Source organism: Canis lupus, chromosome 14, assembly GCF_048164855.1.
Source record: "Canis lupus baileyi chromosome 14, mCanLup2.hap1, whole genome shotgun sequence".
In the NCBI taxonomy this organism is placed as follows: Eukaryota; Metazoa; Chordata; class Mammalia; order Carnivora; family Canidae; genus Canis; species Canis lupus.
Genome location: NC_132851.1, coordinates 35,104,819 through 35,176,907, shown reverse-complemented (window position 1 = coordinate 35,176,907; position 72,089 = coordinate 35,104,819). Strand labels below are relative to the sequence as shown.

The following is a 72,089-nucleotide window of genomic DNA, read 5'->3' as shown; positions in this document are numbered from 1 at the left end:
GTAGTTTAAAATGGCCACATCCATATCTCTGGCATTTGTTGCTGGGTGTTCACTAACCTTTCTTAGATCATTAAGTTGACCAACCCAACCTAAATGATGGAATTTAGGAAGCAAGAGTGTGTGAGTGGAATCTGGAAGGCTTAGGCTTAGGTTGTAATGCCACTTCTTCCACTTTGGCCAAAAGACCTTCATTGTGTTGTCTGGAGGATCCAATGGCAATGTCTCCCAAGAAATGATACTGGAATTGACCTGCATAGATGAAGAAGAAATTAAAAGCAGTTAACATGGATTGAGTCCTAAATATATATTAGACACAATTATTCTAAGATGTATGTGTATTGTCTCAGTTAATTATCAGAATAACTGGGGTGCTTGGGTGGCTCAGTGGTTAAGCATCTGCCTTTGGCTCAGGTCACAATCTCAGGGTCCTGGGATCAAGCCCCACATCCTGAGTGGGGAGTCTACCTCTACTCCTCCCCCTGCTCACACTCTCTCTTGCATTCTATCTATCTGTCTGTCCCTCTCAAATAGATGAATAAAATCTTTGTAAAAACTATCAGAATAACCCTAGGAAGTAGGTATCATAATTTATTCTAATTTAAGAGATGAAGAAATTGAGGCCTAAAGAAATTTAAAAGTCTCTCCCAAAGTCACATGACCTGTAAATGAAAAAGCTAAGGTTTAATCCCTAGTAATCTGACTTGAGTCATTACTTAATCATTTTATAAGGATTTAGTAGTGGTTGAGAAGTCAGCAAATGGTCACCTGTTCCAGTAAGTGGACAGCCTGTTGAGTGTTAAGAGGCAGGGCATGGATAAGAGGCATTGGAGGAAGCTGGAGATAACAGGGAGTGGATGGAGAGAGGTCTGGAAATACAGATTCTGCTTAGAACTGGAAGGACTATAGATACCACATGGAGGACTTTGGCTTTCATCAAGAGATTTTTTTTAAGCAGGGAAAGGGAAAGGATTCATGCTTGGCCACAGTGGTGATTTTCCAGGCTTTGGGTGTTTTCCATTTGGTCTTGTGCTTTGGACACTGTTGTCATAACGTCTTCAGCATTAGAGATTGACTGTGCTGGATGAGAAGTAAGACCCGTGGCTCTTACTTCTATGCCTTTGAGTGCTCACTGTTCCATACTGATCAAGTCAGATTACCTACCTTGCATTCTTGTAGCAGTAAAAATCTGATTGAAAGACTATTCATGCCTTGTTTGCTTTATCTCATTCAGAAATAACTTCTTTTGAGTAAATTTTTCAAATCAGAAAGTTAGAATTTAGGAACCTTAACATTTAGAAAATGTCATGGATTGTGAGTTGGAAATGTCCAGCCATTAGGAACCTGAACCTGTTTCTTTCTCGGGTTAAAAAAAGAGAAGTCAAGAAACAACCCTAAAACTGGTGATGACTGAGTAACCAGGAGCCCAGCTAAGATCTCATCTATGTTAAGCTTTTGTAAGTCAATAGAAGAATAACCTCCTTAAGCAAAAGTGTTCAATTTCCCAGAGAGAGGAAAAAAAATATGTAAGGGTAAAAAATACCAAGTATTTATTAGTGCAAGGCTGTCCTATTTTGAGAATATCTAATGCTGATGTAACGTTAAATACATTTATAGTCAGGCTTTCCTTGGACCAGTAGACTGATTATTAGAATGCCCCTTCTTCTGGAATTTCCAAGCTATGGAAACCTTGCTTTATTTCTGCCTGTTTCCTAACATATGGCTAAATTCGAAGATGAATATGTAAAGAATTAGAGGAAGTCTCATACGCAGTAGTGCGAAAAGTTGGCACTGCATGGTAATGCTGGTCCAGGTCAGAACAACTGTTTTGGACAAACTTTAGATGTTCTATAAAATCCTCCTTTGAGTAAGAAAATTAAGAAGCAACAGTCGTCCCCAGCAAAGGACAAACAGAGAGCAGAGGAAGAAAGGGGCAGCATCCACTGAGCCAATGGATCATTTGTCTACCCAGCAGACAGGGTATGCCATCAGGGAAGCCTCAGAGTTTGGAGCCAGCTAAGGTCTAGAAAATAAAGCTCTGTCTAGCTTACCACTTGATTGATTGATTGGGACATGCTGTCAAGGTTATACTCAGCAGTTGGAGAAGATTCAGTTGTATCTGCTCAGCTTCAGGTGGGAGGCGTAGCCAAGCATTGAATCATGACGTGAGGGAGGGTGAAGTTGGGTGGTTGAGCAATGAGAATGAATGGCATCTGCAAGTCAGAGTCGGTGCTGGAGGAAGGGATGAAGGGGACATGGGCCAGCTGGAGGAAACTATTTTGTGGGTTCTGACCACCATGAAATCTTCAGCTCCAAACATTTTCCAACCATTGGCTTTTTGAATAATATTTCCCACATCTTCACTGTCCCTCCCTGTATTGTGTCACATGCATTAGACAGATATTGAAGGTCCAATTGCTCTCTTGGTGTTTTTACTTGGCTTTCATAGTTAGCATCTGTGTACCTCCATGCATCTCTGTTACGTGTGTAGATATATCTATATATAGTCTATAATGTACTTACAGGTATATCTATATAAATCTTTCTCATATTCTATACATATGCAATATTATCTAAACTAATGCTATAATAATACATGCTAATACTATGTATACTAATATATATGCAATACTTTAACACTATATATGGCATATATAGTATTTTGTATATATTATATATGGTCTATTATGTATAACAAATATATATAAAATATATGTAATAAATACATGTATATGTATATGGTATTTAATATGTATTTTATATGCTCTATTACATAATAAACATATAATATATACACTATTTTGTATATATTTTATATAATGAATATATATGAATATTTTATATATATGTATATGTGTGTATATACATGTATGTATATATATATAGTGTTTGGGGGATTTTTTTCCAATTTTAAATTCTAATTCACTAATTCTCTCTTGAACTAAGTCTAATATATTTATGCTTACTATGAATATTATTTTACTGACCTATTTCAGTGGATTTACTTTTCAATTCCAACATTTTCTTATTTATTTATTTATTTATTTATTTATTTATTTATTTATTTTTATGCTACTTTAAGAATTTACATCGTTTTCTTTGCAAAATTGCTCTTTCCTCCCATTTCAGCATTCTAAGCACATTTACCTTAAAGTCCTTTTATATTTGCCTCACGAGTTCTATTGCAAGCATCTGAGTTGTTTCTGCATGTATTTTTTTATGGCAGCTCAGGTGCACTGATCTTTTTCTGTGGCAACCTGAGTGGGACAGACTTTCTCCACATGCTTTCCCTCCTTGGGAAAAGTGGTTCTGTGGTTGTCCGGCTGGATCTGGTGTGTTTCCTCATCCTGCATTTCACAGTAGAGGGTTTGTGTATTTGGTGTGCCTTGCAGATTGTGGTTCTGTTCAGGCACGAAACAAAGTTCTTCTATATGGGGCTGCTTCTTTTTAGTCTCTATAGCATAGAAAGTGGCATTAAAGCTATTGGGTAGTTATTTCTGGTCCAGTTCAGTAATGTGAGCATGGTCCGAGGTCCTCCCTGCAGGCAGAGTTGACCCAGGTTATTTCCTTTTTTTTTTTTTTTTTTAATTTCTTTTTATTGGAGTTCAATTTGCCAACATATAGCATAACACCCAGTGCTCCCACTTGGGTCAGATCTGGCTTTTCTTTTTCTTTTTTTAAAAAATATTTTATTTATTCATAAGAAACACACAGAGAGGCAGAGACATAGGCAGAGGGAGAAGCAGGCTCCCTGTGGAGAACCTGATGCAGGACTCAATCCCAGGACTCTGGGATCACAACCTGAGCCAAAGGCAGATGCTCAACTACTGAGCCACCCAGGTGCCCCATATTTGGCTTCTTTTCCTTCTCATATTTGGCTTCTTTTCCTTCATGGGCTCTTAAGGTTTGGTCCCACACTTGGCTCCAGTCTCTTGTCTCTGGAGCTGTTCAGCTCTACTGTCCACCTCCACCAGCACTTGCCCCTCGGAACTGCTCCCTCCTCCTCTTCTACACCAATTTCTTTCTGGTTCTGAGAAGTGATCCATGTCTTTAATTGATTAGGGGGGTAAATGGCACAATTTTGCACTGAGACACAGAGAAGTGGGTTATGAATTCCTTCTTGTTGACCAGAAGTCCTTGTTCCATTTTTATGGCTCCACATTGAGATCTTTCGCCTCCAACAGGCTTCTCCAGCTTGGCCTTCCCTGTGGTTATCAAGGTTCAATGCACAAGTTTTCTATTCTATAGTTCTGTGGCCATGTGCAAGTGACTTTATCTCTGGTATTCTGTTTGCACTTTTGGAAACCAGAGATTAATAATATTTTGCATTGGTGTCAGGGTTTGGAAAGTAAGTATATAAAGTGCTGATTAATCTCAAGTGTTGAATAGATGCTGTCTATAATCATGACATAAATCCTTGCTGTGTACATGAAAGAGTTAAGTGAAATCCATCATTCATGGCTATGTATATACTATAATGAAATTCTATAATATATAATTGTATAAGAAAGAGCTTTGTAAGATGGAAAATCCCATTCTCATACCAAGGAAGTTTTATGGGTTGAATCGTGACTCCAAGAAAGATTTATTGAAGTCTTAATAATCTCCAGTAGCTCAGAATACAACCTTATTTGGGAACAGGGTATACACAGAGATAATCAGGTAAAATGAAGTCATGAGGGTAGACATTAATCCCATATGAAAAGGGGATCATATCCTTATGAAAATGGGAACTTTGGACACAAAAACAGACATGCATAGAGGGAAGATGATGTGAGAACACATGGGGAGAAGACAGCCATGTGACAGTGGAGTCAGTGTCGGGCGATGCATCCACAAGCCAAGGAACATGTGAAGCTACCAGAAGCAAGGACAGAGGCAGGGTCAGATCCTCCCCTCATGCCTTAGGGGGAGCCCAGCCCTGCCAACACTTCAATTCTAGACTTCTAGAACTGTGAAATAATAAATAATGAATGTCTGTTGTTCCAAGTTGCCCAGTATCTGGCACTTTGTTACAGCAGCTCTAGGAGACTAATAAGGTTATGATTACAATTGTCATCTTCACAACCAGATAGCTCCTGCCATGTTTTCCATATTCCCATATGCCACATGCTCTAGTCATAACACATTCCCAGGATGCTTGCTCAGGTTCCTTTCCCAGGTCCTGGAACACCCTCCTTCTTTCTCTATCCACTAACTTACCTTTTAGGCCAGGAAGGATGTTCCTCATGGATTCCAGAATGTCCTTCCTGGACTAAGTCTCTTCTCACAGGTGAGGTTAGTTAGGTGCTCCCCCCGACACTCTTGTTTCATAGCTCTGAACACACCATACTCTGGATCCCTCTGCACCATGTACCGAGAGCTTGTTGAAGGTAGGGCCGTGTTATAGATCTGTTTTGCCTCATGGGTAAGTAAGGAGAAGGCACAAGGAAGGATTTCTTGGATTTAAATTAATGTTACAACCTCTATCCCCAGCGTATGCCAAATGAAAGCTTGAGATTCTCAGAATGGAAGCATGGAATAATCACCCATTTGTTAAATGCCATAGCTCACCTGCAGCCATGAAAAAAGAGAAACTGGATTTTTTTTTGTTTTTTTTTTTTAGGAAATAAATATTTGGACTGTAGGCAGGTAGAGCAGGTGTTCAGACAGTATTCACTGACACCACACTTATTGTTAAAGTATGGAAATACTTGTGTACTGTCTGGGAAATAGTCACTGTCTCCAGACCCTCTGAGTGAACCCTCTTCCATGGCTCTGTGCTGGGCCTCCCTGACTCCTTTTGGGATCCATCTGCCTAGGATTAACTCAGCCCAGGTGAGGGCCTTCTGCTGGCCTAAGGCCAGAGTCTCTGGGGTTTGATTTGGGCTCATGCTTAACCAATAATGAATTCTGTTGAATATAAGTCCTACTTTATGTCTCTTATTTTGGTTTCCCTTTTATCCTCAGGGAGTATCACTCTCCATCTTTTGGATGGAGAAGAGAGGGCTCGCTGTCACCTTCTGTGATTGTACTAGCCCAATGCGATGATGGATATGTCCAACATTGGCTACTGATTCATCACAAGCCAGGCACCCTTTGCTCAGGTCAGGTTCTCATTGCCTCCCCAGACCCAAAAGGTCTCCTTTACCTTTGAGCAGGGTGTCTCCCCTGACAGACAGACCAACAGAAATAGCTGTTTGTGTTGGAGAGCGTTACCAGCCTTGCTCTCAGACCAGAAATTCCATCAATATGACCTCTACTCTGTTCTCTCTCTCCCTTTGCCCATTCCCCAAAGCCTTGCCTTTTGACTTGGGGCTCCCAGAGCCCAGAGCACCAGTTTCAGCTGAGGCAAACACCTTGAAAAAGGAAGTGCCAGCGTCCAGCAGCTGTGATCACGACAGTGAACCTAATTAGGCTCATGCTTTTTTCTAATTTCTCTTAACAGAAAAATCAATAAAGGCTCGGTTGGCACCTTTAATAGAGATTAAATGACTGGAAACAACTTTTATCTTATTTGGAGGCAGAGATCGTTGTTGGTGTCAGCTGCACGAGTCATGCCACACCTGTGCACACTCACTTTTCAGGTGTCAAGGCTCCATCTCAAGGGGCTAGTACAGGGCAGGATCCCCCCGTGGTTACTGAGTAAGGTAAGGATACGAAGCCCTTCTTCCCAGAATTCCTGTCCTTCTGATGAGCTCATCCATGCACTGGACACTGCTCCTCTACCTACTGCTCACACCCGTGTTCACATGCATTCCTGTCTCATGCCATGTCTGTCCTCACCTCGCAGCCCTGAACATGCAAACCCCTCTGGCCAGACTGCTCTTCAGTTTGCTCATTATGCTCACTTTCTGCTCACAGGTTACCATGTTGATGGAAAAGCATTTCCTCATTGTTCAAGCAAAAGCAGCTCTTCCTCCCCAGAGCTTACTACTGTGCATAGGTTCAGTTTGCTTACTCTCTGCCTCCCCTGGGGGCTTCCCACTTAATGATGTTCCCCCAGCACTGGGAAGATGCTGGAATGTAGTGGGTTCTCAGATGTGTTTACTAAATGAATGGCGTTGGCTTCTTAGAAAGAATGACTGTTGAAAACCTAGAAAGAGAGTTTACATTATTAGCATTAAGAAGAGGGTCACGAGAGGAGAAGATGGAGTCCGATGCCAGGAATTCTAGGGCTTGGAGATATGTGAGTGATCATCATCACCAAAATGCGGTGTGTTTTCCCAGCCAGGGGTCTCCAGCTGAGAGACTATAAATGTTAGGGAGGGGCCTACCCCGAGTCACCCACAGTGAAAGAGAGCCAGGTTAAGCCCTGCCAGACCCAGGCCATGGGAAGCCAGATGATGGGAGTGCCATTTGGGTAAGCAGGGCTCCACTCTCCTTGCTTCTCCTCCTCGTCTCTACTCCAGCCCATGGAGGGCTTTGAAAACAGCAGAAGGAGGTGGAAGGGGTGATGAGTGCAAGAGGAAGAGGATTCTAGCTGCATCCTCAATCCCTAGAGGGCAGACAGTCTCCCTGGCACAGATTCTCACTGGAGGAGGGAAACCCAGTCCTGCTTCCTTAATTATCCAGCTATACTGGTAATGGTCTCTCCACTTTTGCTTTTTTTTTTTTTTTTCAATCCCCCATAGCAGCTTCTTTTCCCAGTAACCTTCGGGTTTGACTAATGTTTCCCACGTGCCCTCCTAAAGAATTTGTAGCTCTGTTAAAAGTGCTTGACATAATCTTTTCCATATTACAATTCCAGATGCCAGGAACCATGATTTAGTCCTAGACATTAGAGCTCATGAAATCTGCTCACAAGATCAGTCTCAGGGCCAGTGCGGGTTACAGGGGGGAAGAAATACTGCTTACCATCCATTTTCTCGGATCAATCACAGCTCTAGTGATGTCTGAGTCTTCCTGAGTGCTTGCTACACACCCAACTGTATGATGAGCACCGCGCAAGTGGTGAGCAGCATAAAAGGTATACCTACATAGTGGCAGCATAGAAGATACATACCAACATTATTATTTGCTATTCAAGTGAGGATGGATAAGTAACTGATTAATATAGTGCCTGGGACAGAGTAGATTCGACATAATTTGTTTTAGTTTCAGTTATTATTTTTAACCGATCTAAATTAGCAAGCTAGCAAGTGGCAGAGATCTAATTCAAATTGAGCTAGTCTGATTCTAAAGCCCATTAAAAAAAATCCCAATTCCTTTCTGCCTATTTATATCAACAAGTGTTCAAAACAACTCTGAGAAATTTGGAAGTATAATCCCCAGAAAACAGGTGGCGCAGTGCTGCCCCAGTACCATTGTTAGAAAGTGATTGGTGATCCCATGGTTGCTCCCCAGACGTTCCTGCCTCCAAAGCCTGCACTTTTCCCATTGTTTGGAGGAGAGCCCGAGCCAACCTCCCACCGAGCGATGCAGGCTATAACAAGGAGGAGAAGAGATGGAAATACATTTGGCCACTTCCTGTTTGTCCTTTAGGTGATGCTTACGGGGTGCCAAACTAAAGCCATAGAACTTCTGATCTTCCTTTTCACACAGCCAACCATCTGTCTCTGGATCAATTCTGTTTTCTTGCACGAATATCATTTATCTTTGTCATTTTTTTCTCTAGAGAAATTATTATGATTTGTCTTTTCAAAAAAATAGCTATTAATGTCAGTCTGTAGCAAAAAAAAAAAAACAATTAAATAGAAACATTTCAAGAAATGTCACAACTGATTATAGTTCTAATTGTACTTGTTCCCAAGTTTAGCACGACACTGCACAGTACTGGGTAGAAACAAACCGTAAATTATTGTATTTACGACATGCATTACAGCACAGAATTGCATGCCAAATTCTTATGACAGGCATAAAAGAATTATTCAGAAATATCGCTCTGTTTGGTGCCAAATTTAGTGATAATTTATAGCTGTCTGAATATCCACACCTGCTGGCAATTCGCTCAGGTCCTTGAGTTTTACTGATTCCCCAGTGGTGGAGTTGGAAGAGCAACATTTACCTGCGGGGAAATTGTGACTCTTTCACTGCATCCTTCATTACAGGAATCCAGAAATGTAGAAACAGCCCTTGCCAGGGCTTGACAGTGTCGTACGAGAGCACACCCCATTATCCCACATCCCGGAAGGTGGCTGACACATCTGGTATGATGCCCAGTTCCTTCCATCTATTACGGTAAGGAATAGTTCAAGGAACACCATTGTGCAGGAGAAAATTGGGGTCCCATCCGTGCCTGGGTTGGCTTATAACCAACAGTCTTATAATTATAGATTTGGTCAAACAATAACAAAACCCAAAATGATAGTAGTAAAGCCATTCTTCTGTGAGTTCAATGATTTGCATCTTTGCTTCCTCATTTAAAATATGGCAATAATGAAATTGATAATAATTCATTCTTACTATAATTCAGTAGACATTGACTCTATTACAACTTGTTGTTCCTCTACTACATCTAATCTGCTGATTGTGGTGCTGCAGAGCTGATAGCATACGGATTGCATTTTCAGGAGAGGAAACTGAGGCTCAGGAAGAGCATGAACCTTTTTCAAGGACCCATGGCTGATGAGAAAAGCTTACAATTGATTGATTGTGTCTGATGTCTCAGGCCTGCTCTGAGCATCCATGCTTTTAGAGCTCCTCTTTTTTTGGGGGGGTTATAAATTTATTTTTTAGGGCTCCTCTTAAAGACCTTTATGGCATTCCTATTGTACCCTCCCATTTTACAAACAAGAATCCTAGGGCGTAGGAGAGTGAAGTGATTTCTCATGAATCTCACAGCCATGAGTTTCCATCCTTGGGAGTTGGCTCCTAACACTGAATATTAATCCTTAATATTTTTGCATGAATTGGATGATACAAATTTTGGAGAGCACCATTTTGGACTGCCCAGCCTTCAGGTGCACTGCAGTTGATGCCAGAACCGGCGGTGCGCTGAGAAGCCACCTCTGTCACTTTGTTATGCGCTATCAGTAGGACAGCCAGTCAAGGTGCCCCTTCTGGTCTTGCCAGGGGATGGCATCACAGTCCATGCTGGGACACTCAGACTGCCCTTGGAATTTGGTCAGCACAAAGGCACTGATGGTGACATGAATAAAAATTTCATAGCTACTGTTGTGCCAAGTGGCAGAGCTGCCTTGGTCCCAGTCTTTATTTCGTTCTCTTATTTCCCCATATATCACAGTCCTTACCACATGATGGGCACTATCTGAAGTGCCTCACGAATGCCAACTCACTTAGTCCTGACTTCATGTATTTCTTTTTAAGGCCTGCCTTCATTTTTCAACTAATTCTTGTCTTCCCAGTCATCCCCACCTCACTTTTCCTTTCCAATGGCCAGAGTGGATTTCTGTTGCTGGCACCTAATAAGTCCTGCTTCAAAGATAAATAAACCAACTAATAAATGTTTGTGCCATTTTTCTTATCCTTGCCATTTAAGCAATCATGAAACAGAGACATAGAATGGGAAGGAAACGAGATCCCCCAACAAGAGAGCCATAGATTCATAGAGCTGGCTTCGAATATAAAGACCACCTGAGCACACTCCACTTTTTTACTGGGAGTGAGCTCTCCATGGCCACTGCTTTTTTTTCCAGTGGACATGGTACAATGCATGGGGTGTGAAATGTGAAATCTGTTACAATTGCTGCTTCATCAACTCGTTTAGGCTTGAATTAGGTTGGTTGATTCTGCTTAAGTGAGGTTGGGAGAAGGAGCCCAGCTTAATGAAAGACATTAATGAAATGAAATTTCCATTTGAAGTCTCACTTTATAATGGGGAGAGAGTTGGGCTGGGCCAGGGTCTTTGTTCAGCCCCTGGGACTAACTTATGAGTTGATTTTAGGGAACTCACTTATTCTCCCTGCACTTGAGTCCCTTTCATCTGCAAAACGAAAGCATTTGGCATGACCATCTTAAAGGTCTCACCTTCTAGTCTCTAATATCATGATTTTCTGATTTTAATTTCAAGAAATAGCCGGTACATTAGAGAAGCAGGGATCAATGTGATTTACTGCAGATATGGCAATCTTCAGCATCTTGCATTTTACAAATCCCTCCTACATAAACCTCATTATTAGTTTCATATTACCCCAGTGAGAATTATCCTTTCCTTTGTAAAGGGCCTTGGAGTGAATTTCATAAGAGCCCACCATGTACTGAGCGCTACGCTATTCAATCAATGCAGGGTGTGAGTCAGATGCACTTAGGTTCCCATCATAGCTCGACCAGTTAACAGCCCTGCTATCACTTTCCCTTTGAGAGCTGCAATAAGCAGGGTAATCATACACATGTCAGAGAGCTGTTGAGAGGACACATAGGATACACGAATCCATCTAGCACACAATATGGCTCATCTGTGCGCTCTGTCAATAATATGTATTATCCCTGTCCCTCAACAATTGAACAACGTGATTGCAGCCAGTGAAATAATAGAAATTTGTAAATCTTTAGGGTTTGTATGCATTCTTTAAAATGTACAACATCTGAGAGAAAAGAGATCAGGATGTCTGGGGAAGAGGAGTGCAGAGGGGTGTGTGAGTGTATGGCTCTTTCTGTTTCACATTGATGCCCACCAGGGAGCATCTGCCACAGAAGAGGTGCTGGAACATCTAGTGGGTAGGACATGTTGGCCATGTTTGCCCTTAGCCACGCCGGTATTTATGGAGGGAGCCATAAACAGAGTAGCCATGGTGTCAGGAGTGAATGTGACCATCAGCAGGAGTGTCTCCTAGCTATGGCTGATCAGGCTACAGCTGCTGCTAAATTCTTAATCTGTCAGGACAAGAAACCAATACTGAGTCCAAGATATGGTACAATTATTGGAGGAGTCCAATGAGCTGCTCCGTAGGAAGCTGATTATATTTTTATGGGTCGTTGTAAAGTTTTACTTTACCTTGGATGAGCCAGAGAGCCTTTGCAGGGTTTGAGAAGAGAAGTCTAATAATCTGACATACATCTCACAAGGATGATTTGTTGATTTGTTGCATATATATTACAGGAAATAAGTTTGAATAAAGGAAGACAGCAAAGAGGCTATTGAAACAATTCTGGTAGAGATTCAGACTGGGATAGTCATGGAGGAAAGACAGGAAGTGCTCATATTCTGAATATATTATTAAGGTAAGGGAAAGAGTTTTGTTGAAGGGCTGGTTCTGTGGTTTGACAGTAAGAGATAAATTCAGGATAATCTGCTACTCTTTGGTTTGACATCATAGAAGAGCAGAATTTCCATTAACTCAGGTAGGGATCTACAGAGACAACTTTGCGGATAAATACAGGAATTCAATTTTGCATCAATTAAGTGTGTGATGCCTACTGGACATTATTGGAAATGGTGAATGATCAGTTGGGTATGTGGTCTGGTGATCAGGTCAAGGTCCGAGCTGAATATATTATCTTGGGGGGACATTAGTTTATAGAAGATATTCAAGTCCATGATATTGGGCAATGTTATTGGGAGCGATAATATAATTTTTAAAATAAAAGGGACAAGATCAAACACTGAGATCCGTGGTACTCCAATATTTTAAGGTTATGAAATGAGAGATATCTAAGATAGGAAAAATAGTCTGGCCAGTGAGGTGGACGGTAAACTATGTGAGTCTGTTACTGGGGAAGCTAAGTAAAAAAGCATTTAGTAGAGGAAAAGTCAACTCAGTCAGAGGTTACTATATGTGCAGTAACATGAAGACTGAACCATCAACTACTGTGTCTAGCAAAGTGATAGTTTGGTGATATCAATGAGAGGTTGGTAGAAAGAGGGCAACAGCTGATCAGAGAGGGTTTAAGAAAGAATGGGCAGAGATGAAGCTTGCTATAAACAGGAGCAGAAATAGGGAATTCACTGAAGGTTGATATGGACTTGAGAGTCTTTACCTTAAAATAGGGGAGTTTAGAGCATGCTTTTTTGGGAGGTGACAGAAGCGAATTGTTTAAAATGGAAAAATAAGGATGACAGAAGACCATTGCTTGAGCGAAGCCCTTGACTAAGGGAGATAATGCCAAACTCTATTTCCTTTTTAAGTATAAAACCTGAGAGCATTGCCTCTATAGCACGTTAAATTTTCCTAAGTTGGCCACAAAAATATCTCCCATCACACAAGCTATTCTACAATGTGATCTTAGAGTAACCCAACACATGATAAAGCCCACTGTGATGGGCCCAGAAGAAGGGACACTGTGCAAGTTTCAGGCATAGGCTAGGCATGGCCCTTAACTGGACAGGCAACATCCATGTCCTGCCTCCTAGGGACCTTGTCTTTGGGATATTCCAGCTCAGAGCCCAGATTCTGTACTGTGAGAGCTCAAGCATGCCCAAATGCACCATTCAGCAGCCCTACCTCAGCGGCAGCATCAGCATCAGCCAGTGTCACCTGCCAGTGTGTAAGCAAATCACCTTAGAGGTCTAGCCACCTGAGCTTTCAGGAGACTCCCACCACAATCTGAGTTCGTGAAGCATCATGGAGGACCCCAGTGAACAAAATTCACCAGGCCCAGACAGCTTACAGACACACGAGGAAAACAAAAAATAAATTATGCTTTTAAGACACAAGGTTTTCTTGTGTTCTGTCATACAACAATAGAAAGCCAGGAGAGAAACAGGCACCAGACTGAAGATGTATGTTGCTGCAACAAAATCCCAGGATGGGGCTGAAGAACGTGGAGAGGCTGTAGTGGAATCCACAAGGACGATGAGCAAACCATGCTGGGATTGGAGGGGAACATTATACAGACTCACAGAAATCTGAGAAAAAACTGGTGCAAACACGAACACGAAAAATCCAGTGTACAGATGTGTTAGCCTAAAACTCTTATCAGGCATCATGGTGGAAGTACCAGGTCCTTTTAGCCATGTATGTTCTACAGAAGGAGATGAGCTTTTTTAAAAACAAGCAAATAAAAAAAGAGTAACTGTTCACTTTTCCAGCAGAATTTAGAAGAACTATCAAGAATCCAGGCCATTCTGGGTTCAAAAATACAATTGTTTCTCATAACCAGTCATTTCAAGCAGAGAAAAGCTACCAAAAAGAAAAAAAAAGAAGAAGAAGGAGAAAAAGAAAGAAATCCACAGGGTAGAGATCATCTCAAGTATGTGGTTGTGATGTGCTTTGTTAAGATTTGAGGAAGAGAAATAAGAAAAGGTTCACAGTCCCCTCTCAGCTATACGAATAAGGGCTTCTTAAGGAAGTTAAAGATTTTCCTCCATAGCACTGTGATTCTGAGCCCATGCCAGAGAGATATCTCAAAAAGAGTTATTTGTGGCTTTATCTAATAAAGGAAACCTCAATAAAACTAAAGATAAGCCCATAACATTTTTAAGATATAGTGATTTAGGGGAACCCTGGGTGGCTCAGCGGTTTAGTGCCTGCCTTCAGCCCACTTCAGCCCAGGGTGTGATCCTGGAGACCTGGGATCGAGTCCCACGTGGGGCTCCCTGCATGGAGCTTGCTTCTCTCTCTCTCTCTCTCTCTCTCTCTCTCACGAATAAATAAAAAATCTTAAAAAAATAGTGACTTAGTTGCTATTGTTATTATTTTTATTATATCATCAGAAATACTGCTTAGACAAACCTGGATAGAAATAGTCCAAAATATAAGAGGGTCTTCTTAAAAATGGACTTGAGGCATCCTATGGGCAGGAAGCAAGCTGAGGACCACGGTCAGCTGCAAACATAGTCTACTTCTTGTAGCAAATGGGTGGATGACACCAACAGGGGATCCAAGAATACCGAGCCCAACCAGGGAGGGAACAGGACAGGTCTCAAACCAAAACGCTGGCAATAAGTGCACAACTGGAATCACTATGGACCTCTAGTTACTATGCACCTCCTGATTTTTGTCCCTTGGGTAGGAATATCTATTGAAGGAATTCTTTGCTCGGTTGTGTATTTGACGAGAGCACAGTGGATTGTTTTGTATCTTTAGTTCGAGGTTCCTCAGATTGAAGTCAATCATACTCAAGATGATTCAAGGAATTGCCTGTAGGAAGATTACCTATCTGGGTCTGCTTTGGCTGATGAGACCCCGGGCTTTGAGCTGATGCTGTAATGGGATGAGCTGAGGTCCTGGAGTCCTCGGGGGAGTGGAAAGCAGAATTTGCATATGGAGGATATGTATGATCCAGCAATCTGTCTCATCCCCATACTTCTCTGCCAGCCCCCTTTCAAGAGGTGCAGTTTATTTCTCCACTCTGTTGAATCTGGACTGGACATATGGCTTCTTTGGCTAATAGGATTCAGTGGAAAGGATGCTTTCCCAATTTTAGATGTTGCCCTTAATCTACCCAGGAGCTCCCACTTTCTTTCTCATGGAATGCTCACTCTTGGGACATCTCTCCAAACTCAGACATCATACTGTAAGAAGAGGCCGCAAAGAGGCATTCTGCTGGATGGCTCCGTGATACCCAGCATCAATCACCAGTCAGGTGAGTGACCCATCTTCGACATCAGCCTATTTTGCACCTTCAGTGGACTCCATCTGTAGCTACTGCCTAGCTGCAATCCATGACTGAGCCCAAGTGAGAATCGCCAGATGAGCCCAGTCAATTCATGAAAATTGTGACGAAAAAAGAATATTTAAACCATTAAGATTTGAGAGGGTTGTCACACAGCAATAGATAAATGAGCAGCCTCTGCCAATCCATCACAGTAACAGTTAATGAGCTCACAGTTGCAAAACGCCTATCTTCATACTTGATACAAAGCTGGCAATTTATATATGTTCTTTCTTTCTTTTTCAGTTCAAAGTTGAAACAAAACTAAGCAATTTTGGGAGAGCCCTAAATGATTCATATTACTCTCTTGAGTATCTGGCTGCTGCTTGTGGTCAAGTGAAGGAAATTCTATTCCAGAGACAAAGCCAAAAATGAGAATATAGTTCTCCAAACTCTCCTTCCACATGGAATGCCCCCATGAGTCTGTGATTCAGCTGTGGGAGCACCATCGCCTGGGATAGTTTCCTTAATGAGGTTCTCAGAAAGCATGCTCTCAGGCACTTTCATAATCCATGGCAAATGTCATATTCAAGGGCAAAAGATACACTGAGACAAAAAAGAAATGTACTTTATAACACAAAGGAAGCATTCAGTCCTCTGATCCACTGAAATCAATTTAGAAGTTCAGATTGAGTTTTCATTTTCTTGTTATAAGTAGGGTTTATTTATAGAATGTAAAGGACTACTTAACCCTGTGTGACAATTCAACATGAATTTCAAATGGGACCTTCTGTCTCCATGTGGACAGTACCATCTGCTCATCAACAGAGCAGGAGCACATTTTTGAGATCACAACACTCAATGCCTAATCAGTTTGCCATCCATAAAACGATCAGAAAGGCAAAATTCGGGTTCTGAAAAACATTATTCCAACGGCCAGGATCCTCTTCAGTGTGCAGTTCTTGCTCGGGCAAGCTCAGAAAAAGGGACCCTTGTTGTTGGTTTATTCTACATGCAACACAGAGCATAAGCTTATTTGGGTCGGGATCTCTGTATGAGAGACTCCCCAAAGCTCCCCCAACCAAAACCAATGTCCCCCCCCGCCCCCCCACCTTTCCCTGCAATGGCTCTACTGTGGCTCTGCTACTAAAACCTTAGTGAAAAGACAGCAGGATCCTGTCCAGGGTGGATGAGCGCTCCTGGAGGTTGTGCACTGATGAGGAGCATTCGCGCGCTCTCCGACAGGTGAGCCACGAGAGAGCCACGAGAGGGCAGCAGAGGGCCATGCTTGGGACCCAGGGCAACCTGTCCAGGCAGGTGCGAGTCTCCATCCTCACCTTTCTGGAGCTCCTCTTGAGATGCAGTCGGAGGGATTTCTGACTGGCCAGATCCAGCCTGGAAAGCCTGGAATTCCTTGACCTCGAGCTCTGTCCACCTTCTACGAGACGTATTCGCTTGTACTTGATCTTTATTAATTGCCTAATATGTTCCAGGCATGGTTCTGGGCACCGAAGTCTACCAAACACACTTGATGGAGTCCTTTCATCGATTCCCTGCCAGCCTAGTGTTGGAGACAGAGTGAGCTAGGGGGAGAGGACACATGCAGAGGACCGAGCCACCTGGGTCCAGCCTTCCCTTATGACTATTTACTTAGCTGCACCATCTGGAGAGAACCGCCCTGTATTCTTGACACACCTGGACACACCTTGCATTCTGTACATACACATTCTGCACACCTCCTGGCCCTCTCACCTGCATTTCATCTGCTCCGAGGCCATCAGGATGGCCACTACCAAGTTTCTGATGAATTCATGGAGACAGGGTGTTGGAGTGCTTCCCATGCCCCTTCACTCAGGGCAGGTGCTCAACTCATGCCTCTAACCAGCTGGCATTTATTAAACACCTACTCTGTGGTGACTTAGGGCCCAGCAATGCCACGGTGACCAGAGAGACGGAGGACCTGCCGTGATGGAAGTTATGTTCTAGTAGGAAGAGAGAACAATAAGCAGGTGCAAGTAAGTGTCGTTTGTCAGGTGGTGATAAAGGCTTACTCCCCTCTTGGGAAGTAGAGCGTTCCCAGGAAAACTTGAAATGATGAAAACTTGAAACTGAAATGATGTAAACCGAGGAAGCATTTACCGTTATTAATTCATTAATTTGGAGCAGATGAAATTAATTCATGTGGAACCATTTCTGAGCGTCCCCAGACCCAAAGACAGCCTCTCTAGGGCTTTTCAGATACCTTAGGCCACATGCTGCTGATGGGTGCAAAAGATAAACGGAGATGAAGCGCCGGTGCCACGGCTCAGGTGCTTTGAAGCGGAGATGCTGAGTATAGTTCCCGGGAAAGGTGCTTGGGTGGAGCCACTGTCCCCGCTCTGGAGCTGCCTCTTAACCAGCTTGCTGCAAAAACCAGCGCTGCACACTTGTCCCTCTTTTCCCTTTTCTGTAAAAGCAAAATTCATCTTTGGATTCCTTCTAGTGCGTGGAAACAGGGACTGATGCAGGTGTTCCATAAAGGTGACCGTTTGAAAAGCGAGGGATACCTGTCGGTGGATACCTAGCTGAGCCAGATAGAAGGGAGGGAAACTGTCACTGTCGTGGTCATCACCGGCATCATGACGTTAGAAAGTTACCTATGTCATCAACCATAATCGCTAGATTGATCACCCCACTAGAATGGGTACGGCGATGGATGTAGGGTTTCGCCCTACATCCTAAGGTCACAGAGAAGATGTGACATTCTCCGCCAGCAGGAGGGCAGCGTGCAGGGGGGTGAGTGACACAGACAAGTTAGGGCTCCCCCTGGAAACAACGAGGGGGATCTAGCGATGCTGGCAATGAGGTAGTTGGGGGTGCTGCATGACAGGGGGTGTGGAGAAGCTTGTGCTCTGGGGCTGTGAGCTGGGGCTGGGGCCAGGTGAGGAGGAGCAGCAGCAGGTCCCCAGTCATTGAGCTCCCAGCACCTGCAGGCACCATCTTGAAGAACACACAAGCTCGCAAGACCCCACTGAAGGCTCATGCTGGTTTGAGGAGGTAGGTCCTCGATTTCAGAAGGTTGACCTTCAGCTTATACACAATAAATGTAAAACAGTAGCATCTATATACAATGCCTCTCTTTTTTTAAAAAAAAAAAAAGAATTGTTAATTCATGAGACACAGAGAGAGAGAGAGAGACAGAGACAGAGCCACAGGCAAGGGAGCCCCGTGTAGGCCTTGATCCCAGGACCCCAGGATCACAACCTGAGCCAAAGGCAGAAACTCAACCACTGAGCCACCTGGGTGCCCTTTAACAGGAAGGTATATTTGTGTGCCCAGGTATGTCTGCAGGTGTCCCCGGCCTGTCCCAGCAGCTCACAGTGTCCAGCTCACGCCCCTCCACCCCCGAGTGACCTCATTGATACGACAAGCCGCTTGCAATCCAGCATTGATGGCCTCAGATCAGGCCGCAGAACACTTTCCCCAACTCCTCTCCAGGCCTGCCTGGTGCCCCAGCGGACTCGTGTGCGATATCCCTGGGCTCGCTCCCACCTTGTTGCGCCTGACTTCAAAGCAGCCTCTGAAGCCCCGACTGCAAAGAGAATTTTAAGCGAGGAGCACAGTCTTAGGCAGGGGCTGAGGAGGATACTGCTGTGGGAGCAACAAGGAGCCGGTGGGAGGAGAGCGGGCGCCTGATTGGAAACAGGAAATCGTTGGGGGAGAAGTCGCAATTGTCTATTGATTCTTGATCCTTTGTTTACTTGTTCATTTGTGTGCCCATCTATTAGTGTCACTTCTGATAGGCCCCAGGGACACTGAGACAAAGGGACACATTTTCTGTGCCCTGGAGCTCAAGAGTCTACCCGCCGAAACAGATGGGTGAGCAAATTGTGATGTCTGCTTGATAACCGTCTTGCAAAAGTTAACCTTTCTGCAGAATCTAATTATGTGATCTTGGTGGATTTATTTAACATCTCTGTGTCTCTGTTTGCTTATGCATAAAATGGGGAGAAATCACAGTGGGTGTCTCAGGTCTGTTACGAATATAAGCAAGACAATACAAGGGAAGCCCTGGGCTGGCTTTGTGACATGGAAGTGCTAGCATCGGGAATATTAGCTACGAGAATGGGTACTAAGGTTATTTGTTGACACAAACGTATATGTGGCGAGGTGGAGAATCATAGCAGAAATAACATACTATAGCTTCATCATATAACCTCCAGTGGTAGGGGAAGGGAAGTGGATTTGGGGAATATTATAAAGAAAAACATCTTTTTTTTGAATTTATCAATTTCTATTTATAAAAATTTCTGATGCAAAGGAGACAAAATGTCAACATCCGCTGATTTGACTCGATGGGCCTAAGGGTATATGTTACTATATAGCTTTACTGTTTTGCAGGTTTACTTTTTTTTTTTTTTTTTTGATGTTAAAAATTTCACAAAACAATGAGGATGGGAGATGATGAGATGGGTGATAGGTAGCTAAGTCGGGCTGGGTAAAATGTAGCTAAAACGCAGGGCTTGGGTTTCTGGAAATAGGATGCAGGGATATGCCATAGGATGCCTCCCGGATGTGCACAGAGATACGGGGCATCGGGTCTGGAAGAAGCGTGGAAAGGAGACCACATGTGGAGCACCTACTCCATCCCAAGCACTGTGTGGATTCTCTTTTTCGTTTGAACTGATCTTAATGGGAAATGTAGCAGCCGTGCAGAAATGTGCAGAGCATGACCGTATATACCTAACCGGTTTTTGGAAAGTGAACATCATAGGAAAGTAGCAGTTCTCAACCATGGAAATTTTGCACCTTTGGGGACATTCGGCAAAATCTATAGACATTTTTTCGTTGTCACAACTGAGGGAGAACATGCTCCTGGTATCTAGTGGGTAGAGGCCAGTGATGCTAGTCAACACCCTCCAATGCACAGGATGGCCACCACGACAAAGAATTACCCATCCCAAAAGGAAAATGGTGCAGAGATTGAGAACCCTCATGGAAGCACGAGTCAATCAAGAAGCAAGGGTGTCCTGAGCTCTGCGCAGACGCTCATTGCTCTTCTCCACTATATCCTTCCCTTCCCGTCCTACCCCAACCCCGACCTCTAGGATGACCACACTCCCAGTTTTCCTCAATGCCTGCCCCCCCTCCCCGAGTATGCATCTATGCGTGTCTGAACTTAGTCCAGGTTTTTCCACTAACACACTGTGTGACCTTGGACAAGTTCCTTCAGCCCAGTGACCCCGGCGCTGCATCTGTAAAGCGGGATCCTAACGCTACCGTGGCTACAGGCTGTGGCACAGCAGCTGGTGCATGGACAGCCGTTGGAACCATGGCAGGCACACTGGGGGTGTCCTGCGTGCTCCTTGGTTTATTATCTCTACGGCAGAGGATTGCAGGCTCCCGGGTTGGGGGTGGAGGTTGTGGGGACGACCGGTCAAGGTTATAAAGTCAGTGCTGGGGTTTCACAACCCCAGTGGGCGCCCTCAGGGAGGAGGAGGGCCGTGCACGATGCCCAGCATCCTTCCTAGGCCTGCCTGTCCTCCGGGGACCGCTCGGTCCCCCTGCCCAGCATCGTCCTGCCATCAAGTGCTGTGACAGACGGGCCCATTTTGACTCATCGGGATTTTTGGCAGGAAAAGAGCAGATAACAAATTGGGTTCTATCTGGAAACGGCTCCCCATCGGGCGAAGGCTGCTGGCTCGGCGGTGCTGCTTCCGTGGCCCTCCCAGCGCCTCTGCCCACGGCAGCGTGGCGTTTTATTATTCATCTGTCTCTCGGAGGCCACAAAGACACCTGGAGCATAGCAGATCCTCACTACTCCGACTCCGCATCCCTCTCCTCGTGTTGCTGCCCCATCCCTGCTGACTGGAGCACATGGGCTTTTTCTCCAGCCTTCCAAGCCACCAGCTCCACCTGCGTAAAAAATACGCTTGGCTGAAAGGGCATGGGGGAGACAGGGGTCCCACTGCAAAGGACAACTCCCCGTCATGAAGCTCAAGGTGGACAAATGGGGTGACCGGCCTTCTCACCTGTGTCGGTGACCTTTTGAGGCCGTGAAGGATGCTAGGCCACTTGCAGCTCTGCAGCTGATTATCTGCAAGGCACCTAATTTCCAAATGTCGCCTTCCCTGCACATGCCACCGGGAGATGCTAACGCCTCGCCTGCCAGGTGATGTGACTGTTAGATGAGATAGAAGTGAGAAGGAGGGGGCACGTCTGCTACATCAGCGCCAGGGAAGGGCACCCTATTCCGTGTGGCCGCGGAGATGGTGCGAGCGAGCCGGTGAGGCTCGGGCACCGTGGGCCCACTGGCTGCGGCCACAGGCTCTGCTGCAGGGGAGCCTGGTGCTCTTGACCTCGTCTTTCCTCCACGCCGAGCCACCTCCACTGTGCAGTGGAGGTAAAGATAGTGCTCCGAGGATAGAGTTGTCAGGATGACAGTTCACGGAGCTGTTTCTGGCAGGAAAAAAAAATTATTTAGCTAATTGCCTAACCAATACTAAGTCCTCTGCGATACTGGCTACAATTAGGAAAATAATTTAAAAAACCACCACACCAGGCAATTCTCAAGTGTCTGACAGATATGTTGTCCCAAAGTTTTTCAGTTGCACTGATGAGATCAAAACCCAGACGGGCTCCCACCAGTCACGATGTTGGTGCTGGGGTGCCCGCTTCTGGCAGTGTTCTCCAGCCACACCTGCTCCCGCAACTGCTCCCCTGGCACCAGCCTGGGGGGCTTTCTGTGACCCCTGTGCTGCCCACATCACGAGCCTTGCCATCCTCACGTTCTCTGGGCTTCTCCCCACTTGGGCCGGGCTCTGTCTTGGTTACTGTTGGATCCTCCATTTGGGGTCCAGTGCCTGGCACAGAGTAAACATTCCACCAAATTGGTTGACTATCTATAAATGTGATGGCTTTACATCCTGTCACCCAAATACAAACCTGATTCATGTCTTGTGTGGACTTTGGGGTTCTCTTCAGAGCGCCCTGTCGTGAGAGTGTTGATCATGGCACTGCCCGCCCTCCTCCCCGGGGTTATTAGTTATTAAGATTTCTCACACAGCTGTCAAGAGGCTGGGCCCTTCCCCCAGCCCCTCCCCCAACTGACACCTGTCACGGAAGTTTGTCCTTTGAACTCAGGAGACAGGCTTTCCCCAGTACTCCATCCAGAAGTGTTTCCATAGCAACCACCGCCACTTCAAAGGTGCCCGAATGTCTCCCTCCTACATCCGACTTCCTCCCTCCCTGTGTGCCATTCAGGTGGCACCAGGCAGTTGGAATGAGCCTCAGGTCACCTTACCAAATGTTTCACAGCTGGCAGGAGCAGGTGCACCTATTAAATAAATTACTCAAGCTACATAGAGCCTGGTGCATCATCTTTGTGCGACTCTAGAGAGAGACCTGCCTTCAAAAGCTCTACTGTCCATGAGGAATCCCTGAGCTTTATCAAAGTCTCATCGTCCTGGGATGTTGTACATAAGTGGTGCTTCATAAAAATGGCCCGATGGAGTGAAAATATATACATACGTACCCACACATATAATTGTCATTTTTTTTTTTACTGGCTGCTTAGCTCTTTATATTCCATACCTGATTCAATGGGTGTATTTTAAATGCAAATTATAACATGAGATGTCACTTTCCTGTATTCAAAAGATTGAGATCTTAAGGTAAAGGTTCTTCTCATCACCATTGGAATTGGAGGGATGATTTGCTAATACCTATTTTAAATATATTTATCCTGAAATTCCACATCTAGGAATATAGTATCCTCTACACTCTACTATAAAGCACCGAAGACCCTCCCCCGCCCAAACCTAAGTGACTTAACTACATAACAGTTTATTACTGCTTGCTTATGTTCCTATGAATTGCCAGGACAGGTCATCCGGTATTGGCTGGTCTCACTCATGCATCTGTGCCTTCTGTGTGTTACATATGCACCTTTGCTAGTCTTCATGGGGCAGCATCATATAATATGGACACGGGCTGGGTAGTGGCCAGGGCCCAAAGGAGAGGAAGTTGATGTGTGCAAATACTTTCTCAAGGTTCTGCTCATTTCAGTAATGCCTCAGGTCTCATGCCAAGTTCAGAGTCATGGGAGAGGCTGTATCTAAGGGCATCAGTGCAGAGGTCAGAGAGTTTGGGGCTACAGGTGTGATCTTTCTGCCATCAGCGTAACTTCACCAAAGTTGGAGAACTTTGTATGATACCAGCTACTTGAAACTTGTTGAATCTTGCTTTGTGGTTGAGAATGTGGTGAGATTTTATTTTTTTAAGATTTTATTTATTTATTCATGAGAGACACAGGGAGAGAGAGAGGCAGAGACACAGGCAGAGGGAGTGAATAATTGAAAGGATATGTGGAAGAAATCCCTGTATGATGGGGATTAATCTTGCCTATTTCTGTTCTCTATATTACACACACACACACACACATACACACATATATATTTTAGGAAAGAAAGAGAAAGAGAATCTTGAGCAGACTCTGTGCTGAGTACAGAGCCTGGTGTAAGCCTCAATCCCACAACCCTGAGATCATGACCTGAGCTGACATCAACAGTCTGACACTTCATTGACTGAGCTATCCAGATACCCCTACACATATTTTTTTGGTAAGAGAACTTCAATGTACTTTCCCCAGATTTATTGAGGTATAATTGATATTAAAAATTATAAGATATTTAAGGTGCACATTGTGGTGATTTGATGATGCACATTGAGATGAAAGGATCCCCACAACTAATTGATTAACACAGTTGTCTGTATTTTGAGGCTTCTTTATCAGAAGCTTAGAGCTATACAATCATATTCAACCATCTATATTCATGACAATTCTTTTGGTCTTAAAGTCTATTTTGTAAGACATTTTAAAGCTAAGCCAGGCTTATTTTGGCTATTCTTTGTGTGGTGTATTTTTTTTCCATATTTTTACATTTGGTGTTTCTGATTTGTATCTCTTGCAAATGGGACGCTGTTGTGATAATTTCATAATCCTATATTAAAATATTTTTGAAAGACTTATTTATTTATGGGAGAGTGAGCAGAGGGAGGCTTAGAAGGGAGGGAGGGAGAACCCCAAGCCGACTCTCAGCTGAGCGTGAAACCTGACTCAAGGCTCAATCCCAGGATCCTGAGTTCATAACCTGAGCCCAAACCAAGAGTCCAATGCCTGACCGAATGAGCCACCCAGGTGCCCCTATCTTATGTTAAAATATTCTAAATAAAGAATTTGGTCTATTGTAGTATTTAGAGCATTTAGACTTACTTTTTCATTTTCAATTTATTTATACTTTTTTGTTATCATTTATACTTACTTTTTCATTTTCAACTCATTTATAATTATTGTTTAACCTTCATCTGCCTCCTCACCCTAAGTGGACTTCTTTTCGACTGATTACTTTCAGCTTATTTGTTTTATCATTTATTTTATTTTATTCCAATATTTTTATTCTACTGGGTTTTTTAAAAAAGTCAAACCCTTATGTTCTTTCAAATGCCATAATTTCATATATAATATATATAAAATATATATAAATAAAATAAGGATTTTCATATAATTAAGATCACTTTTCCCAACAAGAGATTTTGCTATTCACAACATGATTGACAACGACTGTTCAAAATTTTGGTTTGGCCCATTTTATAAACCACAGATGCAGCCACATTACCATTATCACTATTCAGACAGTGTCTACATTTGCTCATGTTTGTCAACCTTTTGTTACTAGGTATCTATTCTTCTTGATTCTAAGAAATACTTTAGAAACCCAGTATTAAGGACAGACTGATTTTTGTTTGCTTTCTTGAAATGCCTCTGTTCTTGAAGTAGAGCTTTATTCAATAACCAATTCTGAGTTGATAATTAATTTCTCTTTGTTCTTAGATGGTATAATTGTCATGTTTTCTAGCTTCTTTTTTTATTGAGAAGTTTTGCTGTTAGTGTAATTATCATTCTCTAATAACTGATCTGTCTTTCTTTCTGGCTGATTATAAGATCATCATTTTGTTTGCTGTATTCTATTTCATGACCGTGTGCCCAGGGTGGGATTTCTTTTCATTTATCCTATTTGGCATTCCTTGTGTTTCTTATACTTGTGGACTCATGTTTTTCAAAGGTCTAAAAAAGTACTAGGAATCAAAATTTGACTTATTTATCCCATTTTAGGAATTCCAACTTTAAATATGACACATTTTCTGTTCTATTGTCTGCTTCTAGGATGCTCACTAGATAAGAACTTCTATTAGACATTCACAGTCTCCCCTCAGTGTCTTTTGATTCTATTGTTTCCACTTCCTCAGATTGTTATTACACATTGTTGAGAACATCAGTAAGTCCATGTTCTCATAGGAATTCTGGCTTCTACCGTGTTCAGTCTGCTCTGAGCCTCCCTCTGCTGGGGCCTCATCATTGGCTTGTTCACCCTATATGCGAATCACCTTCTGTCTGGAAACCCCAAAATAGTAGGAGACTGTATTTTAAAGATTCAATTGAAGGTAGAGTTCTGTGTGTTTCTATGTGAGCTATGAAATGAAGAGGTGAAGCGACGTACTGGTTGTTGCTACTGGCTAGAATCCAGGGCATCTGGTTTTTTTTTCCCCCAAATAATCTGTTTCTGGATTGATTCCCCAAACCATCAGAAGTGATCCACCAACATGGCCCTAATAGCTATTCCAGGAGCAAGATCTCATTCCACTGTCACCCCCCATGCATGTGGGTCATCTTCGGGAAACCAGAGGACAGACAAGCAAACTCCTACCCAAGGCTGATTAAGAAGTAGCTTACACTCTCACCACCATTTCCACTGGTTGTGAGCACTCAGGATGCTGGGAAAGGACAGGACTGTTACCAGTTACACTGCATTCAATCCTTTCTGTACCTACCTACAATGATTTGGTTTCTCTTTCACATACATAGTGCAGATGCATACACTATTAGCTGTGTTTTTAATTTAGACAAATTTATTCCTGTTTCTCAAAGCTCTATTCATTTATTTTATTTTTATTTTTTTAAAGACTTTATTTATTCATGAGACACACAGAGAAAGGCAGAGACATAGAGGGAGAAGCAGCCTCCCTACAGAAAGCCCGATGTGGAACTCGATCCCAAGACCCCGAGATCATACCTTGAGCCAAAGGCAGATGCTCAACCACTGAACCACCCAGGTGTCCCTATTCATTTATTTTAAAATAAATCTTCCTGATTGCTTTGGATTTTGCATAGTTTGCTAGGGCTGCTTATAACAGAATACCATAGACAGGGTGGCTTAAGCAATAGAAATTTATTGCCTCAGAGTCCTGGAGGCTAGGAGTCTGAGATCAGGTATAAGCAGACCTGTGCCCTCCAGGAGCTGTGAGGAAGAATCTATTCATCCTTTATGAATGAATAAAGCCTCTTTCTGTGGCTTTTAGCAGCTTGTAGGCAATCTTTGGTATTCTTGGCCTTGGAAATTCACCACCCTAGTCTCTGCCTTCATGTTCACATGGCATTATCTTGTCTGTGTGTGTCTGTGTGTCAAATTCTCCCTTTAATAAGGACACAAGTCCTGGTGAATTAGACCACCACTTCAGTATGACCCCATCTTTACTTACTGTATCTGAAACAATCCTGTTTTCAAATAAGGTCACATGCTGAGTTATAGGGGGGTTAGAAGCTCAACATAAGAATTTTGGGAGTGACACATTTCAACCCATTACAGATAGTAACTTATCACTTACTGGTTTTTTATACCATATTTTATACCATATCATTTGCTGGTTTATTTATACCATACCATTTTTTATACCATATTTTATTTTATACCAGATTTTTATACCATTTTTTTATACCATATGGTTGGTATATATACCATACCATATATATACTAACATCTCATGACAAATTATTTTAGAATATGTATCTGTTATTTACAAATCATTTGGTGGGTGGGGGTTCTTAAATTGTTTTTATTTCTATTGACACTTTGCTTGTATACTTGGCGATTTTTGTTTCTAAAATTCATGCTTTGTTAAACTATGGGAATTTGAGGTCTTATATGTGGAATACTTTCCTCCAGAGAGGATTTGCATTTGCTTCTGCCTGGAACTGCTTCCTGGAACCTTTGTAGGACCTCATTAATGTCATTCTGGGGTCCGTCTGCAATAATGCCACAGTCGAGTGACACCAACTCTTCTCTCTTGTTGCAGACTCCAGGCAGAATTTTTCCTTAGTGTGTGTTGGTCCCAGACTCCCAGAGATTGGGCTAGAGTCCCCGATGAATCACTGTTTGCTTTCTCTCCAGGGTTTGATCTTTCTTTAAAACTACAAAAATGACTCTTCACATTAGTGTTTTCATTGCTTTCTTTCCCAGGATCCACATTTACCTTCCAATGTTTTACATCCTTGTTTTAGAAGCTAAATTAGGGGCAAGGCACCAATAAAAAGTTTTGAGGGAACTAATCTTCAAATGGTGTATCTCTCTCTTTTTTTTCCTCCAGGAAATCTCTTGGAACTCCAATCCTTGCTATTCAGAGAAGAGGATGTGAGCTGTGCTCTGAGTCCCCTCACACTCAGCTGAGTGAAGCACGCTTCGGTAAGACAGTCTCCTGTTTACTCACTCATCGCTTGATTCAGCAAATATTGATTGAGTCACATGTTGACGCAAATCCTCTTTCAAAGTGAAGCAAATTATATTTATTTGGAAATCATGCTTGACCTTTAAAGCTTATGATTGACCCTTAAATTATGGCACATGATGCTTTCTTATCTAGTTTTTTTTTGTCCTTTTTATTTTACTGAGTTGGAGAGGGTGTGGTTGGAAACAGGATTGTGCTGTGCTTGTGATATGCTGATGGAAAGCTGTCAGCTGCTGAAATCACCCTAGAGAGAAGCTTGTATTGTAACGGGAAAAATATCAGGGAGAGAGAAATAAAGAAGACAACAGCAACCAGTGGGTAATGAGAAAGGTTTGCCGATCCTTTGGAGAAGTATAAACAGAAAATTCAACTGTTTCACAAAATGTATTTGGATGAATTTTGGGGAAAAGACCTGTTTATGTATAAAGTCCACCTATCTTATCCCTTGCTAGATGCAGCACATCCTCTATAATGCCAACGTGTCGAGCTAGTGAAATAATATACAATGTTTACATCACCTTACTTCCTTATTCCCAGGTAAGAACCGACTGGCCCCTAATATAATTCTACAAGTCAAGTCATTGATGTCAGTAGTGTTAAGACCACGGTGCCTGGTTCTGAGGAACGAGGACTCCTATAGTGGTGGTCATGTGGGTTAAAGAAGGCATTAAGTGTCATATTCTCATAGGTGGCTTCCATTAAAATAGAAAAACTTATTAATATAACAACATATCTTATTTGTTACAAAGCCTGCTTTCAATTCAGATAGTATATATAATGTAGAGAAAGAGTAAACAACATAAATATCTAGAGTTTTCTTTCATTAAAAATTCTAAGTCACCACATAATGAAATACCAGTTTCCCCCCCAAACCCCAGTTAATTCTACCCTGAATCCCTTAACTTGGAGGTAGAGTGTTCCAGCCCATGCAACCTTATAAATTAGGGTATAGAGAAATTAGAGCTACTTTACCAGACTGCTTCTTAAGTATCAAGGACAAGTCTCGATCTAGAAAATAAAGCTGTGCATCCCCGGATCAACTGGATAGGAGGGTGCTTCCTCTTCCTGGCAGTAAACTCATTTCTTCCTGTGGAAATGTGTTAGAAGGATTTGTGAGTTGGATACTGAAAGCTCGGATACAAAACAGCTCTGTTTTATTTGACAACCTTCCAAGCCTCTGCCATAAATCTAGTTCCCCCCACTTCTCTTTCCAGCCCGGATAGACCATTATAGTTTCTCTATTCATATAATTTTCATTTGTTAGAACAAGGTACAGCTGTTTCGGGGGAAAATGTTTTGAGAAAGTAGCTTGCCTATAAATCCATTTGCTTCACAATAATTAATTTGAACAAACTCCAAAAATATGCTTTAATAACTTCTCAGATCCCAATTAGGGCCAAATAAATGGCTTTCATTTATGGCAGAACCGATCTGATTAGGTTTCTTGTTTGGTGCACTACAAGCATGCAAAATATCCACCCTGAGGGACGTCAAGAGAAATCCACATCTTCAGATTTATTTAACCACAAATGCATATTTATAAATTGCAACAGACTTTTCTAATTAATTTTGCATCATGCTAATGATTTTTCTTTGTGACAACTGATTATATCAGGAGGGATCACAGCCAGATCTAGAGCCATTTGCAGTCACTGTTAGTTTGGAGAGAAATGAAAGGAAACAACACAGAAAACAATTTTCAGGGACATGGCTCCTGAGAAGTGATTACTGATTTCACCAAATGTCTACCAAAGCAATCCAATCAATAACCTTCATTTAGTAAGACTCATTATATGGCCCATTTTACAGCTAGGTTTACCTGTAACGGGAATGTTTTCTGATGAAGAAACTTCTTATGGTGAAGTCTGTGGAGGTGTGACATTGTAAAGGCTGACATGGCCTCTGATTTTGAGAAGGAAAAGTTATGAGAAGAGAAAATCAGGCAAATTAAAGGGGCCATACACAGAATGCTGGAGACCTGAGTCTTTGTACCTCTGCTTCTTAATAAGAGGAATTCCAAACTGGCCTACTGGAGGCATTGAAATAAGTCCCAGAAAAAATGGGTTGGGGCTGGCTGGAGAGAATAAAATACACTGAGTGGGAGAAGTGATGTTCTACTCTAGCAAAACAAGAGCAGTGTAGTGAAAGAAAGTTGAGTCAAAATATAATGCTATTAAACTGAGGTCCTACTGGAGATAAGCAGTAGGAATATGACTAGGGAAGGTAGAAACAGCTCACAGTATCTATTAGAGTTGGGTGAAATAGTCATACTTTTGTGTTAGAAAAGGGGCTTTAAGAAACTCATGGAAGGCCTGCAATTTATCCTTTTAATTGAATTTTGAAGGCAAGTAAGTGGTCCTCAAAGCATTTCTGACTGAAAAACTTCCATGCATCTTCAGGTGTCCATAGCTAAGATGATGTAAGAGTCAGGAGCTCATGGAAAGGAAGTTAAATTTCTAGCTCATGAGTCCTCATGGTTGATGGAGGATGTTCTATTAATAACACTTTTGTTGTTCTGTTGTTCTACAAAAAGTTATAGATCTCCAAATAGAAAAACACCCTGGCTGGTCAGTGAAAATTAAACATTTTAGGCTCAAATTATATTTTCAAAAGCTCTTCTAACCAAATGGGAAGCAGCTGGGAAATGAGAAAGTTCATGACTGTTTCTGGAGAGGGTGTTGCAGAGCAGAATTTGACTGAGATTTTAGATTCAATAAATCAAACTGGAAAATGGATAGAAGTGGGATATATTCCCCAAACCATCTGTTTATCTGGACACAGTCTGATCAAGAGGGCTTTAAGCTGATTCTGAGGGGGAAGCAGAGAGCTGGGAAAGACATACAGATTTTAAGTTGGTTGACTACTCGGGTGCATGCTTTAGTAACCTCCTTAGGTTTGTTGAATAAAACAAGGGGATTCCTTCCATGGCTAAGGGGAATGCTTCATAGTCCCCAAGGGCAGGGCTGCAGGCTGGTCTTGGACAGGGCCTGAAGAAGAGAACCTGAGCATTTTAGGTCTTGAGGAGTCTTTCTTTCAGATCAGCACATCCATGGCTACTGTTTTCCATTAAACATGGTAGGAAGTAGCTGCCAGTCAGTCATCAATTGTCAGATCCACTCCACAGAGCAGCCCGGTTGGGCCCCTTTTGGTCCCCATTTCTGGTTGGCTGGTTTAGGAGTCCATTACTAGGTCATCAGCTGTGGGGTGTGCAGAGGAGGCTGGGCCATTATATGTTTTTCCTGTGGCCTTTTCCACTGCAACTGGGTGGACTAGGGACCTGTGGGAGAGTGAGTGCTTACCGAGGAGGTCAGGACTATTCAACAGGTACAAGGGGTCTTGGCTATATATTGAGCCAACAACACTGGAATGGGTGCTTAGTAAACAGAAAAATGGACAGCCAGACACAGTCATAACTAATACTATTGGAGAGATGAGCAATCTAACACATAAACCTGAGTCTCCTGCAGGGCCCCTGGGTAGCTCATTTGGTTATGTGGCCAACCCTTGATTTTGGCTCAGGTCATGGTCTCAGGTTTGGGAGACTGAGCCCCACATCAGACTCCAAGCTCAATGTGGGATCTTCTTGAGATTCTCATTCCCTCTCTCTGTCCATCCCACTGGTTCTCTCTCTCTCTCTCTCTCTCTCTCTAAAATAAGTAAATAAATCTTAAAAACAAAACAACAAGAAACCTTGAGACCGCTGCAGTGGTGAACAGTGGGCTCTGAGCCTTAGCATCTGGGCATTGCTGCCTCTTCAACATTTAACAAAGTCCCCGTTGGGACTCTGAGCTGAAAATATATGGAATGAATACATGAATTATTAGAAAGTGGCGATACCCAGAGATGGCTTTTAAAAGGAAGAACTTTACAAAGGAGGGTAGTTAGCTGATTTGTGGAGAAGTGTTTCAGTGGGGCTGAACATGGGGCCACCATTGGTAACACTCTACCTTGACCGGACATGAAGCAGGCCAGTTGCTCTATTGAAGCACTAGAGGATCACTAAAGCTCAAATCAGCACATAAGTGCACTCCAGGTGAAGAAGTTGGATCTTTAATAGTCAAATTAACAGACCCATCTGGTAACAGGGTTCATGTCCTTCTCTGAGATGCATCCTTATTATTAAATTCCTTCTTCAGCTAAACATATTTCTCCTGAATCCAGTTTTGCTTGGTCAGATCAGTGTATATCACGTCACATCAATTTTGTGCAGTTAGCATTTGATGGTTCCTAGAAGTGCAGTGGGTAAACTGCTTGCTTTATTCATTTAAGTTTCTGTTTACCGCTTTGGATGCTGTTACCTTGGTGAGCATTCATGAGTATTGTGTCTTTAGGAGAATTATAGATTGTAACTAGGGACCATTTGGATTGCAAAGCATACCACCAGATATCAAGGGGGCAGGACTAGGGGAAGGAAAACAGGGACAAGGTAGTTTATGTGAGATTCCCTGAGATTCCATTTTTTCCTCTCACAGTCATTTCTTGATACATGGTAGAGATGACATTTCTTTCTTGCAAATGCTTTTAAATTCTAGTTTGCATTTTCAAGTATTCAATAAATGTCCTTTTTGCACACCTAGTAGATACCAGCCGCCATCTATTATCATGTGATATTCACCATGGAGGGTTGGGAAGGCTTATAAATACTATCATCTTCTTTTGGCAGATTAGCAAGTGAAGACTCAGAGAGTTAAATCTATGTAAGACCACCAACCTATTATAAGAAAGTGGTGTTTTCTTAGTGACTATCTAGTGTTCTGGACTAATGCTTTAACTGAGTATGAGCCTTCTACCAGGCAAATCCCAGAACCAGTCTCATCTTAGAACTTTCTCTTTGCTGAATGGTTCCATCCCTTTCTTCTTCAGCTCTACCCTGGTTTTCCCCAGAGTTTACTTCTCTGGGGGGCCATGTCCACATGACTTTTCTTCATCCATAAAACAAAACAGAACCAATCAATCAATCAGACAAACAAAAGCCATCGATAATATGGCTATCCATCTCATGAGTTAAAATCCTCTATTTATTGGTGTGAGTTACATGTTTACCAGGGATTATGCAGCATTAGCTGTTATTAGTCCTATTAGAATTATTATCAACTATATATCTTAAAAGTAATGAAACCTGTAAGTCTCATCGTATCAAAAGAGCCATGATCCTTTTTGGAAAATAAACAAAGCAGTTGCTTAAATGTGCATTGTACATTTGGAGTAATTCCTATTCAGGCAAGCTGGTTTTATATTCATGACAAGCATTTTCAATTTTAATATGTTTGCTTACATGAGATGCAGATTGTAATTTAATGGCAGACTGTTTAATTATGCCTTCATTTGTATAAATTGTAATGTTGCTGCTGAATAAATGAAATAAAAATCTCTTTAATTTCCTTCTCAATATTTAATTTAAATCAATGATAAACAGTGCCCGTCTCTTTGAAACAATGTTAATTAATATTCAGAAGACTAAATTTATTTTTGGACGTATGGTATGTGTGGCATGTTGGTTTCATAATTGAACTGGAAATAAGATTGATAGAGTTAAATAACCTCTAAAGAGAGAAAAAAATACTGTACAATTCTATTCAATGCATCTTTGCCAGCAGGAAAATGTACAATATGGCTTTACATTTCAGACTGTTCATATAATTGTCATCCAATATGTAACTTAGAGTTTAGATTTTAAAATATTTTGTAAATATACGACACAATTATACAGATTGTAGAAGCATTATTTTTTTTCTTTCAAGTTAACCTGGCTATTTGCACATCCTATTAAAGAATTAATAAAGTGAGGAGGAGAGTGATGACAATAATTTTGTTTAGACTTCATATTGCAGATGCTACATCCTCTTACTAGATGACTGAAACAAGATGATGGCCTTCAAGGAATTTGTCATTTAATGCAAATGTCCAGAAAAATGGACAGTATTAATACTTATAAAATGATGAGTGCCTTCATGGAGAATAACGTAATACTCATGTTGGGGTGGGGGAGAAATACAGGCACGATCAACATTACCGAAATTAGTATCATCACTCATTACTGATAATCACTGAGTGTTGAGTCTCCACTGTGTGACAATGTACTTTGTGATTTTAGGTTAGCTCTTTTAATCCTTATAATGCTCTTTCATGAAATCTAAGACCGGGATCCCTGGGTGGTGCCTCGGTTTGGCACCTGCCTTTGGCCCAGGGCGTGATCTTGGAGACCCGGGATCGAATCCCATGTCGGGCTCCCAGTGCATGGAGCCTGCTTCTCCCTCTGCCTATGTCTCTGCCCCCTCTCTCTCTCTCTCTCTGTGACTATCATAAATAAAAAATAAAAAAAAAATTAAAAAAAGAAATCTAAGACCAAGAGATGTTTAATAATTCGTCCATGACGCCAGAACTCATAAGCATAGGAATTGGACCTAGGGTAGTCTTGCCTTAAGGTTCATATGATTACCTTCCCCATTATATGGTACATTTCAAAATATATATGCATGGGGATATTCAGATAGCCAGGACAGGTTAAGCCAATGGGTTTGGAATGGGAAAAGATTTAGGACCCCATCACTGAGGTTCATGCTGGTGTAGGCAACAGGTTAAAATATAATCCAAGGTTATATTTTATATTTTTTTTATTTTTTATATATTTTTTATTTATATATTTATTTATTTTATATATTTTTATTTTTATATTCAGATAGCCAGGAAAGGTTAAGCCAATGGGTTTGGAATGGGCAAAGATTTAGGACCACATCACTGAAGTTCATGTTCGTGTAACCAACAGGTTAAAATATAATCCAAGGGCAGTAACTATCAGCATAGTTTAGAAATTATCTGTGTGTGAAATTTCATTCCATGGGAAACCAAAGAATTAAGATAATTGAGGAAAGAGTCCACTATGAAGTCATAAAATATGAAGACACGAAGGGTCACTAAGACATTGGAAGAATTTTCTTGTTTTTAAGAGTAATCCTCACTGATGCATCAAGAGCAGAGGTATCAGAGACCCACCTAAGGAGGAGGTGGCACATTCCAGTCACTGAGGGAAGTTGAGTCAGCAGGAATGTACTTAGGGAATTGGGTCATGCCCCAGTGGAGGATCCTGGCAAATCCAGTAGGAGACACAGACTGTGCCAGGGTGGGAGGTCGTAGAGGTGTTGGAAGTGAATTCATGCATCATTCTCATGCATGAATCAGGACTGTATCAGCTGAAGAAACCTAAACCTACTGCTTCCTTACTGCTTTTTTTCTCCATCTTGTCTTCTCAGCATCAGAGAATGTGACTGAGCTCAGGTCTGAGAATTTTCCATCCAGACAATCTCAGAGGAAAGGGCGGGCTCTTGTCTGTTACTGAGTGCCCAGCCATGCATCTCTGGTGAATGACTGCAGTGCCAGAGAATGGTATCTCCAGAGTGATGGTCCTGCCATGGCACCCTGGGCAGCCCTGCACACAGCCACATAGGCCCATGCAGAGAAGGGCTTGACCTGCAGCTAATCTGAGTCTTGGATGGACACTTTGTGGTCCTTAGGGGATAGGTGGGGATGGACAACTTAGAAGGGCCTCCTACAAAGCCATCTTCTAAATTCCCAGTCCCCTTGGGAGGCTGTCATGAGACAATTTCTCCTCACCTCCTGGGGTCTCATGGAATATGGAGCTTTTTGCCCCATCGTCTCAAAATAGAGGTTCAAAATATAAAACTTCTCAGCTGCAGCCTGATATTGGCTCTTTAGAAAAATAGTGTATTATTTAATTAGAGCAGCCATAACAAATTGTTAAAACATGGAAATTTGAGACTGTTGTTATTCATTGGTCTGAAAGGCAGAAGTCTGAAATTAAGGTGTTGGTGTGGTGCCACCCCCTCCAAAGACCCTTAAGGAGCATCCTTCCATGCCTCTTCCAGATTCTGGTGACTTGTGGTGTCCCTTGGCTTGTGGCTACATCACTCCACTGTCTGCCTCTGCTTCTCTGTTCCTCTGTCCTCTCCTCTTCTGATAGGAACCCTGACTGTTGGAATTAGGGCCCAGTTTAAATCCACGATGATTTCATCTCTAGATGACTAACTAATTACATCTGCAAAGACTAGTTTCCAGTAAGCTCGTATTCTCAGATTCCGGTTAGACATGCTTTCGGGGACACTATCCAGTACCATCCTGGATGCCCCCAGCTCATGTTGTGCTCATCTACTCTCTTTTATTGCAATGTTGTCTTTTTGGTGTATGAAGCAAGGATCACAGGGAGCTGGTGCCTTTCATTGACCTTCCTTACCACATTCAGGTGGTAAACTGTCTGAATTGAAAAGTGGCTGGCGTGTTTCACTGGTGAATCTTGTCTTGTGTGTGTGCTTGACAGTCACCCATCTGGGAACTGAAGCTCAAACTCAAAGCCAACCAACCTTCTTATATCTTCCTCCGGCACCCTGCTGGACACAGTTGCCCCTTCCTGCCAGTTCTGTAGCTTCTCCACCTGCTGGATTCCTGACCCCTGCTCTTCCCTTGTCCCCCATCATTTCTTGTCTAGATTACTACTACTGCTTCCTCACTGCTTTTTCTCCCTCTTGTCTTACCCCATCTCACTACACCTGGCACACCACTCCTAGGTTGATCACTCCGAATTTTAAAAATCACCATACTCCTGGGTTTAAACCCTGTAATGAATTTCCATCACCTATAGATTAAGACCAGATCTCTTATGGCCCAATTCACAGAACCCACATGAACCAGCACCTGATGCTACATAAGCTGCCGTGTGGCATGTGGAACACAACCATATGGTAGCATCTCCCCTGCTCATATCATAGATCCTCTTTCTGAGGGTCACTTGATCTACAGAAGCAGTCATTTGCTCAATGCAGGCAGCCACCATAGCCCTTTATTTTCTGGCAGTCATATCCTCTTTCACATTTTTGTATTTCCACAGAGTGCAGACAATTATATCCCTTACAGGATTTTCTGAGGATTAAAAGTGATAAAGTGCTTGGCACACAGAAGGTACTCAATAAATTCCATTTTCTTTCTTGTCATTGTATCTGACCCAGCTATGTATCTTGCCCATAGTTGATATTCATTATGTTTGTGGATCAGTTGTTGAAACAATCAAGACCTCTATATCCTTTTGGAAGCAATCACCATAAATTAGCTTTATAATTCTCAAAATAGCTAAATGTCAACAGCAAGTTTATTCTATTTTTTCCTCCTCTAATTACCCTTTAACTTCCTCCTATTTTGAGAGCACCCTTCCTCCATTTTTTCTTCTTGGAATACTAGATAGCTTGCTGAATTTCCCAAAGCTGCCCCCTTGTTCTCCTGTTCTATCCCCATCCTTGAAATCTTATAGGTTGTCAGATACCACTTTGTACCTAGAGCAGGAGTCCCCTCCCTTAAGCACAATGTTGCATCCCTCTGAACACACCATGGTTTCATTTTATAAGTATTGGTGCAGAGGCCAGGGGGCCAGGCCCTGGGTTGAGTGCTCTACATAAACAGATGAGTCATAGGGTTTTCCAAGCCTATATGGTTTGGCTCCAACCTCACTCTTTTCTCCTGACATTTACTCCTTCATGAATGCCTTTGTGAATGACCTTAATAATTCTGGATTCTTTCCTTTTCTCCTTTAAGAATTTACTCTGGGGCACATGGGTGGTACAATCATTTAAGCATCCAATTCTTGGTTTCAGCTCAGGTCATGATCTCAAGTTTCTGGGATCTAGTCCTGTGTCGGGCTCCGTGCTCAGAATGGAGTCTGCCTAATATACCCTTCTCCCTCTGCACCTCCCTGACAACATGCATGTAGTCTCTCTTTCTCTCTCTTAAATAAATAAATAAAATCTTTCAAAAAATGAGTTAATCCTATAAAATTCAATTTTAATTGCCAGTTTTGTCTGATAGCACCCCAGTGGAATAAACCATACCCACTGACCCATGTCCCCACTGCACGTGTTGGACATGCCTGTTTTATAGAACACCCACCAAACTGTAGTCATGCTCACTGTGTATTCACATGCCTAGTGGCCTGTGAGATCCTAATGACACATATTCCACTTTCAGGGATGATCTGTGGTTTTCTTCTGTCATCAGAGCAGCTCACAGAGTGTAACCTTAGACTTTGAGGAACACTTCATTCATCTCTCTGCTGGCCTGACAATGGAAATGAACAGGATTTGCCAAAGGAGCTGCAAGAGCCTCTGGAACTTCTCACATGAGAGATATCTGCCCCCAAAGGGGAACATCCGTCTGCTTTGGAGTACATCACTCAGTCCTTAGACTTGTAATAAAAATGCTGTGATCTGTTCTGGAGGCATGGTGTGATGTCAGTGTCAGGAAGAGGGAACTTGACTTTTCTGGCATTTGGGCTCTCAGGAAGGAGGAAGGACAACACCCCTCATGCAGGCTTTCACAAGGCACACTGGGAAATTTCTGTAGGATTTTAGCTGGTATGACATTGATGTTTATTTCTGTATGTCCTGCCCTGGGTGAATCTATTAAAATTATGTGAGAACTATAACCAGATTCTGATCTGCTTGGGTTGGCAGCCATCTCTGGGTAATTTCTGTGCTGACATTCATGGCCAGGAAATTACTGATGGTACAGTTTAAGGAGTATGTTTTCATTTCAAACACGGCCCCTTCCAAAAATTGGGAGAACAGAGAAGAGAGTTCAAATCCTAGAGAAAGGGACAGGAAAGACCCCAGTAGGTGAGGGCTGCCTGGCTTCAGTGCTAACCAGAAGTGCACAGCAAGACCTGGGTCTGATGGTAAGGGCAAGGCTGTTTCTCTGAGAGCCAAAGGCTCCCAGGGCTACCCATCATCAGTCGGCGTATGAAGCTCAGGACAGAAGAAGCCCATGCCCCAGATTCTGAAAAGAACAGAGTTTCTAATACACAGCTGCTGGTTGAGACCTCCTCTCTCCATGTTGTGTTTTGTTATAGAAGGACTTTAGAATCAAATTCCTGCTCATCCTCTGTGCCTTCTGGGAGGAGTGACTTTCTGGATTGTTGTGCTCCAGCAAATAGGCTCAGCTGCTTCCTTTCTCCTCCACTAAGTTCTCTCCTTGCAGAAGCACATGTTCTCCAAAGCTCTGCACCGTGAGTTGTTTGGTTGCAGAACCCACAGGGAGGTTTAGGGTTCCCAGAGCTTTGAGAAGAGGACAGGTAAATTCAGTTCTGGGAGGCACTACTTACATGTTCTTTTGGCTGTAGTCATAGCCACACCCTCTGATAATGTTTTAATAGTGATAAAGGTGATGTTTGAACCCTTCCTGTGTGGCTTTGTCATCTTTCAGTTGGTTCTGAGAAATGAGAGCATTACTTCATAGGTTACTAAAATCATATACCTTACACATTTCACACAATGAAGTTACCAATGCCAACAGTACTCTTACTTCAATTGATTGATTGACTGATCAATTTTAATATTCTGCTCCCTAAGAAACAAGGTTGTCTCAGAGCAAATAGTGCTTGGGAGTTAGAAAGTCTTGAGATAAAGTATCAGCTTGTCATTAACTGAATAACAATAAGAAAGTGACAGTTTATCTGATCCTCACTTTCATAAAATGTTAATGGGGGCAATGATGACCTTACAGATGGTCATGAGGGTTGATGCAGAATTTGGAACCTAGCACAGAGCCTGGCGGATGGTAGACACACAGAGAATGTGAACTTCCTTTCCTCTCATTTTTCCTTTTACTCCTTGACATAGCCATGCTCGAAACAAATATGGGTGCTCAGTAACATAAACCCTAGCACTGACTCCAATGTGATTCTAAAGAAGGGGTTGGCCACCTTTTTTTTTTTTTTTTTTTTTTTTAAGGCCATACAGTAATAATTAGGCTCTGTGGCTCACTCATCCCCATCACAATTACTCAACTTTGCTGCTTGGTACACAAGCAGCTATGGACAATATATAAATGAATGTATATGGTTGTGTTCTAATAAAACTTTATTTATAAAAACAGGTGGTAGGCCACAGTTTGCTGACTCCTATTCTAAAGGAGTTGAAATGTTGTTGACTGTTGAAATGTTGTTGACTATTAATTCAAAACCCATGTCTGCCATGGTTCTTGATGTTGTCATTACAGAGGAGAGGGCTAAAAATCAAGAAAGAATCAAGGACATAAGTGTCTAAATAAAATTGACCCCTCCTTCACTGCGGTGTCCATAAAGAAAAATTTTCTCCACTTTCTCTATAGTATCTTTGCTTCTTCCCACCATAGCACTTACACTTGGGTGTGATTATGTTTACTTTCTTTTCTTCTCTGATGGAGCTCTTTATAGGCAAGTATTGTTGATTAATTTTATAACTCTAGAGTACTCAGTGCCTGGAATTTGGCAAACATGCTGTAAATGCTCTTGAGGGAAATAACATAATGAAAGTTTGGGGGCACACTTTTCATTGTTGGAAGATTGGCTTTTCCATTCAATTACCATGAGTGTATGTGATTCCCAGCCAACATCAGTTACTGCAGAATGTGTTGTAATTCCTGGCATCTTTTCTCTGTTCATGGCTAGTATTATATACTTTCTCCCCACCATCTTTTTTACAAGATTATAAAATTCTGATTTCTAAACAGACCTACAGTTCTAGACATCATTATCTCATGGTTGTCTTTCCAGAGTCATATTCTTTGAAAACACATTGACATGATGAAGCTCTTAGGAACTTAACACCATGTGGCTGTTATTTTTGTCATGATTGCTGGCCCCTGGAGAACTCAAGCTAATTTGTGACTTACTCATCCTTGTGTTCCCAGATTCTACCATGGGGTCTGGAAGACAGCAAGCTCTGGGTGAGGGTTTATTGCAATGGGCTTGAGGTAAATGTGGATGAATGCAGTCCTGGACCCTGACTTCCAGGAGATTATAGTTTAGTAGGCATGATAAGTTGTGGCCATAAATCTCTGTGATGCTTGGTAAAAAGAAGTGCTGTAGGAAAATGTAGCTAAGTTCCCCAACTGACAAGACAAGGTTGTAGACTGTCACTCTGATGAGAAAGCACAGGAAGGACACGTGGAACTGGAGACATGGGTTGTGACTTAATGGCTGGGATTCAGATTGATGAAGCTTGTGTGTGTTCCAAGCAGCAGAAACACAAACAACAGAATCATGCCTGGAAGAACAGAGAGACTTGGGACATGAGCTGTCAGTATCATTTATTGAGAGCCTTTGACATGCCAGGGATTTTAAGTTCATTGTCTCATTTAATATCCACAGTAAATTCCCACAATTTGAGTATTATCAACTCGGTTTTACAGGTGATAAAGCCAAAGATCAAAAGAGATTTGATGACTTGCCCAAGGTCACACAGCACACTAGGATCTGTCTGACCCCCAAGATTCAAGAAATAAGGACACCAGCTGGAAGAACCAGACTTCTCAGGTAAGAGGTAGACTTATTTTGGGAATTTCCTTCTGGGTTTTTAATATCTACTGACTTAGTCTGTGATTCTAAGTTCCGGGGTCAGCTCTTGCTTGAACTACAGGCTTGGGACAGAGGAATATTCTCTACATGATTCCAGCTCCTTTTTCTTCCCAGCAAACTTGGACCCCCCAGTACAAGGCCATGGCCCAGGACCAAGGTGTACACGCAGAAACCTAGCATAGTTTGTGAATCCCTTCCTTTGTTCTCACCAAACTCAGCTATTGTCCAAGACACCTGCTCCAGGAAGCCCTTTTTAATCTTTCCAAACTAATGTGTTTACCTCTACTGAAACCATTTGGCACCATTTTTAATCCTGGTGTACTTTTTTATTTGGTTCCCACAGGAATCCCTGTAGCACACTTGTGCAAATCTTGACTATCTGCCAGAGCAACCAGCCTCCTGACTCCCTGAAATGCAAGTCTATTTCTCTAGACTAGGCCCTGAATTCTCCTCACTGCCATCCTTTTTCTGCTTTATACTTCTTCTCCCAGTGGCTTAGACCATCAGACTTAACTTCCAAAGCCTCTTCTGGAGAACTATTTTACACAGATCACTCCTCAGAGGCAGTGTGTGTTTCTCTTAGAAGGAACCACATTGTTGATTCCCACACCTAGCCATTGTCTTTGTGCAGGGAAAGCTTTGTTCCTCTGAATGAAGCTGAATAATTTGTTTTAAATTTGTACCTTATCCACATCCAAAACATTAGAGATAACCTAAACTCAAAAAGACATAGAAGACCCTTACAACAGGAATATAAAATCTAAAGCAAAATCAAGAGACTGGAAATAAACAAACCAAGTCCCCTGGTTACGTAGTTTTATAAAATTTCTATCTTTCAAAGCTTTAAATTTAATTCTGAATTTGCTAAAAGCCAAGGCAGAAAAGAGAAAATAGCATTTCCTGTAACTCACACTACTGGGGGTTATTGTGTTCCTGGCTTTTCTTCCCTTTCCTTATATTCCCCACCAGCATTTGATCATCGTGTTATGATAGTGACCATCACATACCTATTTCTTCCATGTGGCCCCCTTGGGGCCAGGCTATATCTATCCTTACTAGTTCATTTGAGCGTTACAGACATGGTTTTGGCAATCTCCAAGCCAATCTTGATTCTTTTGCATTGCATGTGAGTGAAGTCAAGCAAAACCAGCCACATTCTAAAAAAAAAAAAAAAAAAAAAAAAAAAAAAGATCCTTGGACATTTGATTAATAACTTCAAAACCAGTTTTAACTCCACAGAAGTAATTTCTTTTTTTTTAAATTTTTTTTTAAACTTTTATTTATTTATGATAGGCACACAGTGAGAGAGAGAGAGAGAGAGGCAAAGACACAGGCAGAGGGAGAAGCAGGCTCCATGCACCGGGAGCCCGACGTGGGATTCGATCCCGGGTCTCCAGGACCGCACCCTGGGCCAAAGGCAGGCGCCAAACCGCTGAGCCACCCAGGGATCCCCACAGAAGTAATTTCTATAGTTATCCCACTCTGGCTTTTGGGTTGTAAATAACAAAAATCAATTTAGCTAACTTAAACAGCCAAGAAATTTCTGAAAGTATATCACAGAGAAGCAATAGCAAGGCTGGAGACTAAGGTATGGACAATGGACTGAAACGTTAAGTGTGGAGGAAACTGAGAACATACCCAAGGGATAGGTTCAGACTCTCTCATTAGACAATCAGTCACTGGACTTTGCCATTCTGCTTGAGTAATCTCCTATCTCTGTCCTGTTTGTCTAATTTTTCCCAAATTAAATGTGGAGACTAAGGCCATTGACAGAAGCTTAGTCAATCTACCTGAGCTTTAGCTTCCTCCTGCTACCCACTAGAACCCAAGCCCCTAAACAGAAAGGAGTTTCCTTGCTGGGTAAAAAATATCCAGCAGGTGATGTTATTAGCCCTAGTTCTACTTGGTGTATTCACACCCCCTTTGCTTCCAGTCCAAACTTAGAAGATGCAGCATGCCTCTCAACATATTTAAATGGATTGGTACACCCTCTCACTTACTTCAGACGTATGAAGGATTGACAGTGTCAGGGAAATTAGGCTTATTTTTCATGGCCACAGGTGATTGAACTAAAAATAAGGTATATAAATTATTGGGGAACTTTTCTCAATGAAACACATCACTGTCAAATAGCAAGAGTTGTTCAATGATAAAATGCAAGCCTGGCATTAAATCAGTCAAGTTGAAGCCCCATGATGACTCAGCAAGGAACTTCTAGAGCTTCACAGTCCAACGTGGGAGCTGAGACTTAAATTTGAATTAACCCAAATTGCAAAGTCTTATTCCTCAGTCGCACCAGCCACATTTCAATGATTCAGTAGCCACATAAGGTTATATACACTGTATTTGACAGCACAGAGTGAGAACAGTCCCATCATCACAAGAAATTCTGTTGGACAGGACTGTTATAGAGGGTTTCAAAGCATCAATCATGGTTAGACCAGCTGGAATTAAAGCCTTTCAGTCCTGACAGTGTCAGTGAAATTATATACCTCAGGTTAGATATTATTGGCACTTTTCATGTTCAAGAGAGAGCAAAGAAACAGACCAAGCCTCCACACAGGAGATGACAATGAGATTGCAGCCCAAAATATACTAAAGGGACAGATAGCAAATATTCTAGACTTTGCTATCCATGTGATCTGTGTTGTAACTACTCAGCTCTGCTGTGGTAATGCAGAAGTGGTCATAGGCAACACAAAAATAAATGAATGGTACTGTGTTCTGATACGACTTTGTGTATACTGAAATTTGAATTTCAGATAATTTTCATATGGCACAATGTAGTTCCTTTTGATATGTTTTCAATCATAAATGTGATAAACTTAGTTTTCCAGATCCTTCTCTAAAGGATCTCTCAGATTTGGAATGGCTTACCAATCCTTTCCAATTCCTGCAATTACCAGAACATCCAGCCTAAAGCAGTGGCTTCTTGCAGCAATGTTAGTATTGCTGTGATGACTGTCCAGTATCCTGCTCCAGTGTTCCATCCTTGACTGGCCTGAAGACCAACATCATAAAATACTCCTGAGGACAGAGTAAGGAATTAAGCTGACCCACTTATGAAATGTGCTTCATGGCTTACTATGCAATTCTGAATAATTTAGTGACTCATTTTATACTTCTGTTTTGTTGCTGTTGTTATCGATATTTTTAATTATAAAATATGGCAATTTCACATGCTCCCCCTGGGGTTATTTTGAGGATTACATGAGATAAGGTGGGTAAGCCCTTTGGAAAGTATCCACCAATTCAATATTGTAAGTGGAAGCCATTGTTATTCACACTCAGACAGTACTAGAATTGGATGGAAAAATGGTTGAATTGACCTCAAAGTTTGCAAATGTAATAATGTAAGATTGGGAGAGGCTGGTCAGAAAAACGTAAATTCTATCAAAGTCAAGTTAGAATTGTATTCATAACGCAAGGATCCCTTCCCAAAAGGAACAATTTTGAGGGTTATGCCAACTGCTAAATGTCATAGAACACCAGGAAAGCTGACTCATAAGGGAAGGGGAATTATGTATTTGATTGGAACTGCATTTCCTCCAATTTGCAGGAAACTAATCATAGTTTCCTGCAAATGAGGCTTTAATTGGACCCACTTTAAACTGATGAGCAGATCATGGAAATGTATCTCATGTCTCACAGGTGGATGTGGTCACACTTGGGTAAAGAGTGGAGGTTCGTTTATAGCCCAGCTGTACCCTTCAGGCATCTTCCTTACTGAATACAGTTGCAGAGCAGAGGTTTGGAGGAAAGGGTGTTGGATGTTTTCTAATTTAAGGGCATAACCCCCTCGAACCATCCAAATCACAAAAAGCATATCATTAGTTGTTCTTCATTTATTCATCCCTGTAACGATAATATGGGCTAAAAGTATTGGTTCCTGCTTTCCACAAACTTATTTTCTCTTAAGCACGCAGATAATAACAAGACCAAGTCACACTATAGAATTCATCAGAATGACATAACGAGGGGATCCCTGGGTGGCGCAGCGGTTTAGCGCCTGCCTTTGGCCCAGGGCGCGATCCTGGAGACCCGGGATCGAATCCCACATCGGGCTCCCGGGGCATGGAGCCTGCTTCTCCCTCTGCCTGTGTCTCTGACTCTCTCTCTCTCTGTGTGACTATCATAAATAAATAAAAAAAAAAAATTAAAAAAAAAAAAAAAAAGAATGACATAACGTGAAATTTACAAGAAACATGTAATTCTGAAGAAAACTGTTCAGTTCAACAAAACTTAATGAGCCTAAATGCCAGGCATTGTGATATGCAGTTGACCCTTGAACAATATGGGGTCCACTTACATATGGATTTTCCCAATAATGACAGTATACTGATGTAGATGTATTTTCTCTTCCTTATTATTTTCCTCAGGACATTTTCTTTCCTCTAGCTGACTTTATTGTAAGACTACGGTATATAGTACATATGATGTACAAAATATGTATAATTGACTTTTATTTTATTTATTTTAATTTCAAAAGAGGGCTATTAATAGCTAAATTTTTCAGTTACAGATTTGTGACTGCATGGGGGGATGGCACCCCTAATGCCAGAGTCATTCAAGAGTAAACTCTATATATGTGATCTTGAGAACAAATAAGATAACCCCATCCTTAAGAAGTTCATAGTCTAGTATAAAGGAATTATATGAACAAAATATCTTTTTTCTAGGAAACACACTTTGTTTTGATTGTTTAGATATGATTAACATACAGCATTGTATTAATTTCCTGTGTACACTATAATGATTCAACAGTTCTCTACATGACTCAGTGCTCGTCAAGACAAGCGTCCTCTTAATCCCCACCATCTATTTCACTCATCCTCCCACCCACCTCCCCTCTGGTAATGACCAGTTCTCTGTAAGTTAAGAGTCAGTTGTTTTTCTTTTTTCTTTTTTGTTTTTCTTTTGAACAAACTGATTTTTGAAAGTAGAGAGAGCATGGTACCAAGTACAAAGCTTCAGTAGTATCCAAGAAATGTCTGGCCACTTGGAACCATGTACTGGTTGTTTCCTGATTAAGGACATTCAGGACATGGGTGACTGTAGGGTGCCATCCTGTCCCAGCTACAGAGGTCAAGCCATGGGTCCTGGACCAGTTCCACTTCCATCTACCAGCAAGGAGGGGCTTTATCTTATTTTGGAGAAAAGAAGGAAAGAGGAGCAGGAAGAGGAAGAAAGGAGGCAGGCAAAGAAAGAGGCTCAGTAGGCAAGGAGTAGAGGAGAGCGTTGTAAGGACAGGAAGAAAGAAAGAAGAGAGGGAGGATTCTCTCCTAAGTCAGAGATGGAAGGGACATTAGCAATCACTCACTCAGTCCACGACTGGCAGATTCTTTTCTGGAAAGGGCCAGAGAGTAACTATTTTTAATTTTGAAGGCCCCCTGGTCTCGAAAGCAGCCACACAATGCTGCTGTTGTAATGGACATTATCTAAATAAATGGGTATTAACTTCATCCCAATTAAATTTTATTTACAGGGATCCCTGGGTGGCTCTGCAGGTTTAAGCGCCTGCCTTTGGGCCGGGGCATGATCCTGGAGACCTGGGATCGAGGCTCCCTGCATGGAGCCTGCTTCTCCCTCTGCCTGTGTCTCTGCCTCTCTCTCTCTCTATATATATATCTCTCTGTGTGTGTGTGTGTGTCTCATGAATAAATAAATAAAATCTTTAAAAAAATTTATTTACAAAAGCAGGCAGCCGGTGTGCAGGCTGTACTTTGCTGACCCCTGACTTGTAACTCACTTATCAGCCACATAACTGAACATCTTGGCACCTAGTCAGCCAGGATTTTGGTGATTTCATGTGCATCATCTCATTCAATCCCCCCAACCAGCCCTGTGAGGGAGGCCCTATTTTTCTCATTTTACCAGTGAATAAATTGAGATTCAGACACGTGCTTGAACACGCTCCGTCTGTGAAGGTACCGGGGTTTTAGGGATGTGGTTTTCTATTTCCGACTCCAATAATGTTTCTCAGTTCTGGAATACATAACAGGTGCTCAGTTCTGCATGTAGGGAATATGAGTCTTGGGGAAGGTAAATGACTTACTCAGGAGCTGTCAGCAAATTGTGCTGGATGGAGATTAAAACACACATGTCCCAAAACCTACCCCCATTCTCTGTTCTGGCTTATTGAATTTGGCTGCTCCTAGTATTATTTCAAATGTGAAGTTCTAATTCAATTTTTTTCTAACTAAGAAAAACATATTTTCTATGAGCTGTTGAAATGAAATGATTGCCTTGAATATTGTGAGAAGCTGGCTGAATGCCAGCGAGAACAATGTAATTCTAATTTGGTGGGTTTTCATCTCGCATAGATCACAGGGGGCAGGAGGGGGGAGAGAGAGAGATGCTATATTTTTCTTTTCTTTTCAAGCATGAATGACATATTTGCAACCTGAGATGAAGGTTTTATCAATTTGAAGTGAGTCTATCTTCAAATAAACCTAATTTTCAGTAGCATCCAGCAGGCACAATCCATTCGTTGTGACCATTAAAACAAATGCCAAGGAACAATGAGCTTCACAGCTCAGGGATACAGGGAACCCTCGTTATGATCAGAAGGGGGTGCTCTACCCAGCAGCTGATCTCCTTCCTCCGTTTTGGGAGGATCTGGAAATAGGACAAGGGGATCAGAGAGTAAACAAGGATGTGACTAGGAGTCTCGGGTCACACTGAGAAATAGACGTGGCCTTCAAAGCAGCCTTGTTTTCTCCCCCATTCCATCCCATCCTGATCCTCTTCATCCCTTCAGTTAAGTTCAGCCTTGTTCTGGGGTTGACATGGTGGGGAGAAAGAAAGAACACAGTGAAGAAAACATCTGCTTTGATGTCAGACCTGGATCTATCCCCAAGTTTGCCACCTATAAGGTGTACAACTCTAAGGCCGTTACTTGAACGTGAATGTTCTCATCTGTGAAGTGGGAGAAATGATCCTTGAAGTCCTGAAGTAGAATTCAGAGCAGGTGATGGACATATAACATGGCCAACTGACTGCCAGTGTTAGGACATGTTACTCCACCCTTCCCATCACTCTCGAAGAAATACACTATGGGTAAGACACCATCACAGATCTAAATAATGAAAAAAAAAAAAAGGCTAGATTAGTGTTCAATCCAAGGAAGGCTGTGGGAGCAGCTCTCACACAGAAAATAGCACCCTAACTGGGAAAAGCAAGGCAGGCACAGGACCCGGATAGTTAAGGAAAATGCAGGCAACATTTGAGGAGGCAGAAAATTCCATGGCAGGATTGCAGCAGCATAAGAGAGATTTGCCCTTTAAAATCCATCTGGTGACATGAGAGACTCCTAACTCTGGGAAACGAACTAGGGGTGGTAGAAAGGGAAGTGGGCGGGGGGTGGGGGTGACTGGGTGACGGGCACTGAGGGGGGCACTCGATAGGATGTGAGCACTGGATGTTATTCTGTATGTTGGCAAATTGAACACCAATAAAAAATAAATTTATTAAATAAGTAAATAAATAAATAAATAAATAAATAAATAAATAAATAAATTTAAAAAATAAAATGAAATCCTTCTGGTGTATATGAATTGCATAGCTATGCACTGGTCTGGGTGCTAATGGTGAGCAAAATAGACAAGGCTCCTCCTTCATGGAGTCAAAATCTTGTCAGGGTAATAGAAACAGGTGAACGAATAAAGCACAAAAACGAATGAATGAATTTCAGTTAGCAATAAATGGCAACAGACAATGGATAGCGTGGCTATGAGTGAAATTGCAATGGGCTGCTTATTTAGATCGAGGAACCAGGGGGTTCTTATGGGAAGGAACATTTTGAGCTGAGACCCATATGGTACCAAGGAAGCACATGGGGAACTGGGGGTGGAGTGCTTCTAGAAGGTAAAGTGTAAAGGCATTAAGGCTCAGAGAGGCTGTGAGTGATGGAAGAACAGAAAGACACTCCATGTGCTTGGGAGGCTGGGGAATGCGACCAGAGTCAGAGTCATGCGGAAGAGTTGGGTCTCACGGGTCTCTAATTTTTTTATGGATTTTAATTTTAATTTTTTAGAGATTTTATTTAGGGTCACAGCAAGAGGTATGGGTTTCATTGTTAGCATAATGGAGACTTGGAAGGAGGCAAGTGGTATGATCTATGATCTAGAGCAAATAGATTCTAGAAGGGAAGAAGTGATGACAGGGCAGTAAGTCATCAAGGCCAATGAGTCATCCAGTTGCAGGTGATGGTGGCTTGGACTAGGGAGTTGGTAGTGACCATGGAGGGACATGGAATATATTTTTAAACAGAGCTCCTGTTGGTTGGGTTAGGGGTAGAAAAGAGGAATTGAAGATTGCATTAAAAAGGGTGACAAAGGTGAGGGGTCCCAGGATGGATGCTGCCTGAGGATATATAATAATTGAGATGATCACAAATTTACTGACACTACATGACTTTTCACTGCATTCCCCAGCATCTTTATGATACATAAAACATTCCCATACTCATTTTTATTAACTTATTTTATTTAAATTCAATTAATTAGCATATGGTATATTATTAGTTTCAGAGGTAGAGTTTAGTGATTCATCAGTTGCATATAACACCTAGTGCTCATTCCATCAGGCGCCCTACTTAAGGCCCATCATCCAGTTACCCATCCCCACTCCCACACCTCCCCTCTAGCAAACTTCAGTTTGTTTCCCTAGAGTTAAGAGTCTCTCCTTTGCTTACATAAGTCTGTCAACCACCTGTGTGTAAAGATTATGTGCACCCATTTTAGGGATAAGGAAACTGAGTCCCAAGGAGGACAAATAGCCTTGCCTAAGGTCATTCTTAGTAAGTGGAAGAGCTCAGGGCTTAAGGCAAGTCTCCTTATGTTGTGTCTGCTGCACATCTCATCACAACACAGTGTTGATTAATTTACTAGAAACTTAGAAACTGAAATCCATTCCCTACAGTGTATCCATTCCAAAAATAGAGTAGGATAATGCAAAGAACCAGGACTTCAAGTTAGTGAGACTTGAGTTCAAAGCCTCGATCTATCAAATACTGATCCTGTAATCTTAAGCAAAATTTTAGTTTCTGCCTCAATTTCATGTGTAAAGTAGAGTTTATGTACTCAAATCAGAAGATGACTGTGATTCAGTGGCTTATATAAACTACCTAGTGTAGTATCTGATACTTATATCGCTTCCCCTTCATTTTCTAGGAACCAATAAAACAAGAAGATTTGTAGCTCAATAGTATTATGCCTTTATATGGCTGATGTCAGCACAGTTAAACTTCTTACCTCTATTAGTATGACTAATGACCCACTATAACAGCAATAATGATCATGTTAATGATAATGCTGATAAAAATCATAATAAAAAGATGTAATCAAAGAAGGCATATTTCCCTACGGAATTACAAATATTTCTATTGGCTATGATTCAACATTTCTTTGCAAGTCAATCTATGGAAAATACTATAATAGTAGTAGCTAATAGTAATTAGGAATGTTTATGTGCCTGGTATTGTGTTCAATTCAGCATATATTCATTTCTCCTTTACCACAAAACCCTGTGTATTAGGTTCTGTTATTTTTCTCATCTTACAGATGATGGAATGGAGACACAGAGAAGGTGGATAGCTAGTCCAAAGTAACAGATATGTTAGTTGTCAAGAGTCAATGTGTGACACGTCTAGTAGCAGACTCCGTTCTCGGGCCTCCACTGTGTTTGTGACAAGAAGGGGATTAGCCCTTGTTTGGTGTCCATGCAGTGTCGTGCCACCACTTGCATTTCTCATGTTCCCAAATAGCTACTCTTTTGGGTTCCTGGACCCAATTCCTCTGTGTGTATGTGTATGTGTATGTGTATGTGTATGTGTATAGACTTCCCATACCAACAAGCAATTCCCAGACACTAGCAGGGTGTCCAAGAATTCAGCTCAGTTCTGACACTATCTATCTGGAAATACCATCAGGTCCCACAAGTTAAGGATTCAGTCCTGTAAGGCTACCCTCCAGCCCCTGACAGCACACACACACTTCAGATGCTAGTTCCAAGTACAGATTGTTAATTGTGCTTCTGAGCAACTGGGTATAAGCCCCAGAGGTCTCCATGACCCTGTCCAAGGATTTGATGAATTTGCTGAGTTGCTTGAAGAACTTGGAGAAACCTTTTAATGACTAGATCATGAGTTTACTGTAAAAGGATGTAACTCAGGAATAGCCAGATGGGAGAGACTCAAAGAGCAAGGTGTGGGGAAAGGACTTGGAGCTTCCAAGCCCTCTCCAGTGATCCTCTCCCAGCACCTCCAGGATTTCACCAGCCTGGAAGCTCTCACAACCTTGCCCTTTTGGGATTTCACTCTCTGGGTATGGTTATTAAATCATTGACCATTAGGGATGGATTCCACCTCTAGCTCCTTTCCACTCCCTGAGGTCAAGGGGGGTTGGGGCTGAAAGTTCCAAACTTCTATTCATGTGGTTGGTTCTCCTGGTAACCAGCCCCAACCTTTCAAGAGAATCCAAAAGCCACCTCATTAACATAACAAAAGACACCTTTATCTCTTACACCTTTCAATGGTTTTAGGGCACTGCATGTATTTCTTATTATAAATCAAATATCCAAGTTTTCTTTCCCTAATAGCTTCTTTTTGACAGAGTGATAATAACAGTACTGAACATTTTGTGATGATCTTGTTTAATCTTTGAAATTATCCTCTAAGTAATCTTATTACTGTTTCAATAGCTTAAAACAGTGTACCAGCAAATAAGGAAACGAGGCCCCCAAATATTAGAGAACTTCCCAATGGCCACAAGTCTTGTAGGCTCACAGCTGAAGTTCTGGGAACCTACCTGAGCCTGGCTTTCTTACCAGTAAGCTAGTCTGTGGTTCTTACAGTACAAATGGTCTTAGAATACATGTCCTCAATGTGTAGATAGTAATAGTGTTAATATTTTTTATGGATTTTAATTTTAATTTTTTAAAGACTTTATTTATTTATTCATGAGAGACACAGGGGGGGGGGGGCAGAGACACAGGCAGAAGGAGAAGCAGGCTCCATGCAGGGAGCCCAATGTGGGATATGGTCCCAGGACTCCAGGATCACGCCCTGGACCCAAAGCAGGCGCTAAACCACTGAGCCACCCAGGGATCCCTAATTTTAATTTTTAAATTAAAGAAACTACTGTCAATGACTTGCCTGTTTTCTCTAAAGCTGAAGGAGTGCAGAGTTCATGGGCTTCAGAGTTAGAGAGATCTGTGTAGGAAAGCTCATTCCATTTTTTAGGTATATGACTGTAGGCAAGATCCTTAGATATTTAGACTCAGTTTTTAATCTGTAAAACAAAGTTAGTAGTGTCTGCTTGGGGGACTTTAAAGGACGGAATAAGCTAACTTATGTAAAGCTCTCAGCCAGAGGTCAGAGACAAGTCTAAGTTTGTGCAGAGAGGATTGAAGCAACCCAGGCTAGAAGATTCACTAGGCTCTTACCCAGGGGATCTCAAGCTAAATATTGGTTTGGGGGGCTATTTGTTACGCAACGAAAGCTCACCGACCAAGCAGAATGCTACATGTTGACATGGAGAACAGCGTGCCTATTGCAGCCTCCAGGGGTGCCTTCAAGGACCAGAAATTCTCCAAGGAGAAGCTATAGGTGGAAGGGTATTTAAACAGAGAGTTCCATGACCACGTTTTCTCTTTTTGGTAAGATCACTCCTTTGCCCGTATGAATACCAGACTGCAAGGAGGCAAGGAGAACAGCCCCAGCAGAGGTCCAGGTGAGCAGGAAAACTTAAGGTAGTTCAGTGCAGTGAGGAAAGGAAAAGCATGCATCTGGGATGCTGGGGATGCAGAATGATCTCTCCTGGGAAATGTCTCCTGTTTTTTTTTTTTTTTTTTTCTCCACTTCAAGTTCAAACTGTTTCCTCTAATATTTCTAGAGCATTTTATTCTCTTAGAGCAGGAACTCTTGGTACCTCTATGCAAGCCCATCCCCCTGCCCCCATGGGGAGACCAAGGGCTGCACCTCCACTCAGATCCTGCTACCCCTCACTCAGCTGTTCTGCTCAGGGGCTTCATAAACTTCATACAAATAAGTCAAAATGACTTTAAAGTGAGTTACACTGTCCTCAGTTAATTTTTTCATCTTTTGTCTCTCCTAGAAAATAAAGCATCTTCCAGCATCACCTCAGAGTTTGGGTGCTCCCCACATGTTCTTTGATTTTGGTGCTTCAATGTCTCACAGTTTTGGGGGATAGGTGCCCTGCAGCTGTTTCTTTCTCTTTTTTTCTTCTCATCTTCAAATTTAAGTGTCAGCGTCTGTGCTGTTTGAAGTCATGCAGCTCAGCATCTGAGGGCAGTCAGCTCTAATATATTTGGTCAGGGAGACACAAGTACTTTCAATCCTGAGACTCACCACTCCAGAAAATTAGACATGAACTCAATGCACAGAAATAACTCTGCAAGGAAAATGGTTTTATGACTTCATCTCTGGATGAGCAGGGCCTCCAGCCCGCATGAAGGGTTTTTGATTTTGTTTTTCCTTTGACAGATTGAGTCATTGCAAAGATGGCCACAGTGGTCATCTCTCAACTTTCTACAAGTGCCATTTTCAATCAGGGGTGAGAGCTAGCCATAAAATCAAGAAATGCTAAGGAGGGAAAAGAGCTGGAGGGACGAAGGGGGCAATTTCAGAATTAACTGGCTGGGATGACCTCTCTTGAACCTGACAGTGTGTTGGAATCATTGTCTGAATATGGGCAAGATAGCTCTCTCTGTCCCTTATGAGATGTGTCTGTGAATCGTGTGTCTATGTGTCTGTGGCAGAAGGAAGAGAAGCATGAAGAGCAGGGGAGGAGAAACAGAATTTGGAATAGGGTGTTAGGAGGGTGATTTTCCTATTAGGTAAAGGAGAAGATTCTCCTTGCATTGTGAAGTCTTCTACCTCATAGCATTTCCCAGCTGGGTGACCATATGCCAAGTTGACCTTTCTGGTTTTCAGTGAAATGTTTGCAAAGTGGGGTAATTTCTGCAAGTTCTCCTTGCCCTACTGGGTGATTGATGCCCTTACTCCAAGTGGAATCGCTGGCACTCTGTTTATGTCAGGGATATTTCAGGTTCTTGATGCATTTTTGTTGAATGAAGGATTGAATAAATGTGAAACTCAAAGGCATTGAGCTAGGTTAAAATTCTTTGACTTTTGTTAAAATCACATGCTCAAATATTTAAGTGTTCTTTAATGTTTTGCCCTGTGGAGGGTGAGGGCGGGGCATTGGACTGTGACTCCATTGAAATGTAAACACGTCATTAGTATGCCCTGGCAAGACAGACAATACCCTCTAGAGATAGGTTGTATAGCTTGTGTAATGTTTTGTCAACAAAGCAGGTGACAGTCAACAGCTATTCAAGCACTGTTTATTTTATGAAATCATGTTATATGGTATTGAATATATTGCATACAAAATCATTTTATATGTCACTTACTATGAGTGAATATTTCTGCCCTTGGGTTACTCTATACACAGCATACGCTTTACCTTTTGTTATAAAGAAATCCCAAGTCATGATGGATAGGTTCACTATATGGAGAAAGTCACTCCTCTTTTTTATTTTTTTTCATTTTTTTCCATTAAAATTTACTTTTTCACTATATTGCACACCTGAAACAAAATTACAACCATATGTTGACTAAAATTAAAGTAAAAACTTTAAAAATCTACTTTTTATTAGGTAATATATTGAACTACTTTAAAATATGAAGAAATATCCACAAAGATATGAACACAGAAGTCTAGTTTCCATAATACCCCCTCAACACCTGCCCTATCCCTGTATATATCCCTATCCCCCTATATAAAAGCTTTATTGAAGTATAATTGATATATTAGAATTGCACTTATATAATGCATACATTTTGATAAGTTTGTACATATGCAAACACCCAGATGCCATCATCACAGCTAAGGTACTAAGCATACCCATACCACCTCCAAAAATTCCCTTTTGTTCTTTTGTGTTTCTGTATTTGTATGTGTGCTTGTGATAAAGAACGTTTAACATGGGATCTATCTGCTTAACATGTATATTTTCCAAGTTTTTATTTTTTATTTTTTTAGATAATCTCTACACCCAACCTGGGGCTAAAATTCACAACCTTGAGATCAAGAGTTGCATGCTCCCCCGACTGAGCCAGCCAGGCGCCCCACCACTTACGGTATTTTAAAGTGGAGATGTCCTGTTCTTAAGGATAGATACTATGTTGTACCATGGGTCCTTACAACATTTTCATTTTGTTTAACTGAAACTTAATGTCTGCTGGTTTGTAATTCCCCATTTTTGCCTCCTCGTAGCCCCTGGCAACCATCATTCTATTCTCTGCTTCTATGAGTTTGGCTAATTTCGATTCCTCCTGTAAATGGGATCATGTAATGTTTGTCTCCTGTGACTGACTTATTTCACTCCAGCATAATGTCCTCTAGGATCATCCACGTTGCCACAATCAGTAAGATGTGGGTTGTTCCGAGCTTGCTATTGTGAGCGATGCTGCAGCAAACATGGGGTGCAGGTACCTTAGAAACTCAATCCTTTATGGGCTTCTTGTACCCTTCCAGGTACGCCAGGGCTGAGGGCTAGAAATGCTCTTCACTCAGGCCATTTCTCAGTGTTGTTTTTTGTAGCTGGTGACCTTGAGAGATGAGGTAGCACTTCCTCCGGGACAAACAGCAGGCTGGTTTACACCCTGCTATAAAGGTAATAGAATTCCCCAACCAGGTATTCTTTAGATGTGAAGCAAACCAACTGCATGTGCAGCAATGATCTGGGCCATGTCAGGCTTGTCTCCCCATAAGCACCAGAGGCAAGAACAAGGGTAATGTGCTGATGATAATCCATTTGCTTTTCCTCGAGTGATGAAGTCCTTCACCTCCAACTCAGGCATCTTGTGTCATCTGTCAACATTCATGAAATAGTAACAGGCTAACCCCTTGCCTTGGAGAGAGGACAAAATACAATCTCAAAACCAGTATTCTGGGACACCTGGGTAGCTCAGTTGGCTGAGTGTCTGCCTTCTTCTCAGGTTGTGATCCTGGGGTCCCGGAATCGAGTCCCACATCAGGGTCCCTGCAGGGAGCCTGCCTCTCCCTCTTCCTGTGTCTCTGCCTCTCTCTCTGTGTGTCTCTCATGAATCAATAAATAAAATATTAACAAGCAAACACAGTATTCTGTTGATATGAAGTGAGACAAGGGAATTCTCTGCAATCTTTTTCTAAGGGTGTAGTTCACCTCGCCAAGGGCTTGGCACGAACCAGGGCAAGATTAGCAATGTAAACTGGTGGGCGTGGCTCCACTAAAATTCCCACCATGCCATTGTTGTGAAGAAGTGCTGGGAGAACTTGCTAGTAATTGAAGTAACGTGTCTAGTATTTCTTGCCATATAGACCATGATCTTTAATTATTTTTATGCCTCTGTTCTAATTTATTCTATCACTGTTGACAGAAAATAGCAACTATAAGAACTATGTAAACCTTCTAATTTCCTCCAGTTTGCACTATTTTGTTAAGTGCTTTCCTAGTGGGAAGAGTAGTTAAATCTTTTTTTATATTTGGATACTTTGGGAGGGGACCTAAGAAGTGACTGAGGAAAAAAGGAAGGATATCAACAGGGACAACATTCTGGCTTGGGGTGATGGATTCGACCTGGAAGCACTTTTCAGAGTAACCCCCATCCCTCAACAGGACAGACTCACTAGACACAGTATCTGTCTGGAGTGAGGGCTTTAGTGTCTTCTTCTCATATTTTCTCTGCAGGACACACTTTTTTATAGTAAAAGAGGTTAAGGGATCTAGTGAGAGAAATCTTGATTTTGACTTAATCTTGTCATTTCTGGGGATTGACTCTAGGAAAGCCACTTCATGCCCCTGAGACTCTATTTTCTTATCTGTAAATGAGGAAAACCGTACTCCCCCATAGGGTGGCTACAGAGTTTCTAGGTGATGCATGAGAAATCCTAATGCTGATACACTCCCAGAGGTGGGAGATTTGTGTGGCTGTTTTCCCGAACTCACTTTGTCCCAGATGCAATCCCTGTCCTGTTCTTATCTTCCAAGTCCTACCATACCAGGTGCCCTCAGGGACTTCCAAATATCTATCAGTAACTGAATTTTGTGTTTGGGGGACTTCTCCAGAACTTGTGGGGGGTGGCCAAGCCATACGCATGATGGACCCCTAGCTGCTCTCAAGCAAGGGCTGAGAAGAGTCGGTGTATAAAACATCCAGTTGCTTGGCCTCAGGTGGGTTAACTCCCAGGCATTTCCCAGGGATTCCTCAAGGGATTCTCCATGTCCAGTCCTCCACAGTGACTTGAGAACTCATCCTTTACTAGTTGACTCCTCTTGTTCTCACTGCCCTATCCTTGCTTGCCACATCTTCCAAATAAACTACTTGCCCTTGAATCCTTGCCTTGAAGGTTACTCCGGGGAGAGCCCAACCCCTCAATGTGCTCCTTGGGAATTTGCGCCTTATAAACATCTGTTATATTTAAGAGCAAAGTTGGTGGATCCCTGGGTGGCTCAGCAGTTTGGTGCCTGCCTTTGGCCCAGGCTATGACCCTGGGGTCCTGGGATTGAGCCCCGCATGGGGCTTCCTGCATGGAGCCTGCTTCTCTGTCCCTGTCTGCCTCTCTCTCTCAGTCTGTGTCTTTCATGAATAAATAAATAAAATATTAAAAAAAAAATAGCAAAGTTGGGGCACCTGGGGGGCTCAGTCGGTTAAGCAGCCAACTCTTGATTTCAGCTCAGGTCATGATCTCAGAGTCCTTGGATGGAGCCCTGCATTGGGCTCTGTGCTCATCAGGGGCTCTGCTTCAGGATTCTCTTTCTCCCTCTACTCTACCCCACCATCAGCCGCTTGCACGCTCTCTCTCATAAATAAATAAATAAATAAATAAATAAATAAATAAATAAATAAATAAATAAATCTTTTTAAAAAAAATAGAGTGAAGTGTATCTCCTAAACATAGAAAGAAAGATCTGGAAGAGAATGTGTGGCTGAAAATTCAAGTATTTAATCTACTTTCCATGGGCTTTTCTTTGCTTTCCTTTCCTTTCCTTTCTTTTCTTTTTTTCTTTTCTTTTCTTTTCTTTTCTTTTCTTTTCTTTTCTTTTCTTTTCTTTTCTTTCTTTTCTTTTCTTTTCTTTTTTCTTTTCTTTTCTTTTCTTTCTTTTCTTTTCCTTTCTTCTTTCTTTTCTTCTTTTCTTTCTTTTGAGGAAGGGCTAGAGGGAAAGGGAGAGAGAGAATCCCCAAGCAGCCCCCATGCTCAGCACAGAGCCTGATGTGGAGCTCAGTCTCAGGACCCTGAGATCATGACCTGACCCTAAATCGAGTGTTGGATGCTTAACTGACTGAGCTACTCAGGCACAACCTCCATGGTGTTTCTGAAATCAAGATGTTTGCTTGATGCAAGGAAGGCAGGTTCATTAAGAAAAAGTCTCAATCAGCTGTCTCTGCTCTTCCTGTCATCCCCTTCCTTTAGAGATTTGACAGAAAATGGAAAAATCATGTTCCAAACAAAAGATAGGGTGTAAGTGATCACGCAGAGGCTGAGGATCCTGGTGATTTAGGAGCCCATCAGGCTTAGAGTAGTGGAAATAAGAAGAATTATTTGTGAGTGTGAGATTGGAGAATTATACTTTAAAAATTTAAAACCAGCAGAAGAGGGATCCCTGGGTGGCACAGCGGTTTAGTGCTTGCCTTTGGCCCAGGGTGCGATCTGGGAGACCCGGGATCGAATCTCACGTCGGGCTCCTGGTGCATGGAGCCTGCTTCTCCCTCTGCCTGTGTCTCTGCCAATCTCTCTCTCTGTGTGTGACTATCATAAATAAATTTTAAAAAATTAAAAAAAAATAAAACCAGCAGAAGAAAACCTGTTCCCAATTAGAAATATATTAAATTGTTATTTTGTTACTGGAGCTCAATTTGTATTCTTAGTCTTGCTGATTAACTGTTTAAGTTAGCTATATTATTCAAGTCTATTCTTTTGTTTTTATTTTTATTTTTTTAGAGAGGAAGGCGATGTTATAGATGAAATGCTGATTCAGAAATTAGTTCTATCATGATACTTTCCTAGAACTTTTTTTTTTTTTTTTTTACAGATGCTTCACACCTTGATCAAAACCTGGGAAAAGCAGCTCTTAAGTGACTCCACACCTTTTCTCTTCCCTGGCATACAATCAACTTCTCACAAACTATAGCAAAGGCATTTCAATGAAATAACCAGATTTCTAGTAAAATTTATGATTTTCTGTCCTTTAACTTTTTCTTCTTTTGATTTATCTTTTATATAATCTTTTCCCTTCCTTCTTTTCTTCCTTTCACCCTCCCTTCTCTCTTTCTTCTTGTGTACAAATTAATTCCTTCCTAGTGCTTTTGTATTGTAAGTATTTTGTTTTATTACCTTTCCTTTTCCATTGTTCATGGTGCTAGGTCTCTGTTTATGATTCTGAACTTAGGGTCCTTTATCCTCTTCTCTCTCATCACACTCCTCCACAGAGAATCCCTATGCCCCTGGTCTTGTATGAGGTATAAAGCACTTGTCAATTTGGGCTTAAACAATATCTCACCCATGAGGAAGTTCACCTGTAAGAAGACTCCAGAGGGGTTTCATTCACACACAAACCCTGAATTTTCTCCATCACTGTGCCCAAAAGCTTTTATGCAAGTCAAGTCTCCCCATGGTCGCCATGAAGGGGGCATGCCTCCTTGTTCATGACTAGAGGGAGAAACTGAGTCCACACCTCCATATCCTTCTTCCTTGACTGCTTTTTTAAAATCTTATTTTCAACTTTCTGTTAATTTTGATTTTTCTCACTGTCTTTAATTTATTTACCTTCTATTTCACTTTTCCTAGTTCCATAATATTCCAATAACTGTTTCTTCCATGTCTTTATTTTACTTTCACTTTTATGACTTTTGATCACAGTGTTTTTGTTTCTTTGCTCATTTTTAAAAATATTTTCCTCTTTCTTTTTTTCCTTAACTACATTGTTTTGTTTCATTTCCTCACTGCATTTCTTTTCTATTGATTTTGGGTTCCTCTTTTCACCCACTCTCCTTCACTTCTCCTTCTCCACCCTTCTTCATTTTTCCCTTTACTCACCCACCTGTTCCCTACTTTTCTCTCTCTTTTGCTTCTTCATATTATTTCTGCTAGCTCAAATTTTCTAGTCTTAACTTTCTTCCGACTTTACCTTTCTTTTATTTTCTATTTTGGGCTAGTTCTGTAGGCTCTTCATTCCCTTTAATTATTCTTTATTAGTTCATCATTTTTAATTTTTTAAAAACCTCTGTACTTCTTGTTTATTCATAATCTTTGTTCTGCATTGATGCTTTTTCAACTTTACTTTTTTGACTTAAATATAATCTATATTTCCCTATCTTTGTGCATTCTTAATTTTTTACTATATGTAATATAGTTCTATTATCTTGCACTTATTCTGTATTCTTGTTCCCTATTCTTACCGATTTTGCATTTTTAAAGTGCCCATTGTGAACAACAAGATATCATCTCCAGAGAGACTCAGGCTGCAGACTGCATGGGCCGGAACAGGAGCTTTGCATCAACTTCTCCTGGGAGAGGAACAGGTAGCCACTGGCCATCCTGTCTCCCTAATAAAGATAGGCTAGGACAGAAGGACAGTTCCTCGATCCCCAGGCCTGGGTTCTTCCCATTCATCATGCTGTTTCCTAAGCAAGTGTTTGTAGGAAATTAGGTATTCTGGTTGCCCTAAGTAAACTTATCCAATCTGTTGCTGCTGCCTAAAACAAAACAAAACAAAACAAAACAAAACAAAACAAAACACCTTCCCCCAAAAAAAAACACCAGGAAGAAGAAGAAGAAGAAGAAGAAGAAGAAGAAGAAGAAGAAAAAGAAGAAAGAAGAAGAAGAAGAAGAAGAAGAAGAAGATCCTGTATCAGAACACAGAATGTTTTTCGTCACACTGAACATGAGTTGTATAATGCATCTATCCTTGTGACAGGCATAAATGCACACCAAGGGGTGAATAAGTGATTCTCACGTCAATTTCTGAGAGCTGTGTGTTTGGAAGGAAGGATGGGAGGCTTAAAGGTCTGACATTGGAAAACAGAGAAAATCCTGAGAGAAGCAAAAGGCAGAACACAAGAGTTGAAGCCAATCCACTGCCCTGTCTAGAGATTGTGAGATACAAGCTGATTCGTTTTCAGTCATGGCTGCTTTCACGTAGAGAGAGCTTAAGAGTTTACATAAAACATCAAAACACTTTATATTTCATTTATTAAAATTGCTTACAACCTCAGATACCTCAGTGGCTCAATTGGTTGAGCATCTGACTCTTGTTTTGTGGGTGTGTGTTTGTGTGCATTTTTTAAATTTAAATACAATTAATTAACATATTATATGTTAATTAGCAATTAACATATAATATATTATTGATTTTGTCTCAGGTCATGATCTCAGGGTCGTGAGCTCTCTTGCAGAGAGCTCCATGCTGGATGTGGAGCCAGCTTATGATTCTCTCTCTCCCTCTCCCTCCCCCATCCCCCCATCACTTACACCTGTGTGTGCTCACTCTCTCTCTAAAAAAAAAATGCTTACAACCTCTATCTACTTTAACAAATATTTTTCAAGGACATACTACGTAGAATATAGTATCAATAAAGGGGAACAAAAACAAACACAAAGGCAAGTGCTTGTCTTCATAGAGTTGTATTATAGTTAGTGGATGAGAGAAAATAAACAAATAGCCGTAAGCTATGTTGTCACAGGGTAAACTTAGGTAAAACCGTAATTTTGTAATTGTGTACTGGGGTGTCACAGTGACAATGAGGTGGAGGGAGAATGCAGAGAGTGGCGTGCGGTAGAAGCATGCAGTTTTATGAGCTGGGCAGATGCCCATCTTATAGGATGGCTGGGGAAGCTTTCCGATGAGGTAACATTTGAACAGAGACCTGAAGGGTCTCTCTGAAGGGACAGAGAGAATGATCCGTATGTGTGTCTGAATATGGGGAAGGTGTGGAGTGTGGGGAACTCCAGCGACCAAGGAGCAAAGCTGAACGTCCTGTGGCAGAAACCAAAACAGAAAGGGGTCCGTACCTCTGGAGTGGAGAGTGACAAGAGGCAGGAGGGTGGTGGGAGCTGAGAGGGAGGTTGATACACTGGAGAACAACAGACTGCACGTCTAAAGCATTTGCAATAGAAAGGTCCCCATCAGAAATCAGGTACAGAGTGCCCGGCCAAACAAGAATCAGAAAGATGAGATGGTGAAAGGAATAGTGCACAGCACGGAGGTACAGATAGGCCAGGCAGCAAGAGAGAGGATCAGCGGGAAGGAATGGAAAGCTGCTTTCAGTGGAACAGACTGAGGCTAGGTCTGGCTGTGGAGTGGATTTTATCCGGGACAAAGCTTTTGAAGCCCATCAGAATACTTCTTCTACCCATAGGCATGCACCCTTGGGCTCAGGTAGTCTATGTTTGGTCACCTCCCTAGGGACTGGCAGAAATTGAGACGGTAAGGTGACCTTTGTTGTCTTGGGCTCCCAAGCTCCAAACCAGAACCAATGGTGTTAACAAGATGTAGAGGGAGCAGTATCCAGGGATTCAGTCCCAGTCCTGCCTCCTGGTTGGGAACTCTAAAATTCCTGTCATATTTCTCACAGCTTTGTGCTCCTGTTTTTGTCTGACTTGAATTATAAGGTTGGAAAGAGCCATGGCCCCCATAATTTGAAGGAGAATATATAAGATCTATTTCAAGTGGGATCATTGGAAATATTTTGCTGCTTTTAGTTATTTCATGTTGTTCTTTTGAGCAAGAAGAAGGGAAAGGGATGGTGACAATAACTGAAAACTTAAAACTAGGCAGAAAGAGACTGTTACCCAGAAGATGATGGTTCTGGTTCTGGCCTGGACTCTGATGCGCCCTGTGGTCTTGGGCACACCCTCAAGTCCTTGCTGGATCCAAATATCTGGAACATGAAATGCGGTTCTGGAACAGATGCTCTCCGAGCTCCTTTCTGGCTCTGATATTCTAGGATTCAAAGTAGAAATGCCCAGATGCTACTGAAAAATGTGAACATATGGATGAATTTCTGACCTGCTGGCACATGAGCTGCCTCCTTAGTTACCAGGCAGAATGAGCTCGTTACCCAGGAATGCACAGATGTCTCAGGTCTTCAGTAGGCAAAATGTTTGGATCACAATTTCTTAAAAGCCTTTCAAAATATTTTGCTTTGTCTGTCCTTTGATTCCTGTGCCCTTCAGTTTTCTGTGGTGGAAGGGTACAATGGAGAAGGGAAAAAGAAAGAAATTTATTACCAGTTTTTAAGGAAATAATACTGTCTTTTGTAGAGTTCTCCAGAAAGTCTTGCAAACATATTAACTTCAGATAAAGAAACCTGTAGGATTGTCTGTTAAGTGATCAGCTCCATGCCAAGAGGTGGGGTGACAAAGGTTAGTAACACATGAGTCCCATCCCCTGGGAACTTGTGATTTACTATAGAAGAGGGACTCCGACAGATTATAGCCGGTAACTGTTAAAGGAAAACAAAATTCTGTGGGAACTCCAAATGGCCCTTAACCTAGTTTGGGGATTAAAATGTCTTCTCCCCCCCCCAAAAAAAATAAAAATAAAATAAAATAAAATGTCTCCCCCAAGAACCTCCCTTATTTGCTTTGCAGATGTGATAAGTCATATGCACAGAAGTGCTTTGAAAATATGACGAGGAAGTGTTACAACACATATTTTCCAAACTTTCTTGAAATACAAACCAGGTGAAGACCTTGCTAAAACTCTTCCAAAGCCTTATATAAAGTTTAAGCTTTATTAACTTTATAATAACTTACCCAAGATTGGCTACATAATTAAGAGCCTGATGCAAAATGAAAATGTGGGGTCTTGTGTTCTAAAATCATAATTAGAGTGTTGTCAAAATGCTCAATGAGTGAACTCAGACTGTAAGCATCAGAAAAAATACTCCTTGAAGATATTGAGACTATGTCCATAGGTGTTGAAAGATGTTATGAGCTTAAGAATGGACAGTCTTATCTTTTTTAGTGGCTGTCAATCACAAAATTTTCAGGGAAGATTCCAAGGAAGGATCCACTAGCTCTAAAACCAACTCTTGTGTAGGAATAAGAAAGCATATATGGCTGGATAACTTCTGAAATAATTACCTGGGTTTTCTCTGTCACTTGTCTTTGGACCTCTGTCCCCATTCTCTGCCTTTACTTCTCACAGTTATTAAGGTGCCATATTGTATCAGGCACTACTCAAAATTAGGAAAGTGCTCCAAGGAAAATGGGGACCTGAGAGGCACAGAGCATGCTGGGACCCAGTGACAAAGGCCAGGGAACTGCAGTAATCGTAAATCAGGTAGCACTGGGAAATCTAGGAAGAATCCAAGGCCAACAAAATGGAGAGGATGACATGCAGCAGCCAAAGTGAACAAAGTGACCTGGGTCTCATTCCTTACACACATCCTTTTGGCATGTTGAGAAGCAGAGATTAATTTTAAGATTGCCAATCCTGAAATGCCTCCTGAATCTCTCCTGACTGGATTAGAAACTTGGTCAGATAGATGGATGTCAGTCAGTCCAATTTTGGAGAGCTGATATAAGCAAAGCCTGGGGTGATGCAGAACACCAAGAATCAGATAAGAAATCACATATGTCCCTGTGGATGAGCAAGGAGTTCTGCCAATGGGTTCCTCCCTCCTCTTATGAGTTATGTGGTAACACAGATCTCTGTTTGAAGCAGGTTCAGTGAATTTTGTGCTGTGAAATATTTACTAAATATTATCTATATAAGCTTTAACTTCTTTATATGCAAATCTAAGACAACTCTATTGACTTAGCCTGGGTTTCCCAGAAATAGAACCTGAAACAAAGGCTCAAGTATACTTTATTTTGGGAGCAAAGTAAGTACAGGAACAAAGCTCTGAAATAGGAAAAGCTAAAGCAAAGATACATTAGGGAGTTGAATGACTGGTCCCCTGTAACCACCCTAAAAGCCTACGGAAAGAACCTCAGGGCCTCCATTCAAGAGAAGAAATGGGGGGGATCCCTGGGTGGCTCAGTGGTTTGGCGCCTGCCTTTGGCCCAGGGCGCAATCCTGGAGTCCCGGGATCGAGTCCCCCGTCGGGCTCCTGGCATGGAGCCTGTTTCTCCCTCCTCCTGTGTCTCCGCCTCTCTCTCTCTCTCTCTCTCTATGTCTATCATAAGTAAATAAATAAATATTTTTTTAAGAAAAGAGAAGAAATGGGGAAAACATTTACACATTAATTACTGTATAAGTCTACTCAGGCTGCTATAACAAAATACTGTCAATTGGGTGCCTTAAACAGCAGATATTTACTTCTCAGAGCTCAGGAGGCTGGGGAATTCAGGATCAAGGTTTTGGTTCCTGGAAAAGACCCTCTTCCTGGTTTACCCATAGTTGTCTTGACCAGTTCTCATATGGCATATAGAGAGATAGCTAATTGTCTTCTTTTTTTTTCAGGTGTATAATTTATTTATTTATTTATTTTTTTTTTAAAATTTTATTTATTTATGATAGTCACATAGAGAGAGAGAGAGAGAGGCAGAGACACAGGCAGAGGGAGAAGCAGGCTCCATGCACCGGGAGCCCGATGTGGGATTCGATCCCGGGTCTCCAGGATCGCGCCCTGGGCCAAAGGCAGGCGCCAAACCGCTGCGCCACCCAGGGATCCCGAGGTGTATAATTTAATGATTCATAACTTACATACAACAACCAGTGCTCATCAGAAGAAGTTCCTTCCTTTATACCCATCACCTATTTAACTTATTCAGCCACATACCTGCCCTTCAGTAACCCTCAATTTGTTCTCTCTTTTTTATACGAATTTATTTTTTATTGGTGTTCAATTTGCCAACATATAGAATAACACCCAGTGCTCATCCTGTCAAGTGCCCACCTCAGCGCCTGTCACCCAGTCACCCCCACACTCCGCCCACCTCCCCTTCCACCACCCCTAGTTCGTTTCCCAGAGTTAGGAGTCTTTCATGTTCTGTCTCCCTTTCTGATATTTCCTACTCATTTTTTCTCCTTTCCCCTTTATTCCCTTTCACTATTTTTTTATATTCCCCAAATTAATGAGACCATATAATGTTTGTCCTTCTCCGATTGACTTATTTCACTCAGCATAATGCCCTTCAGTTCCATCCATGTCGAAGCAAATGGTGGGTATTTGTCATTTCTAATGGCTGAGTAATATTCCATTGTGTACATAGACCACATCTTCTTTATCCATTCATCTTTCGATGGACCCGGAGGCTCCTTCCAGTTTGGCTATTGTGGACATTGCTGCTAGAAACATCAGGGTGCAGGTCTCCCGGCGTTTTCATTGCATCTGCATCTTTGGGGTAAATCCCCAGCAGTGCAATTGCTGGGTCATAGGGCAGGTCTATTTTTAACTCTTTGAGGAACCTCCACACAGTTTTCCAGAGTGGCTGCACCAGTTCACATTCCCACCAACAGTGCAGGAGGGTTCCCCTTTCTCCACATCCTCTCCAACATTTGTGGTTTCCTGCTTTGTTAATTTTCCCCATTCTCATTGGTGTGAGGTGGTATCTCATTGTGGTTTTGATTTGTATTCCCCTGATGGCAAGTGATGCAGAGCATTTTCTCATGTGCGTGTTGGCCATGACTATGTCTTCCTCTGTGAGATTTCTGTTCATATCTTTTGCCCATTTCATGATTGGATTGTTTGTTTCTTTGCTGTTGAGTTTAATAATTTCTTTGTAGATCTTGGATATTAGCCCTTTATCTGATACGTCATTTGCAAATATCTTCTCCCATTCTGTAGGTTGTCTTTGAGTTTTGTTGACTGTATCCTTTGCTGTGTGAAAGCTTCTTATCTTGATGAAGTTCCAATAGTTCATTTTTGCTTTTGTTTCTCTTGCCTTCATGGATGCATCTTGCAAGAAGTTACTGTGGCAAGTTCAAAAAGGGTGTTGCCTGTGTTCTCCTCTAGGATTTTGATGGAATCTTGTCTCACATTTAGATCTTTCATCCATTTTGAGTTTATCTTTGTGTATGGTGCAAGGGAGTGGTCTAGTTGCATTCTTCTGCATGTGGATGCCCAATTTTTCCAGCACCATTTATTGAAGAGACTTTTTTCCAGTGGATTGTCTTTCCTCCTTTGTTGAATATTAGTTGACCATAAAGTTGAGGGTCCACTTCTGGATTCTCTATTCTGTTCCATTGATCTATGTGTCTGTTTTTGTGCCAGTACCACACTGTCTTGATGACCACAGCTTTGTAGTATAACCTTAAATCTGGCATTGTGATGCCCCCAGCTATGGTTTTCTTTTTTAAAATTCCCCTGTCTATTCGGGGTCTTTTCTGATTCCACACAAATCTTAAAATAATTTGTTCCAATTCTCTGAAGAAAGTCCATGGTATTTTGATAGGGATTGCATTAAATGTGTATATTGTCCTGGGTAACATTGACATTTTCACAATATTAATTCTTCCAATCCATGAGCATGGAATATTTTTCCATCTCTTTGTGTCTTCCTCAATTTCTTTCAGAAATGTTCTGTAGTTTTTAGGGTATAGATCCTTTACCTCTTTGGTTAGGTTTATTTCTAGGTATCTTATGCTTTTGGGGTTAATTCTCTTCTTTTTTTAAACTCACTAATCATAAGGACTTCACCCTCATGAGCTTGTTCAAATTTAATTACCTCCCAAAACCTGATTCTTAAAAATCACCACTTTGGGGGTTAGGGCTTCAACAAAAAGATATATTCAGTTCATAACAGCTCTCATTCATCCTTACTCAAAGTTTCACTCCTTGGGATATTAACTATCCTGCATTGTTAATTTGCATGTAATAGTCTCCCTGTGGATCTTTTTTTTTTTTTAAGATTTTATTTATTTATTTGAGAGAGACAGAGAGCATGAAAGAGGTGAGGTATAGTTCAGCAGGGAGCCCGATTCAGGGCTCAATCCCAAAACTCCAGGATCATGATTGAGCTGAAGGCAGACTCCCAACTGACTGAGGCACACAGGTGCCCCCTCCCTGTGGATTCCTGTGATGTTTCTTGCAGTGAGGTCAACAGAGAAGCCCCAGGGAATAAGTAAGACTGATAAGTATCGGAGGTGGGGCATTGTCAGAGTGCACCTTGCAGCAGCCACTGCAATGGTAGTAGGAATAATGAACAGACAACACTGGGAAGATACAAAATTTTAAGGTGCATTCAAAGCAAGTAATTCTTTGTGGGTATATTCTGAGTATTAATGTTCAAAAACAACCCAGGGTTGTATAAGTGTTAGCTGCCTTCTCTCTTTTCTCTGAAGACATTTCTTATTTCTTATAAATAAGGTCAAACGTCATTAGAAGAGCAGTGCTTAGAGCCAGTCTTGAACTATTTAGAGATTAGGGAGCCAAAGAGTTCAATGTAATGGCAAGACCTATGTAGCTCATCTTTCTGTAAAATGTGTTCTTAATAATTGAAACATTTGTTGAGTCTTAATAATTTTCCAATAACTGTCATCCTAGGAGCCAATATTAAAGTCATATCACAGTGGGCTCATCTTCATGAATGCTCTCCATCTCAGTGAGAATGCCTTCAATCCAATTAGTCTGTGCAATTTAATTTGTTCAATGCAAATCACTAGGGCTTAATTGAATTCAATTAGACACAAATCAATAGAAATCAATTCCAAATGACTAGCCTCTACATTCATCAATACAATTAAATTTAAAGGAATCTAGAGAAGATTTACCTAAATGGTTGACATGTTTCTAAAATTTACTGCAAATAACTATGGTATCTGGTTGTTGGTTGGAGTTTGGGAGGTTATGTACTGACTCCTAATGGGCTTATGCCAATATCAGAGCTTTATATTAAAAAATAAACAGAGGATATACTCTGTACTTTTAAAGAATTTCACGAACAGGTGGTTCACCTTGGTGACACCTCGACAAAATAGGTCAGATTAGGTTTATCTTCAAAGGTAACGCTAACTGTTCCATTGGGTGTGACCTTCCTATAGATCCTCAGAGTGTTAGGATATAGATGCCTATCTGATGACTTATGGATGACTCTACTTCCTCTGAACCCTCCTCTTCCTCCTGCATCAATGGAAAACATTTGCATCCAGTCTCTCTGTTTCTGCTTTTGTTCTGCATCTATCTCTTCATGATAGAATGTCCAGAGTGATCTCTTCTATAATGTAATCACAATAGCCAATTTTATGGATTGTACACAGTGTGCCCATGTGATTCAGATGGCTATCGAATCCCATGTCAGGAAATGCTGCTTTGGATCAATCTCCTACTCACTGCGGGAATCCCTTTTACTTCATTTTTGTTGGAATTTAGTAATCTGGCTTCTTCAGTGATGTCAGTTTCACTGTGTTATGCCATTGGCATTTCCAGACTTACATTTTGTGGCATTAACTCTGGGTGAAATTTAAAACTCCACAGCATGCACTTTTAGTCAAGTATCCTACTAACTTGCAGCTGAAAGCATTCCTAACTGATTTATTTCTGAGCTCCACTCACTGGGGACCTAATGGGGGTTTAAAATAGAAAATGGGCATCAGAGGTACAGAGCAATGGATGAAAATGTGGGTCATGAGAAAAGTATTTCATGTAAGGGTTCGGGAATTAGGTGTTTGGGATCATGCTTGTGGAGCAGTCAAATTTCAAGTCAGAAAGCTGTGACTTCTAAAATATCTTCTTCCTTAATTTGTATGTTTATTCATTGGAAGGATCCAGGAGATAATGAAATATTAGACTTGACCTAGACAAAGTAGAGTGGGCTGAAATTAGTTTTCCTCTAACATGTATCTGCTATCCTAATTTAGTTTCTGGAGCTACATAAAATATATAAAATTTTCAAAAATTGTTCAAACTCTTGAAGGCAAATGCCATTTCCTCTCTTATAGGTGAAATATCCCCATAGATTTTATTAATCTTCATATGACAGTTTCTTTACCCCTTAACAAATTGTCACTCTCCTTAGATTTGCACTTAGCAAGTAGCACCAGACTAAACTCCAAACCCAAGCAGAACGTGAGCAAAGGGCGATTGCAGTCCTTTGCTTGGGACATTGCTTACATTAATCAGATTACCTCCAAACATTAACCAAGGGATTTTAGTTTGGAACAGAGAAGATAGTTAGGATGCTAATTATTTTTAAATATTGGCACTATTGCAATAGTGAAGTAGAGAAAATATTTAACTAGAAGTTAGGGGAAAAATGTATTCAAGTAATAGCTTTGTCTTTATTCTAAAATGTGGCCCTGGGAAAGCCACATAATCATCTAGGTCTCTGTAACATAGGAGATACTAATATATGTCTCTCAGCTTCAGGTGATGATTAGGATAGATATTTTGTGATTTTTAAAGTGAAATGTGCTGGCTGCATGTGAACTGGTTTTTAAAATTATTATTTTCTTGCTTTTGAGGCTCCAGAGTACTACAAAGGAAAATATGATTGGGGAGTAGCTGTGAGGTCAACATAACATTGAACTTTCTACTATCTGTCCCTGCCTACTAACTGGCTAGACTATCTTAATAAGAAATGAATTTCTCACCAGAGCAGAAACAGCCAGGACAAATTTATCTAGAATCACATATTGTAGTTGTCATTTTATATTGGCCAAAGTTTTACAATATATATCAAGTTGGTTTCATACTATGTGATGAATTTAAAAAAACAGACAGGAATTAAGCAAATTAGAGAATTTGGTTTTCAAAACATCTTAAGTTCAATATGTCAAGAAGGTAATGTAGGGATTTTTAAAATGTATTAAATTCAGAATATTGAATTTAATTTCATAATTTGTTGATATTAACAAAATGTGGTTGATATTCTGTATTCAAAGGGAAGTAGGAGAGCGCTGGGCAGGAGAGGCAAGGATGGCTTTAGTTCAAAGAGATAGGCATCTGGGTTGATTATAATAGGCCAACAGAAGCTGGAATATCCCAGAATTATCTGCACATCAGTAGCAAACATATGAATGCCCAAGTTCTTGTTCTCCATTCCCATATATAGTGTAGATGGACAGTGTTATGGGCATAGGTAATATGCTGGGTAAATGGATATTATAGAATGTGCTTGCTGCTGTGGTTACAGTGGTGTGGTTGGAGAAGAGGTGGTCAGTCAGCCAGAAGGCAGGGGATGGTTTATGGGACCTATGCAGTGTGTAGGAACTAAAAATTTTGGACATCCTGCATTTTACATCATAACCTCTCCTAGTCATACAAGGTCAAGGCAACTGTGGTGGTTCCGTACATCTGTCTTGAGAGACGGAGGCAGTTCTAACACATTGTAGTTCACTTTTCAAGTTAATCTTTGTTAATTTTCTGCTGGTGAGACCATGATATGTGGTGTTCGAGGGCGTGGATTTATCTTCTGGTGCCAGTATTTATCAGATGCTCCTTGCAGTGGGAAAGTAACTTGAGTACTCTGAAAACTTCAGTATCCTCATCTATAAAAGTAGAATTCCATTAACACTTACTTGACAAAGATTTTATGTGGTTTAAAGAGTTATAAAGTGTTTCACTCAGTGTTTGGCACATGATAAACACTTGAAAATGTTAGCTGAATAAACAACAATAATGATATCAACAAAAATAACGCAAACACTAATAAACCTGAAACATAGGCAGTGTAATCACCCTCTGGGTTTTATTGGAACAAACACGTTTCTCTCCTATTTCTGTAAA

The 72,089-nt window shown here is 41.5% G+C and overlaps 2 long non-coding RNA genes across 2 annotated transcripts; one reads left to right on the top strand and one right to left on the bottom strand.

The window, feature by feature from the left end:
- Positions 1 to 19,745: 19,745 nt before the first annotated feature.
- On the bottom strand, positions 19,746 to 29,119 carry LOC140603432 (uncharacterized). The gene is made up of 3 exons (XR_012006416.1): positions 28,984 to 29,119; positions 21,423 to 21,849; positions 19,746 to 21,306 (listed from the first exon to the last, which is right to left on the bottom strand). It is a non-coding gene; the product is annotated as an uncharacterized lncRNA (long non-coding RNA).
- Positions 25,763 to 60,666, top strand: LOC140603431 (uncharacterized). Its single transcript, XR_012006415.1, has 5 exons — positions 25,763 to 25,893; positions 27,874 to 27,968; positions 28,464 to 28,548; positions 41,239 to 41,362; positions 59,507 to 60,666. It is a non-coding gene; the product is annotated as an uncharacterized lncRNA (long non-coding RNA).
- Positions 60,667 to 72,089: the final 11,423 nt, after the last annotated feature.